This window comes from Pistacia vera, unplaced genomic scaffold, assembly GCF_008641045.1.
Source record: "Pistacia vera cultivar Batoury unplaced genomic scaffold, PisVer_v2 Contig294, whole genome shotgun sequence".
NCBI lineage: Eukaryota > Viridiplantae > Streptophyta > Magnoliopsida > Sapindales > Anacardiaceae > Pistacia > Pistacia vera.
Window position 1 is genome coordinate 1,103,635 of NW_022196106.1, and position 72,089 is coordinate 1,175,723.

Genomic DNA, 72,089 nt, shown 5'->3' on the forward strand with positions numbered 1-72,089 from the left:
GTTCGTCGGCATCATGGCTGCTTCCTGCCTGACTAAGCTGTGAGAGGGCCATGAGTCGGTAAGTGTGCTGCTGTTGCTACTGCTGCATGAGAGAAGAGAGTTTGAGTGTGTTATGTGATATGTGTGCAGTGTGTGAGTTGCGGTTTTTCACTTTTCAGTTTGAGTGTTTCATGTTTGACACTTTGACTTAGAAATTTAGGGTTTGTTTTCATTTTGAATATAGAATATTTGTTTAAAATTATATTGTATTTTTTTTTTAAATTAATTGTGGGTACCCGCCGGTGCTACACCCGCAAATTTCACGGACAGGTCGGGTACGGGTCGTATTAGAACGGGTATATTATAGAGGGACCCGTACCTACCCGTGAGGTGCAAGTACCTGTTTACCCGCGGGTACAGGTCATGAATTGCCAGGTCTACTGGTTTGTACCTTGATAAGACAAGAACCATTTTTTTTTCTTTGATGGAGTATCACAAATTTGAAGAAATACATAATTTTTATACAGGCCGAATGACTTACAAGTACCAAGGTTTTTCGTAATGATAAATGGATACCCAAAAGGTTTAGAACCGATAAATAAGTACTTTTCATTCCGTGCCATTAGTGATTTCCAATTTATAAAGGGTTAGTGATTTCCATTTTATAAAGGGTAATACAGTAATTTTATACGAGCACCAAATTTTTAACTTTCAAAATATCTCCTACTTTCAAGATATCCCCTCGAAATCTGGAGCAACACTTCTTTTAGAAGATTAACACATGTCTATTAAATTGTCTTTGAAGAAAAAAAAAAGTTGGCTTGTCTCTTCGTTTTCTTCTCATTTCTCTAACTCTCTGATAGAAGGTTGTGAAAGAAGCTACGCCATTGTTTAGAGACCATAATCGACGACGACGACTGAACAACGAAAACTGAATTGAGGCTGACGACGACGACAACGAAAACGAAAAATGAACAACGATGACGGCTGAACGACTACGAAGCTACGCCATTGTTTGGGGGTCGTCATCAACGACGATGACTGAACAACAAAAACTGAACTGAGGCCAACGACGACGACGACGACAACGAAAATGAAAACTGAACAACGATGACGATGAAGACTGAACAACGAAAACTGAACGAGAGAATCATGGGGTAACGACGACGGTGGAGGACGACTGAATTAAGGCCGGCGTTATTAACAGTATAAATCATCGACGACGACTGAACATCGAAAACTGAAGGGTAAAGTTTCTTCTTGGTTTTCTTTTTTGTTCTTCGGTTTTTTCTTATTTTAGTGCACTTCTAAGTTTTTGGTTTTTCTTACTTGCATGTTTGGTTGTTTTTAAAGTTTTTTGTTTGATTGTTTGGTTTAGGGTCGTGGGATAACGACAACGATAGAGGATGATTGAACTAAAGTTTGTTGTTTGTTTGTTTGGTTTTTGGTTACAATGAATGTTTTTGGTTTTGCATGTTTGGTTGTTTTTAAGATTTTTTGTTTGTTTGTTTGGTTTCCAAATGGTGGGGATGGATTGCTTGAATTGATTATTGGGAGTGTGAATAGCTTGTCTTATATATTTTTGGGTTGCAAGATGAAATTACAAAAAGATTTTGAAATTGATTTTGAAGAGCAACATGTATGCCTTGTCAAAGCTGGTTATGTTTGGTGTTGTAATTTTGCAATATGTATAAAAATCTATTATATGTGTTAATCTTGTAAGCATAAAAACGAGTGATGAATGCTTAAATTTGCTGCAATTGGAATAAAGTTTTTCTCAAATATTTTGCATCTAACTTAGTTTGAATCAACCTCGGTTCTTAATTAGCCTTAGGCTGAAGGATGAAAATGGAATAGATTTAGCCTTGAGGGAGGATTTATGTTGTTCATGTGGAGCGTGACCAGCAAAAATATAACCGAATGATATCTTATTTGAATGCCTTTTGTTCCAGGTTGCAGTGTCATAACATTGGATAATAATAGTATTAACATCTCATTAATAAATTTAGTTGAATGGTAGTGTTCTTCTGCTGGTGGCTTTTTTCGAGCCTTAGAATGAGCTTCCATCATTTGTGTATGTTCAATATAGAACTGAATACAGCCTTTTTAATAACAATGGATATAAAAAAATTTGATGAAAATGTGTTTAGATGAATGGGATGATTTGAAATGTTCTCAAAAAGAATTTCTATTGCAATCTCAACTTCTGGATAAGATCAAAGAATTTGAAGCAAAAACCTTTGTCATTATTACTGTTTTACTCAACAAGAAGGGAACTTTGTGTACGTAAAACCTTATTTTGCATTCAACATAAAAGAAACAAAATGACCAACACCAAATTTGGTTAAAACTATTTAAATAAAGGACTAATGACTATCCTAAATTCTCTTGGCACTTGATCTGAAATTGTCCTGTTTAAATGCTTAGTGTTACTTGATCTGAGTGCAAATGGCTATAATGTGATATTTTAATGCATTAGAATACCTTTGAAACATTTGTTTTCGTAATCAAACACATAGGATACTGTAATTGCTAATACATTTTTCTACCTCCCTCTCTTTTTTTTTTCCCCCTATCCTTTTAGTTTTGACGAAGTCAAGAACGTGTTTGCTTGTGATGCAATCACATATTATGAAATGTTGCACATTCACTAGAGGACAACTCCATAGTATTTTTTTTTTTTTTTTTTTTTTTTTTTTTGGTCTGGTGTTTGATGGGTTTATGACAGATGATATTTTCTGTGTGTTTTGAGCTTATGATTATATCTTATGCATGGATTTTGTAGATTTTTTTCTAGGTTTTAACGAACTTCTTTTGCATGTATCACAAATATGTCTGTCTTCATTTTTTGTTTACCTAGTTGTGTTTCTATAGTTTGATTGAGCTTTTGGATAAATTCTGTTGTGTTTTATCAATTTGATGCCTGTCATAATATGTTAGAATTGAAAATGTAGGGGGCTGGTTTGACTTATAGAACATGAATGTTCCTATGCCCTGTCCAATTGCCATTTGAAGGCAATTGTACAGGACAAAGGAACCTTCAACAACCATGATCTTAGGAAGACATGGTTGATAGTTGTTGGTGGTGTGTTCAATCATTCACTTTGCATTGAATTATTCTGCTATTCTGCAAGCTTTTCATTTTATTCTGTGTAGTTTTTAAGAATGGTTAAGTTTGAACTCTTGTTGTTATTGCATGTAGATGTATAGATGCATCTGTGCCTAAATGTAATCTAATTTGGTTTATAATCAAACTTAACATTTAGGAGATGTTAGAAGGAAGTGCCTAGAGTAGATTGCTCTAGAGAAAGCTAAGAAGAATGTTTGGAACTTGCCTTTAAGGGCACTCATGAAAAAGGAGAAGTGATTCTTATTGGTTTCTTATTTCAAAGTTGATTCTTTCCTTTATTAATCCTCATTTTAATGTCAATCCTGTACCATTAGACCAAACCCCCAATTTTAGAATTGAAAGCTTACTGAATATAACAGAAGAGGTTTCCCTTCTGTTGCTTTTCTGGTAATATCAAGATTTGCAGAAAGACCAGAAACAAAGTTTTAGTGAAATGGAAAGTGACATCTATAACTTTTTTGCCAAACTGCCAAGTGAACACCACCACTGAAGGTTCACACTAATTGTGCGACCTTAATTTATAATAATTGAAAAGGCAAGAATAGCAACTAATAAAACAGGTTGATTAGTTCACTGGTTAAGTCCTAAAGTATGTTACTTCTGAAGTTTTATCAACATTTGAGATCATATGAGTCAAACTTATGCTTTCCTTGTTGACCGAATGAAATTTAGGCAGATACAATGTGTTCATCCGTAGGTGCTGTACCTGCTGATGTAATCTTCAAAGAGGAAAAAATCTGGTATTTATCTCTGACAATTATCACTTGTTTGATAACCTCATGGCAAGTTCTCACATGTCAGATAATTTCTATATATCTTTATAATTTGTATTGATGAATGGGTTAGACTTGATCATTACCCATGCTTGTAAATCGTTTATGTTGATTTTGGGAAAAGAGAATACATTTTAATTTTAAAGATGATTTGCTGTCTGATGCTGGTTTAATATACTGAATTTTGGCTGATTTTGGTTGAATTTGTTTAATCTTTGGAAATGATTTGCTGGCTGATGCTGGTTTAATATATTAAATTTTGGCTGATTTTTGTTGAATTTGTTTAATCTTTGGAAATGATTTTTGTTGAATTTTGGATTTGTAGGATAGAGAAGAGGACAATTTTGTGCCTATTTTTGCAGCTATGGTGTGCATATGGAAACTGCTCAGTTTTTCAAACTTGATTTGAAGTTTGAAGTTTCAGTTGTATATCAAATTTTCATGTGCTGAATTCATGGTTTCTGTTTAAACCATGAAGACTTAATTGATACTGAATATTATGTACTGAATTGATGTTAATTATGAATGCTTTCTTTTAAATTATGAAAAATTTTAATTTTCAACCACAACTGGGTATATTGATACTGCTTCTACCAAACAGGGATAAATTGGTCACTTGCAACATGAGGGCATAACGTAATTCACCATAATGATTTGGGTATTTATGTAATTGAATTAGTCGACTAGTGATAAATTAATAAAAAACTAAGATGTCAAACTTTAAAGGGTATTTTAGTCTTTTCACTATTATAAAACGGAATTCTATAACAGTATAGGATGAAAAGTATTTATTTGTCTTTCTCAAACCTTTTAGATACTAACTTATCATTACGTAAAACCTTGGGGATGTTTAAGTCGTTCCCCCTTTATATACATAGAGAAAGACATAGAAGGGCACAGCAAGTCAGCACAGCAGAGTTCCAAATTCCAAGTAGTGGAAACGTCAATAATTTTGGAATAGAACACTAAAACCGGCGGTAAAGAGTGTGACAGTCTGACAAACTTACTGCTAGCAATTGAAACTACCTAATCAAGATTAGAAAGCTAATCAACCGAACGCAAGTAAAAGAAGAATATCGTGGTTCATTTGTTATTGAATAAGTTATATCCATGTTAAGATTCAGAATATAGAAACTCGCTGTACTATTATTACCACGAAATTACATATTATAATCCTCAATCACATACTTAAACACTCACTCGCAAGAACCACAATCTCTCTTCTCTCTTGACAAAGTAAATATAAAATCATATAGAGAAATCTATCCCCGATTCTCTACCCTCAAAAGAAACACAACTTTTGGTGGATTAACAACCCGATTTACATAAGAGAACAATAAAAGATGAAGAACCTTAGCAGAGGATTTTATATCGCAATTTTTACAGTGGAAGTGGTGAACTGTGCAAACTGGGAAAACTTCTGCTTTTATAGCATTGACCACGAGAGGAGTTCTCAGCCATTGAATTAGTCACAGATCAATGGCCAGGAATGCAAGAGAGATTTTGCTTGAAACAGCAGGGCATCACTAAAGCCGAAAACGACACAGTTTGAAGGCTTCACACATTAACAATTACAATAAATTAAATTAAATTAGTTTAAATTAGATGATGTGGGCCAGCCCAATTAAATTGGGTTCACCTATATATATATATAAAATCTTGTGACATAAGTTATATGATTGTCATTTTAAGAAGTTATAATTCTTTTATTTTGCCACGTCTATAGATTACTCAAAACATGATTACATATGATTGATGATGATGTGGATTTTTGACATTTGGTTAAATGTTATTGACAATAATGTGGTATAGTGATGAATTTAATTTGACGGCTGTGTAACTTGGTATAGTTGGTATTTGATATTGTTCATTATTAATAACATATATTAATAACCTTATTAATAATTTAATAAAATATTAATGCTTTGGATTGATACTCCGAAGATTACCTAGCACGTGGATGTGAGCTTTAATAAGATATTAATGCGTATTCCAAAAGTTGATATCAACCCAACCGTCTCTTAAACAGTTGAAGCGTTCACCTTCAAATTAATCTCCTTACGTTTCCTCTTCATCTTCTTCGTTACACGACCCATCTCTCTAATTATATAGCCAAGAATGGAAGACGAAGCAGAGATATACGACGGAATCCGAGCTCAGTTCCCGCTCGCATTTGGAAAACAATCGAAACCCCAAACCTCTCTCGAAAAAGTCCACGACGCCACTCGCCGATCTGAACAACCGCCTTCCCCCACCACCACCACCACCACCACCAATACCCAAGTTTTCGTCCTCAAAAGGTACCTCTTTTATCATTAATCACACTTCAATTTTTATGATAATTTGAACGCTTCGATGCTCAAATTTGATTATAACTTTCTGATTTTGCATTTTTTATGGTGGGTTTGATTTCATTTGATAACTTATGGATCACACTCATTGTTTTAAGTTTGATAAACCACTTATGTCTTATTTTAGCTGAAAAATACAAAAGGGATTCTGGCTATTCGGAAGTGCTTTTCTATTACAGAAAGCTCTTTGTCTCATGTAAGGGTTTTGATTTGTGGAATGTTACAATCTGTGAGATAGTTGAAAGCTGTTTGTTGAAGGAGGTTAGGAGCCGTTTGGCATCTCAAGAGTAGTCTTTTGTTAAAGAGAACCTAACAAGACAGGTTTGTAATTTGATTCTTGATTTGAATTCTTTTTGTGTTGTTTTGATGATCAATTCATTAGGGTTTCTTTTTGTTCAAGCCTTGGATTCAATCATTTTTGCCTTTTGGGGAACTTTTTGTTTGTGGGGTCAAGCGGGGTGAGTTTGAAATTGTTTATTAGAACTGAGTTTAATTTGTTTATGGTTTTTCACAGGAGGCAGAAACAAAGGCTAAGAACATGGAGGAAGAGATTTGTAGATTGCAGAAGACATTGGAGGAGAGGAATGGACAGCTTGAGGCTTCAGCTTCTAATACTGAGAAGGTATTAATTTTAATGAAATAAGGTCATGATTAACTAATAACAAGGCTATTTGCCATGTTGGTTGAGTTGATCTTGAATAATTATGTTTTTTTTTTTTTTTTTTTTTTGGTTGCATCTTTTGGGGTTGAAGTTATCCCATAATCATGGATGAATCGTGTTCTCATCTTTTTTATGCCTTTTGGGGTTTTCTTATTGTTTTTTGGTGGGGAGATCCCAGTAGAAGAAAGGTGACCAAGTGTTAAACATATTATAATGTTGTCTTGCCTTTATTTGTAGCTTGAATTATTCAAAAAAAATTTGTTGTTTATAAAAGAGATGGGAAAGCTTGGAAAATGAATTTAACTCACAATTCAAACCATTTAAAATCATTTGTTAGTTTTAGTATTTTAGAATGAATTTACTTGGTTGATGCTACTATTATATTCCAACATTTTTGTTGGTGTTTGTTCTGTTGGTGGATATTAATGTTGGCAGTCTTTTCTGCTAATTATTTTTTAAATTAGAAAATATGGGATGAATTTGGAGAGCCTGATGTTGAAAGGGATCAGACAATAATGGAGATTGAACAGGAGTGCTTGGCAGTATATGGGAGAAAAATAGATGAGGCAAAAGCTTCTAGAGCTCAACTTCAGAGAGCAATTGCTCTTTCTGAATCTGAAATTGCTAGTATATGTTCTTCATTGGGGGAGAGCAACCTGTGAATGTATGTTCCTTTTGGATTGAAGAAACAAGACTAATGCTTTAACTATACTTCTTAGTTAATATAGTGAAATTTTTTAAGTGGTTGATAATTTGTATGTGTTGGTTGAGGACTTCAGTGTGATCGAAAGGCTGGTGGAAATTTGAAGGAAAAACTTTAAATCATTATTCCACAATTGGAGGATGTGCACCAGAGGAAGACACAGAGAGAGTCAATTTGCTGAAGTGTTAAATAAGTTACAGGAAATATCAAACCTGATTAATCTGTGAAAAGACTAGAAAGGAATGTTGAAAAACTGCCTAATCATTTGAATCCTTGTTGTGGAGTCTATAAATTATACGCCCTCCATTTAAACCATAACGACTTACTTCAATTTTGACTCTTTAGGCTCTATCTCCTGATAGTACACGTATAAAACTGTGTCGAGCCCTTCCTGAAACATAACTTCGTATCTGACTTCAGTATATAAACGAACCCAGAGCATACCATTGGGAAGTGCTTCAGTAATTAAACCTTCATGAATCCATTCATTTTTCTTCTTTCATTCCAGGCAAAACCCCCTTGAAGTATCAACTAATGTAGGAGGAGTGATATTAGACAATTACACGTGCAGTTAGTGGATCTTTAAAGTGAAAAGGTTTGATGCCCTAATTTTTATTTTCCTTTTTTCACTCCTGCTGTCAGATTTGGAAATGAATGCTACAGATTAGTTACTTTTAGCCGTCATGTTTATGTTAAGATAGGTGAGAAATTGCATGTAATTTAGAATTATTTTTTCCTGCAAACTTGAAGCTGTAATATCACAACGACGTACTATGTAACTTAATCTACGATTGAGAAGTTGGCAATGAAAATTCGAAGTTTTCAAGACTCAAGAGGTCAAGATACAGAAAACGCAGAAGGTTTGTACTGTGTAAAACTGTTTTACAAGTTTATGAAATGGGAATTTATTGTAAATTTGATGAGGATGACGGAATGGTTATTATGGTGTGTGATTTTTGAAAACTGTTCCTCTATATTCATTCTAATGTGAATGTTATAAATCTCAAGATATTCTTACTTAATAATATCCATATAATAGTTGTAAAATCTAAAAACATTTGGAATATAACAAAGTAAAATATATTTATTTTTACTACAATTTTAATCAATTTTTAATGCATATATAGTATTCTCTTAATAATAAAAATACTTAGTTATAATTAAACATATGAAGGCCTAAATTAAAAAGTTTTGCTTAAGTCTAATGATCGTCGCGGTCACCTTGAATTTCATAAAATATCCTAAGGATTGTTATGCAATATGCTCTAAATTTAAGGAAATAGTTTCATACTTATTGAGTTTAATGGACCAAGATTTCTATTATGTGAGGTTTATTAAGTCTGATAAGAATTTGATTCTCCATTAGAAATTTATTCCAAAGAAATTTTCGAATTGTCATTTAGGGGTATGAGATTTGAATAAAATAATGGGAGCTAACTAGATTAGCATTAAAGGTTTAAATTTACAAGACTCTGATAAAATGTTTTAATTTCTTACAGCCTTTTTACAATAGCTGTTGTATTATATTTAGTTGAAAATGAGCAGTAATCTTCTTTGAAGGATTTTAGATGACAACAAGTTGATCGGACCCAATTTCAAAGATTGGTTAAAGAACCTGAGAATTGTTCTCAACTTTGAAAAGGCGGCATATGTTATGGAAGCACCCCTTCCACTCTCTATAGTTTTGGATGCCACACCGGAAGAGAGATAAAGGGTAGGGCTTCCAATGCAAGAAAGGTGGACATTCAAAGAGGATTCATCCTCTATATCTCGAGAGCTTGAAGAAAGCTCGAGTAGGTATATTCCATTCTTATGTTATAGAATTTGAATTAAGTGTTAATTCAAATTATCATTCTTGGATATTAGATTCAGTTGCTACATCTCACATATTTGTCTCATTACTGGCACTTCAGAATAGTTCTGCATTGTCAAAAGATGAAACCATTCTGAAGATGGCAAATGGAGAAAAAGTTGTGGTCAGACCATAGGTACTTGCCATTTGACATTGTCATTAGAACACATTTTGTGTTTGTACAAAATTTTGTTTTTTGCCAAAGCGACCATAAATATCATTTCTGTTTTTGTTTTATGTAAATCTAGTTACAAAATACAGTTTATTGGAAATAAATTAGTTGGCAAAGCTATCAATACAAATGGTTTGTATGTTGAAGAATATAATTATCATAACATAATTAATACCATTACTAATAAAAGAACTCAAAATGAAATAACTCCTAAATTACCTTAGCATCATTGACTAAGTCATATAGGAGATACAAGGATAATCAAGTTAGAAGCAAATGAGCTTTTAAGCCCATTGGGTTCAGAACTCTATCTGGCATGTGAATCTTAGCTTCAAGGAAAAATGACAAAATCTCCCTTTAAGAGTAAAAGGGAAAGATCCAAAGAATTATTGAATTTAATACATTCAAATGTATACAGACCATTTAGTGAAATGGCTCGAGAAGATTTTTAATATATACTTTATTACCTTTACTGACGATTATTCTAGGTACGGGTACATGTATTTGATGAAATATAAATCTGAATCCTTTGAAAAGTTCAGAGAGTTCAAGAATGAAGTAAAGAAACAAACCAAAAAGAGTATTAACAGTCTACGATCAGATCGTGGTAGTGAATACTTGAGTACAGAATTTCGAGTGTTTTTAAAGATAATGGTATAATATCCCAGTTGACTCCTCTAAATACACAACAATATAATGGTATGTCAAAAAGGAGGAACCATATTTTATCAGATATGGCATGGTCGATGGTGAGTTTCACGGACTTGCCAACGTCACTATAGAGATTTGCCCTTGTTACCGCTATGCACATTCTGAATAGGGCACCATCTAAATCTATCAAAAAGACACCATATAGGATTTGATATGGTAAACCTCCTAGTCTCAAATGTATGAGAATTTGGGGATGTCCAGCTTATGTCAAAATTTTCGAGATAGATAAGTTGGACGTTAGATTTGAGAAAGGTCGTTTTATTGGATATCCTAAAGACCATTTGAGATATTATTTTTACTTCCATTCTGATTAAAGAGTTTCGATAAAAAAAAAAATGCACATTTCCCTGAGAAAGAGTTCTTAGAGAAAGGTGGTGCGGGAAGAAAAATTGTGCTCTAGGAAGAGTCCGGTGAGCCTCAGACAAAAAATACTCAGATAGATGGTCCCTTTCAAGAAATCCCAACGCCTAAAATATCGGTCCCTATTCAGCAATCCTCTAGAGTATCTCGACCTTTGGAAATATATGGATATCTTCATGAGGATATTTTTGAATCTATTATGATTGGAGAAGTCAGTCATGATGATGATCGCAGAACCTTTGAAGAAGCGATATTAGATATCAATTCTAGTACATAGCTAGAAGCTATGAATTCTGAGATAGAATCCATGCATGCTAGTCAAGTATGAACTCTTGTTGACCCTCCAAAAGGAATATTTCTTATTGGTTGTATATGGGTCTTCAAGAGAAAGGTTGGCAAAGATGGAAAGGTAGAGACCTATAACGCTAGACTGGTAGCGAAATGTTATACTCAGAAACAAGGTTGGATTATGAGGAAACTTTTTCACTAATTGCAATGCTTAAATCCATCAGAATCATGCTAGCTATAGCAGCACACTATGATTATGAAATTTGATAAGTGGATATCAAAACAATGTTCTTTAATGGATTCATTGAGGAAAATATCTACATGCAACATCTTGTAGGTTTTGTATCCAATTCTAAAAGAAATAAGGTGTGCAAGCTGCATAGGTCCATTTATGGGTTAAAACAAGCTTTAAGAAGTTGTAACATTTGGTTTCATGAAACAATAAAATCGTTTGGTTTTATAAGAATCCGAATGAACTTTGTGTTTATAAATGGACAAAGGACCATACCATAATATTTCCCATGTTGTATGTAGATGGCATACTATTGATGGGAAAATGACATTGGAATGATGACTGAAGTTAAGTTGTGGTTATCCAGAACTTTTTCCATGAAAGACTTAGGAGAAGCGACCTATATCCTTGGAACTCGTATCTATAGAGATAGAGCAAAATGATTAATAGGCTTATCCCAAAGAATGTATATAGAAAAGGTGCTGAAACAGTTCGACATGTAAGACTCCAAAAAGGGTTTTTTGCCTGCAGTCACAGAATTCATCTTTCCAAAGATATGAGTCCCAAGACTGATCAGGAGTGTGAGTGGATGCATGAGATACCTTATGCTTTAGACGTAGGTAGTCTCATGTATGTTATGTTATGTACTAGGTCTGATATAGCATATATTGTAAGTGTTATGAGCATATATCAGTTCGACCTAAGGGAGAAGCACTAGTTTGTTGTTAAAACAATCCTTAAGTACTTAAGAAGAACTAAGAATTTAATCCTAAGTTACGGAGATTCAGAATTGAAGATTTAGAGATACTCAGACTCTGTTTTTCAATTAGACGTGGATGATAGAAAGTCTACATCTGGTTTCGTTTTCATATGTAATGGAGGAACGGTTAGTTGGAAAAGTTCCAAATAGTCGACGATTGTCAATTCCACTATAGAAGCTGAATATGGAAGCTAGGATGCTTAAGTTCTTAACTGAACTTGGTGTGGTTCCAATATAAAGGTTATCAGATAACATTGTATTGTGTCAATACTGGGGTTATTGCACAGGCAAAGGAACCAAGGGCACACCAGAAGTCCATACATATCCAACGTAAATATCATTTTTTTAAGAGAATTCGTTGGAGCTGAAGAAATTTGGGTGCAGTAGACACCTTCAACTGAATATGTAGCTGACCCACTTACTAAAGCGATGACACATAAGTAGTTAAACCATCATTTTGATAAGATGGGTATTAGATACCACACTAATTGGTTCTAGTGTAAGTGGGAGATTTGTTAGTGTATGCCCTAGGAACCAATCATGTTGTCAGTTGCAGGGCGTTATATTTTGAAAATGGAAGAAATAGTTCTGATTTCATATGTTGTTTACTACTTCATTTATACTCTTTATAATGCATGTGAAATAGTCGGATGATACGGATCTTTAGAAGATCAAATCATCGATGCATTCTCTACATAAGTAATGTTAATTGGGCAATAACATTGTATAGTAGGCATACTGAATGCCTCCATTGAATATCATGTGACAGTATTAGTGTGGATGATTATAAGAGGTATATCACTAGGGCATTAGCATGGATAAAAAGTTGGTGAACTGCTTATTGAATATGATCGATTATGATGAATCACATGGACATTTAGAATATGGTCAATGATACATCGTAGGATCATACTAGGGTACCACTAATCCTTAGACCTGAGACGTCACGGTTGAATTTGACATATGATGCATATGATTCATAAAGTGTATATACACAAGACTAGTCATATTTTGTGTAAGAAGCCAGTTTGGTCATATGTTATTCATGTGCAAGATGGGATCCGTTGACTCGAAATAGTTTGGTCTCGAGTTCCCAGATGAATGTTAATAAACATTGGAAAAGGGAAATCTCTGGCTAGAGTACAAAATAGTCATATGAAAAAAGAGCTTCATGATGACACGTTCCATTGTATTGATTGACAATTCGGATAAAACTTAAGTTAAGGGTTTTGACATACCATGAACCTATACTTAATCGGGATTAGACAACGAAGGGATTTTATTACATAAAACGTATGATCAGGAAAAAAGGTTCATTGGAGTTTAACTTTATTATGGCTTAGGGGTTATGGAGCATTGCTAGATGCTTATCATAATCGGTGAGAGTTTCGATCATAAAGAGTTATGACGAAATATATCGGATTGTGATATTGGGCCCACAACTAGGTTATAGTGAACTTAAGTGGTCACACCTAAAAACTAAGTATGAGAAGAGAGAATAATACATATCGTTAAAGGTAAACGATGTTCAGATGTAAACGTGTGCATCCGAATATGTATTGATGAGAAATGATTACTCATGGAAAGCTAGCACTTACCAAGGGTAATAAGGTAATTTGGTCATTATTGGATTAGATTCAATGATGGACTAAAATATATTATTGAATTGGATTCAATAATGGGTTAAATATTAAACGGGATTATTTTATATGTCTTGATTATAAATTTGTTTAAATCAAGGATTTAATATTAAGGAGTTAATATTAAATTGAAATTGTTTCAAGGGTTTAGGATCAATAATGATTTAATATTAAATTGAAATTACTTCAAGGACTTGAAAATAATATTGAATTTGTATTAAGTGTTAATATATGATTCATATTAATTCAAGGACTTGAGAACAATTTTAAAATGGTCCTTGTGTATGTGAGTAATGCTATACTTACACCATTTTTTTACACCATTTAGTAAACATCATGATGTGGCATATGCTACAACCACACAAATTATATTATAATATTAAAAATTCAAAATAATTAAAAATTTGTGTGGTTGTGACATATGTCACATCATGATGTAATAAAAATTGTGTAAAAGAGTGATGTAAGTGTAACATTACTCTGTGTATAAATAAGTGATATTCCCAAATTTAATCTAATTTTTCACTTTGGATTGAAAATCTCTCTCTTGAGCTCTCATGGCCGGCTCTCTTTTCTTCATTTTGGGGTGGACTTTACTTTGAGGATTTTCATCAAATTTATTGAAGATCTTGAACTCTTTTTGAAGTTACAAGAGTTGTAAAGCATAAAAGGTAACAATTTCACCCTTTTAATTTCAATAACATGTCATATGATCTTATACCATGTTTCACACCAATTTTACCCTCTCTGAGCATGAATTCTTATAGCTAGAAGGTGGGCATGATTCATACTAGCTCTCCATGTTTTTCCAGCAAGCCTTAAAATCTTCACGTTATAAGATGTGAACATCTGAGCATGATAAAGTCTGAATTTGGCAATGTGATACACACAAGAGTTGTAGCCCTTCGATTAGCTTTTTGATGGTCCAAGAATCATCCAAATCTGAGGTCTATAGCTCAAGTTATTTTCAAAATACTGAAGCCTATTCTAGATCCGATATCTTAGATCACGTGGCCAGATCGCACGCATTAGAGCTCTTAGATCACATGGCCGGATCGCCAAGATCGCACGCATCAGAGCTCTTAGATCGCACGCATTAGAGCTCTCAGATCGCATGGCTAGATCACCCAGATCGCATGCATCAGAGATCTCAGATTGCGTGGCTAGATCGTCCAGATCGCGTGGCCAGATGCCTAGATCGAGTGGCTAGATTGCCTAGATCGCATGCATTAGAGCTCTCAGATCGCGTGGCCAGATCACCTAGATAGCATGCATCAGAGCACTCAAATTGTGTGGCCAAATCGCCCAGATCACATGCATCAGAGCTCTCAGTTTGCATGGCTCGATCTCCTAGATCGCACATATCAAAGCTCTCAGATCGCGTGGCTAGATTGCCCAGATCACACGCATCAGAGCTCTTAGATCGTGCTTTCAAGCAATCAAATTGCTCTCCCCAACGGCCAGATCGTGCTTCCGAGCACTCAGATCACGCTCCCAAGCGGCCAGATTGTGCTATCGAGCAGCTAGATTGTGCTTTCGAGCACTTAGACCGCACGTTCAGGATCATCCAAATTGTGCATTCAAGATCATTGAGATCACACATTCAAATCATTTAGATCGTGCTTCCGAGCTGCCAGATCGTGCTTCCAAGCACCTAGATCGCTGATCCCAAGTTCTCAGATCAAGCTTCGCTCTTTCTAATCGAACTCCTTGTGTTCTCATATCAAGCTTTGCATTTTCTAATCGAACTCCTTGTGTTCTTAGATCCAGCTTCGTGCTTTTTGATCGAACTCTTTGTGCTATATGTTTTTTGATCAAACTCCTTATGCTCTCGGATCGCAAAGAGCTCTTGAGTTCTCAAATCAAAGCTCCTTGCGCTTCATATTGAGCTCTTTATGCTCTCTGATCGAGCTCATAAGTTTGATCATTTGCTTGAGATCGCATGCTACGGATCGTCCAGATCGCACACCTCAAGCTCTTAGGTCGAGCCCCTATTAAATTGCGATCAACTCTCAGCTCTAAGATTCCAAACAGCCTCAGGTCGTGTTCTCAGTTCTTAGATCGTGATCAATTCTCAGTTCTCATATCACGACTAGCTGCCTGAGTTAGAAAAAACGCATAGAAAACCCAAAACATCCTCAAAACATGCCAAAATGGTGGATTTTGGCCCCGAAAATGATCCCAACGGGAATTCCCTGTTGCCACGATGCAGAGCTTGGAACGAGCTTTCCGTGGATATCTTACAGCCTCCAAAACTCTTTTCGGATCAAAAGTTATGGATGTTTTAAGTTGGCTTGCCCGTTTAGGATCTCTGAGCCACACGTTTGGGTTTTTGATGCTCAGTTCTCTACACGAATTCATCTACTAGACATTTTATGTCAATTATCAAATCGCGCTCAGCTTCGATTCGCTCCAAGTGCTTAGATCGTAGTCCTAGTTCTCAACACTCAATCACGTCAAGCATAGTTCGAGCCCTTCAGTTCGAGACTGCAATCTATAGTGCGACAGCCATTCAAATCTAAGACATGAGTTTTTGAAGTGCAATTATGCATTTCAAAAACCAGGGCGTCGGGGTGGTTAGGGGTCTATTGTGCAAAAAATACACACTGATGTCAGCACCACCAATTATAGCTTAACAAGCACTCAAAGACAAAGTTTCTGCCAAAACCCAAACCGCCTCAAAAAAATATTTTATATCAATCATATCCCATTTTAAGATAAAGATAAAGGAGTGGTCTCCACATGTCAAGTTAACTTGCAAAAACAGTCATTATATTTACCTCAAAGGTATAAATGGGTACTTCTCTTCACGATAGAGGTGGCTGGGCGTATGAGAGCTGGGCGCAAACGAGAGTTTCAACCATTATTTTTTTCTCTATAAATAAAGCATTTCTCCATTTTTGTATACCTTATAGATAATATCAGAAAAATAGTTAGAGAATAATAAAATAACAGTGGATATAGGATTTGATTTAAGCATTCGAACCACTATAAAAATCTCTTTTATCAATCTATTATTTATGTTTCTGCAAACATGTATAATCTCTGCATCATAATCAACTCTTATAATCATTTATGTGTAATTTTTAAGATCAACTTAATTTACACGTGCAGAGGTCATTAGTGTCAAAACACACGTCAACAAGTTAGATGCATTCTTATCATTGTAATAAATGTTCAGACAAGAATTTTCTTTGCTTTTTACGTTGAACAAAACCCAGATTATTGGAGCTAAGAAATACGAGCGAGAACAAGTCAATGCGCTGACGAAATAAAATTCGCTGTTGAATTAAGATTACGTTTGATTATCCACTAAATCACGGCACATTTTGCCCTTCTCTGGAACATAAAATTAAATTAAAATGTCTTGAAAATCAACCTGGCAAGAAATTCTGACGCCACCCTACCAGACAAGATATATTTATAAAGCTGTCTTTTTCATATTTTCTCTCCAGAAGCACTTAATAGGAAGAGGTAGCCCACTCATTAATATCACAATTCACAACTACTCTTGAAAAATAAAAATCTTCATAAATGAATCAAAAATCATTTACACAATAACATCAAGCCAATCCTGAAAGATGGTTACTGTAACATGGCTACTGAGAACTTTGCTTGTCTTCCACCTCTTGCATTTGTCAACTTCCGTTGACACTATAACATCCACCCAATCCATTAAAGATGGTGATGAAATTGTCTCTATAGGCAAAATCTTCGCGCTTGGATTCTTCAGTCCTGGAAACTCTATGAAACGATATGTGGGTATTTGGTATTACCAAGTTTCGGAACCGACAATTGTGTGGGTGGCAAACAGAGACAATCCTGTCAATGATACATCCGGGATCCTCTCAATCAACACTCATGGAAACCTCGCCCTGTTTGGAAGTAACGAAACCGTTCCTGTCTGGTCCACCAACATTCCGGTCACCTCCGCAAAGAACACCGTAGCTCACCTCTTGGATTCAGGAAATCTTATTCTTCTTCGAAATGATACCAAGAAGTTACTATGGCAAAGTTTTGATTATCCTACACAAACTTTGCTTCCATTTATGAAACTTGGGCTGAACAGACGAACGGGTCTAAATCGGGAATTAACAGCTTGGAAATCCGCGGATGATCCTGGAACAGGGAACTTCTCTTACAGAATTGACCCAACTGGATTTCCTCAATTGTCTTTGTACAAGGGTACAACAAAGTGGTGGAGATCCGGGTCATGGACGGGGCAAAGATGGAGCGGTGTACCCGAAATGACTAGTAATTACATCTTTAACGTTACGTTTGTTAATAATCAAGATGAAGCATCCATTGTTTACACAGTAACTAAACCTTCTGTTACTACGAGGATGATAGTTAATGAGTCAGGATTTGTGCAACGTTTCACCTGGAGCAATGCGGATCGTAGATGGATCGGGTTCTGGTCATCCCCAAAGGAGCAGTGTGATTATTATGGGCATTGCGGGGCAAGTGGTAATTGTGACCCGTATCACGCAGATAAGTTTGAGTGCACTTGCCTACCTGGGTTCGAACCCAAGAGTCCTGATGAATGGTACTTGAGAGACGGGTCAGGTGGGTGCAAGAGGAAGCGGGAGATGTCCACGTGCCAAAAGGGAGAAGGGTTCGTGAAGGTAGCACGTGTGAAGATACCGGATACAAATGTAACACGTGTAGAGATGAGTTATGATTTGAAAGCGTGCGAGGAAGAATGCTTGAAGAATTGTTCGTGTTTGGGTTACACAAGTGCATATGGTGAAAGTAAGGGAGGGATTGGGTGCTTGACATACTACCGAGATTTGATAGATACAAGAACTTATGCCAATGCTGGTCAAGATATGTATGTAAGAGTTGATGCCGCGGAATTAGGTATTTGTCTATTTTCAACTACCTACCTCCTTTATTATTTATTTATACTTCCAACTGCTTGCAAAGACTTTTTTCACTCATTATGAGTACCACGTGACAACATCTTAGTGGTAAACTTTTGCATTTATAAATTAATAATATATTACCTTAATTATTAAGGCAATCAATTACACAAATATGTTATTAAATTATTCCGTTAGTATGTATGTAACTGACACAAGTGAAAACGTTTAAACAATGGATACACCCAATCCTAACTCAATCAAAGTTTCCAATAGTTCTTATGTTCGCCTACCTTATTTCCTTCACAAAGCAAAACTCCCGTGTGTCTCATCACGTACCTTGACTGACTTGGCTGACATGGTAAGCCTATCCAATGAAACAAAAACATTTATTATTAATTTTGAAAACCACCTCTTATTGTAAAGGTTATTGGTAAATAATAATTCCGTACTCATTTGTGAATCGCAATAATACATATCATTATATCATCCCATGGTCTCACCACATTAACCAAGTGAAGTAATGAGATTGTCTTATACTGTATAAGTATCTCTAGACTGATTTTTTATCCTCAGAATTCTTTTTGTATATCAACTATCACTTATGAAAGATTCACTTTATATTTCATGGAACAATATGTAACAATAAGTATTTAAAAGAGAAAATTTGACAAATATGTATCAATATATGTCATTATATCATCCTATGGTCTCACCATCTTAGTCAAGTGGGGTGATGGGATTGTCCCATATAAGTATCTCTAGACTAATGGGATTATTCCAATAATAATATTTTGCTTACAATTGAATTATATAACCTGACAAAAATTACACAAAATTCATGTAAAATGACTATTTTGTCTTTTGTTTTTTTACCTGTTTGTATGATTCAGTTGTAAACATAGCTCCAAATAAGTATTCTACTCGAGCCATTTCTAAAAACATAAGCATCATTATTGAATATTTTATTGGTAGCACAAGTCAATCAATCAAATTTATTACTAATAAGATGCCATATAAACACTGAAGCTTTATCATCCGATTGCATGTCCTGATACATTAATTGTATTTGTTCCAATGCTCTTATATTTAAAATGTCTTATATTGTTTTTCTACTGCTTAGCTTTATATGCGAAGAAAGGTTCACTTACGAAGAAGACTATTTTGGCAATTGGCATAGTCTCTTCCGTTGCAACAATTCTCTTGTTAGCATTTGCTTATTGGTTATTCAGAAGAAAAAGAGCAGGTAATAAATCAATTTCTTCAATCCTTTCCTTGCCCTCTATCCTACCTGCATTGCTTTCTACCATTTCTAAAATTGTGTACAAATTTGATCACCATTATTTGTTTATGTTTTTTTTATGCCAGATAAAGCAAGAGATGCCAAGAATATTGAATTTAGTCTTACCTCAAGTTTAACACATTTCGACGACTCCATCAGTGTAAAGGAACCAGATGGGAGTAGAAGCAATTTTGATTTACCAATGTTTCAGCTGAGCACCATTGTTGCAGCCACAAATAATTTCTCTCCTGATAGAAAACTTGGAGAAGGTGGTTTTGGCTCTGTTTATAAGGTACTTTCCTCGGGCCTCTTGATTTCATGACATTTTGTTTTTCATTTTTATATACAATAAGTTCTCTTTTGTGCTATTCTATATGTTTAGAATTGAAGGTGAAACGTTAGTTACACTACCGAACTATGGTTTCAGGGTACACTTCGAAATGGGAAAGACGTAGCAATTAAAAGACTATCTAAGTACTCGGGACAGGGAATAGAACAGTTCAAGAATGAAGTTTTACTTATTGCAAAACTCCAGCACAGAAATCTTGCGAGCATTTTAGGTTGTTGCATTGAAGGAGAAGAGAAGATGTTAATCTACGAATACTTGCCCAACAAAAGCTTGGACGCTTTCATTTTCAGTAAGTCTTTCACTTCTTCAATTACCACTTTGAGAACTCATCTTGTCCTTCTTTTTGTTTCCTTATTCTAAGATGTAAAAGTTTATTTCAGTTTTCCATTATTAAACAAAATTATTCAAAATTTGGATTCAGATGAAACAAACAGGAAATTATTAGATTGGAGTAAAAGATTTGAAATCATTTGTGGGATTGCTCGAGGAATCTTATATCTACACCAGGACTCGAGATTGAGAATTATTCATAGAGATTTAAAAGCCAGCAATGTTCTACTAGATATTACAATGAACCCAAAAATTTCTGATTTTGGAATGGCCAGGATATTTGGTGGTGACCAAATTCAAGCAAATACCAATCGCGTGGTTGGAACATAGTAAGTTCCCAAACCCGAAACTTCAAAAAGAATTTAAGTTTCATCCATATGGACTTGATTAATTAATTTTTTCTTTGTTGATTTATTTCTTTTTCAATGTGATGTCGTCGCAGTGGTTATATGTCACCAGAGTATGCCATGGAAGGACTATTTTCGATAAAGTCTGATGTTTATAGTTTTGGAGTTTTACTGTTGGAAATCATCACAGGTAGAAAGAATAGTGGTTTCTATCTAGAAGACGCTGCCTCTTCAAATTTGGTTGGACATGTAAGCAAGCGAATTTGCACATTATTGCTCAAAACCTGACCTTAATTTGTAAATTTTGTAAGTGATTTGTTTGACAAATGTGTTAGATTTGGGATCTATGGAGAGAAGGAAGAAGCTTGGAGATGGTTGACGAATTATTAGGAGAATCATACACGGTACATGAAGTATTGAGATGCATCCAAATTGGTCTATTGTGCGTGCAAGAACAAGCAACAGATCGACCAACAATGTCAATGGTCGTCTCCATGTTGGGCAACGATAAAGATCTTCCTTATCCAAAACAACCTGCATTCATTGGAAAAAGATTCACCAAGACTGATGAGAGTAGTGGAGGAATCAGTTCCTTAAATGAAGTCACAATCTCTCTGGTTCGTGGTCGCTAGAGGTACAAGCTCTTAAAAATTGAACAGAGGTGCGTCAGAACGTGGATTAATTAAATGATAAATCCCAATTATAATGGGTTTTATTGTCCATCCCCATAAGAGATCTAGCAGTTTTAAACTCTGTCATGCTTTCTAAAAAGTATTATATATCTCTCAGACAGTTTTTTTCTTTTTCTTTTTCAGGGGTAAAACATAGTCTAAAGAAGTAAATGATAATCTAGAGAGATGCATACTACTTTCATAAAACCCTAGAGGCGTTTAAACATTTCTAATCTCTCAGGGCTAGATGATAAAGCCCCAATTATATATATATCGTTAAGTTTGTTTATAATTATATTGATGAACTTGCGATAGGTGTTCATATTAGCGTTTGTGGTCATTGATTTATTGAATTCTATGTCAAATTCGCCTTATTTGTAATAATATAATTATTCTTATTAACAAGTTTAAATTTGGACGCAGCAACAAACAACATTTAACATTGTTGGTAACAAGTTTGATGTTGCTCTAACCAGTGTTTTAAAACCCGATCGATTCAACTGGGACCTGAAGCCTTCACGGGTCGGGTTATAAATTTTCCTATTCTTTGAAAACCTCAAACTTAGGACATCAATCTATAAATAATTAAAGGTTGGAATGTTAGGGCTTTTGAAGAGGAATGCCCGATGAGTGCAATGGTAGCGACGAGGGTGATTTCCGGTGAGTGAATCAACCGAAAATCGCAAAATTGTGTCACTGGAAAAAGTTTGCTGTTTTCGGCGATTGGGAGGGCGAACGGCGGAGGTGTGAGATGGGTTTTGGTCAAGAGGCTGAGGGAAGTGTTGTCGTCGCCTGAACATGCCCTATTTGCCCATGCCGATGGTGGTGTTTGGGGTGTTTTCGCAAGATTTTAAACCTATAGAGACTTACATGTAATTTTTAGGGGTATTTGTTAGATTTTAAACCTTTGGACATCGGTTTGACTTGCTGGTCAAACTAGTTAAATCGGTCAACCTTAGATCCGATTACTTTGCCGGGTTTCACCTTGAGTTGGGTTTTAAAACACTGGCCCTAACAAATCCATTTTAACTTATTAGATACACTTAAAAGAATGTTAAACATGCACATGTACATTACACATAACTAAATATAAATATAATACTAAATATTGTAACACACACTATTATCTCAAAATAAAATTTATCTCAAAATAAAATTTATTATCACAAGGGTTGCCCTGGTTAAGAATGTTTGCTCATTTCATTGACTTCATTGGTTCAAACCACTTTAGGGTTACCTATCACATACTTGTGATTTATATTGGAACACTAGGCTTGTTAAGAGTTCAATGTGCATTGATGATTAGTTGAGATATGCACAAACTGGCCTAAACACCCTGATAAAAAAATAATTATTTTATTAATAACTCAAAAAGGAAATACAACATTATTTAAAGCAAATATCAAAATTGTATATAAAAAGTAAATCCCGTATGTTTGGCCTTTTTGTAAGGGGTCATTTCTAGTTCAAAAAATGTGACCCTAACTTCTGCTAGTTTCGAAAATGCAACCCTAACCCTTATGTGTTTGGCCTTTGTATTTTTTTTTTAAGTAAACACTGACTGTTTTTGAAAACGTCATCAATTCAACATTCAAATTTATCAACAATTTCATTAATTTAACCTTCAAAACATATATTAACCTCTAAACATTGTTGACAAGTTTTAGTACAAATGTCATTTCCTTCAAACTTAAATAGAATAACATAAGGGTCCATAAAAGTATGAGTTAAAATTGTATTTCCGAAACCAACAAATGTATACTACAAAAAAACCATATACACGGGAGGTTTACTAAAAATAAACGTATATAAAACATTAATAATGTTTTGCTTATAACTAAGTCATATTACAAGACAAAAATTACATAAAATTTATGTAAAATGATTACTTTATCTTTTTTTTTTATCTATTTGTATGATTCAGTTATATGACTCAATTGTAAACATAACATTGCTCATGAAATATATAACCTATCTAAAGTCTAAACATAATAAAATTGTATAAAACGCCAACCCGGCATAGTGCTCATCATGATATGTCTTGGGCTCTACATAGATAGCTCATAGGGCTCAGATTTGTAGGCCCATTCTTCTCCTGTAGCCCAATTGTTAAGTATTCTCTTCCTGCTAATCCAAATAAAAGAAACCAGTTTTCTAATCTTCATAGGCAATCCTGATGTGCAATTTATATTACAGAACACAACTTCGAATTAGACATTAATATCGCATATGTTCCAATCATTTCTTGTTTGAAAACAATTGATTCCCGAAATTTGGGTATAAATAACCATATTTATTATAGCATCTAGTTATTAATTTAATAGTGGTCATTATCCATTTCCATGCCAAAGTGCTCAAACACTTTTTTCATCAACTTTATTTTATTACTCTACTTGTCCACTTGCCTTCTGGTTTAGTTTAGTTTAGTTTACTTGCTTCTTGCATGCTTCTTCTTTTAATATTAATTTCTCTCTCTTTTCGTAATCATTTCTTTTCATACGTTAAAGAATTAATATAAGTTAGGTCTTATGGTAATTTCATTCCCTTAAGCAAAGGTGAGTTTAATCAGTTTTATAAGGGATCTTCAAAAGCTCCCCAGGTTATCTTTAGAAATCATATTATTTCTCAAATTAATTTTGTAGACGTAGAATGACAAACATACCCATATATATTATTTTGAATTATAAATCAATTCTATATTAAAAATTAATTAATTAAATCTCTTAAATTTTTTTTTTAATGAATATTTGTGGAGGCTTTGGGCCGTAGGAAGCAGTCGAAGCTCTTTGCTTCGCAAACAACTTAACGTGGACTTGATTTCGATTATTCTATTGAAATTGCATAAATCACCGTAAAGATCCTAACAACACCAATAGTGTGTGTCATTGGACATTGGATACTTATAGGTAACATTTGCTGATCTCGACAACTATCCAATTTTTTTTTTTTAAATTAACTTATTAATTACTAATTTATAATACTATTTTTTATACTTAAAAAAAATATAGTTTTATGATTATAAAATATTTTAATAATAACATTTTCTTTTTTACCATTATATATATAACAATTACTAGAAAACTAAATTTGAAAAGCTTGTTTGGTTGAGCTTACTACGGGATAAAGAACTTATTTAAATTATATATTTTTTTTTAGACTGTTTGGTGGCATTTTAAATTGTTTATAGAATTTTAAATAAACTATTTTACAGTTTATTAGAAAAACTCAAATTTTAAGCTTTTCTCATAAGCTGATTTTACATATTTAGAGTGCTAAAACTTCAAAAAATTTTAGATTCAATTGTATAAATTGACTTGATTTATTGTATATTAGAGTTCTTTTTAGTAAATTAATATCAGAAATGTTTTTCACAAAAACTCAATTCATATAAACTTTAATAAGTTCTTCTTTCTCAAGCTCTATTCAAAGAAGCTCTAAACATGTCTGTATAAATTTTGAACCTCACAATAATTAAAAAAAAAAAAAAAATTTAAGTTATAGCTTCTAAAAAGGTATTTCTACGTTTGCACAAGAATATGTCAATTGGCGAGGTTTACCAAAGTGAGGACGGTGACTGAGCACAAAACCCATGAATCACGTTGGCAGTTTGATCGTTATATTTAATAAATATTATAAAAACTTGAGGTTGAGAACCTCCAACCATCACTCTTCACTCATTATATAAAATATTGATTAAACCTTCACTTTCTTGCCAGCTGTCACCTTGATGGCACGGACTCTCTCTCTTTCTTCTTTTTCAATTATCTTTTTTCTGAAAATTAATTATGTTATATATGTTGCTTTTCCAATGGAGTTTTTAAATAGTAATTACATGTTAGAATTAATCCTAAAACGATAAGGTAAATATATCTAATCCATTATTCATATTCTAGTTTCCATATTTAACATGAAAAGTATTAAATGAAATAATTGGTGGGCACGCATGCATATTCTAATAATTTAGTACGACTTGTGCCTTTGATCTTATCAAACTGTACTCTCTGTTTCTGTACATTAATTCCTGATTTGTCTATTTTTTTTTTTTTCTTCTTTCACTCTACCCAATTCATATAATTATATTGCATTTACTAAATCATATCAATACTTCACCAATTATACCTCCAATTGGTAATTAATACAGTTATTAATCAATTAAATTTTTTTTTTTTAAGAGAAAAATCAAAAGCCTTTCCTTTTTCGGTGTAATACTTTTTTTTTTTTCTTTTAATTTTTCAAAACATGTTTCTATCCTTAAAGTTGATCACATTTTGGGCGATTTCCACAAAATCAAAATATGCTTATTAGGAAATTTTAATCCAAAAAAAAAAAAAGATAACTGTTACGGAGTTTAGGATATTATCTCAATAAATACATTTTATAAACAAAACAGAAAAGTTCCTTATAAATTTTTAAATAATCTAAAACTAATATTTATTTGAATAAATTTAAAAAAAAGAAAAAAAAAAAACTTGATAGGTCAGTAAAATCTATTTTAACAAAAAGTTTGAGGTATAATTTTTAAACCCCCAAGGTTTAGCCACACTTATAAATCCTCTTGACTTATGGATAATGACATAGAACCCCCTGTCATTATCATTCTCTCCTTAGTTTTAAACAAATATAGCAAATGACCTAATTACCCTCAAACACCTATCCACCATCAACCTAGAATAGCCCCATCTTCTCCTTCCCTACTGCTTGTAACCCAAAACATTTGGCACTACATATAAGGGAAAAATAAAAAATTCAATTTTAATTATTAACAAACATCAGAACCTAGCTCCACTCCCTAGCCTAGTAGCCGCTACCCATCGCAACTTACCAATTTTTTCAAAACCGCCACACCCTTATCTTATTTCCCTCCACCATAAATCTCCAACTGAAAACAGAAGGGATAGTAGTTGTATAACCCCCCTAGGTTTACCCTATATGTTTACCCTATCCTAAACCTCCCGGGGTATTTAGAATGACCCTAAACCCCTTGCCATTACCCGAAAGCTATGAAGTCTCCATTAAATTGAAAAGGCGAAGGGCAAAATGGTGAAACGGATTCGAAAAAAAATCTCTCTCAATTGACTAAATATTACTGTCTTGATATGAGGGCAAATAGGTAAATACTCATCATTTTTATAAATAAGAATACTAACAAATTTAAATAACAATTAAAAACCCAAACCCATCAATCATTGCACCATGCCCCAGTCACATCTCCCTCTCCAAACATCATTGCTAGCAACAACTCTTCACCACCAGCCAAAAACTTCTTAATCACCAACACAACACAAAATTAATTTCAGAGCCACAACAAATTAATCCCTAATTAAAATAACTACCTCAAATCACAAACACTTAACACAACACACATCCAACTGCCACTATTAAAAAACAATCAAGCCTCCACTTCAATGATTTAAACTAGTGTCAACAACGCCTAAATGCAATAGTGTCTTGATCTGCTTAAGTTGCTTTCGAAAGTCGCGACCTTGTCTGACGTTACGTAGTGTTGCCTAGCAGTTGTTTGAGGCCTAAGTGTTGACCAACTAGGCTGAACAAGGCTGCAAGCCGCAGTTTGAGGTCTTGCTCTATTTCGTTTGATAACATGAGGCAATTGCACGAGGCCTCAGTTATGGCTAAAGGTGAAAATTGACGCGAGCGGCTCAAGCTCGGCTCGGTTTTAGCTCAAACTTGGCTCGGCATTAGTCGAGTCGAGTTTGAGTACCTCGAGTAGTGCCATGAGTCGACTTCGATCATAGTAGAACTCGACTTGAAAGGTTCGCAAGTTTTCTAAGCTCGAGGGTTAAGTAGATAGTTTTTTAAGTAATAGGGGTCATACAAAATTTGTTAAACCCTGAATATGAATAATATTCCTAGAAGGGGGGGGGGGGGGGGTCAATAAAAAATATTCGCAGAATAAAACTTGAGAGAGAAAGTTAAAGCAAATGACGAGTTTATCAAAATAATGTTCAATGACTAAACTCAACAACCCAAGTATGAGAGAGTTAAAGATAATGCAAATAAGTAATAAATGAACTCAAAGGAGAGCAATAAATGCAATCAACTTGTAGGCAATAAATGCAATCAACTTATAGGCAATAAATATGAACAATAATGCATGAACAAGTGAGATGAATGATGTTCAACCAATAACTATGCAATGAATAATAAAGAGTTGAGAGAAAGAGAAATGCTCAAGGATTTATAGTGGTTTGGAGTTATATCCACAAGCCTCTTATGTCTACTTCTTCAAGGCAACCTCCTTGAAGTTCTACTAGAATCTGGTTGCATCATGTAATACCCAAGATGTCAAATGTATGTTCCTAACTCAAAATAGTCCTTTAGATGTTAATTTTATGTTAAAAAGCATAAAATCTAACTAAGGGCAAAATAGTCAATTCATTTGGAACGGTATGAATCAATTATCCATAGAAAGGCTTGGGGACAAAATGGTTATTTTGCCTATGGATAAGCATTGAAAAAGTCAAGGATGAGTAGGCTTCATTGCATTTAATGGCATTAATTAAGTAATAATTATGTCTAGTGTGAAATGACCAAAATGCCCTTATATGAGAATTAAGGACTTATGAGTTATACAATTAAAATAATTGGGCCAATAGCATAATTTTGGAAAATAAATGAAATATTTTCCTATAAATGAGATGAAATTCGTTCAAGCCAAGGAGAGAGCATTTCTTCAACATTTCTTCCCATTTTCTCTCAAATCTTCCATGAAACAAGCTTTCTTTCTCTAGGTTTTCAAGGAGTTTTGCTAATTTTTCAAGGAGAACAAGATAGGAGCCTTGGATATTCAATTTGAAGGTTTAAGGTAAGATTAAAAACTTTAGTTTTGATGTATTTGAAGATTTGAAGTAGATGTTGAGGTATAATGTTATATTGTAGATTAGGTGTAAAAGAAGTCAAAGCAAAAGGATTTGTTGGAGGAAGTCTTTAAAAGGTAGGAAGAACCTCCCATGACTGTAGGGTTTATGCTAGGGTTTGTAGATTTTTATGAAACCTTAATTGAGGCTTTAAGCATAGTTAGTTGATGGCAAGTGTAGTTGAACTCTTTATTCTACTTATTGCCTTGAATTCATTATACATGGTTATTGCTATTTATGTTTTTGAGTTTTGTTTGTTTGATTGAAAAAATGAAGTGTGGATACTGATTGTGGCAAAATTTATAGTTTGGAGGCCACATGGTATTGAATGGTTGCTATTGGAAGTGGTTGATGTGTGGTTTGCATTAGCTTACAATGTTATAGCAATAAGGGACTATTATGGGATGAGATTTTACACTTCCTTTAGGATGTTAGACTATTAAGGGAGTTCTATTTGATCCTAGTTACCCTATTGGTTAATGTTAATAGGAATTAATGTGCATAGTTAATATGAAAATTCGGATTTAGTGGGCTTAGGGGTTTTGTTAACCCTGCTTCAGTATTCGACCATAACTTGAGTTATAAAAATCGAATGAGATGATTCTTGAAGCATTAGAAAGCTAAGCACAGACCATAACTTTTATGTTTATGGCAAGAGCCTTCGTTTGAGGAAAGGATGGAAAATGGCCTGAAGCATAAACTGGTTTAAAGTTTAGATTTAACATAATCAATTCTTATGATTATGAATTGATTATTAATGTATATTGTATTATGCCATGTACTAATGTTTACCCATTAGTTAGATGATCTTTGAAAGATATACATGGTCTGATGTCAATGCATGATTATGTTATGAAATGGCATGAAATGCAATGTAATACATGTTTTAAGATGATTTATGTGAGCAGAGGTAATGTAAATGGGTTGATAATCCATAGATGAATTAAAAGTATTAAGCTCACCAAAATATTATTTACTGCCATAAGATGTTTAGAGATGCAAATATTATGATAGAGATGCTATAGACATGATGGAAAACGCGTAAGCATATCCTCGTATACCGGTTGAGGAAAGATATATATGCTTTAAATGCTAAATAAGCGTAAGCACGCCTCCCGATGATATGACTCTAGATGAATTTGAGGCTAGATGATATGAAGTGCTTAAGATGCTAAGAAAAGTCCGTCGGCTAGACGTTAAATGGTTCTATGCATTTAGTTGCATTACTAAGTTATGATGTTATTTACTCATGAGATGGTTTATACTTATGTTAGATAATTTATACTCTGTTAGATGATTTTAGATGTTATGTCATACTGTGATATGTGTGTACTATGTTTACATACTTATTTGTATGTGTACACATTGATGTTTATATAGCCATAGGATGAAATGATGAAAAACATATGAATTAGTAGGAAAAGGGAAGCACACCTAGATGTAAAAGATAAGTGATGTATCAACAAACATGTTTAAATGAGTTCAAATAGCACATTTGGAATGAAATGGATCATTCCTTACTGAGCGATTAGCGCTCACCCTTTCATTATTGATTGCTTATAGGTAGACCAGAAGCGAAGGATGCTAGAGACAGCAGGGCTACACGTGAGGGGAGATGATTTTTGTCATCCTGACGTTTTTTATCTTGATAAGAATGTAAATGATAAATGTTTGTGAAACACCTTTGGAAGCTTCCACCCTATAAATATTCTGATTGTGTATTTCCGAATAAATTCTTAAAGTTATGAATTATAAGTTTGGATCCTGCGTGATTATTTATATACATGTTTTGGATATTATTATTATTATCCTTACACAATTTTTTCTAAATACAACTCGTTCTCAGCCACATGTATCCTCGGGATTCTCATTGAGGGATATTCAAGGATACCTGACTGGAGGGGGGTTTTACACACCACTACATAGTTTTCACAGGATTTTCACCTTATACACTTAATTTACGGATTGCACCTTTTTTATAGGATTTCGCCATTAAGGATGAATCAAAGTTGTTTGTGACTATTGCCTCTTCAATGTAGGCTTATACACACAAATAAGAATAAGTGAACTCTCAAAGGTTTACAAAATGGGTACATGTGAGAGTATTTGATTTGGATCTTGAGCTCTAGGGTTTATATGAGAATGTATTCTGATTTGGTATGACTATTCTCTCATTTTTTTCCCTAAAAATGTTGAGCATTTATAACCCTAAAAAGTTTAGCTGTTGCAGCATTTAATGTAGTTTTGATAAAGTCTGCAGAACCCAGAGGAACAGTCATTCCATAATCGCAAATGGTCGTTCCTGACACAACATTCATTTTTCTCAGATCTAGGTTAGCTGGAACGGTCATTCCTCCACATCGTATAATCGAGCAAGGAAATTGCACAGTCATTCCACCACGTAGAACGATCACACCCAGATGTTCTTCCAAATCTTCTTAAATTTTTAGAGGAGTGAACGACCTCTTGGAACGATGTGGTGTAAAACTTCTGCAGATACAAACAGTCATTCCACCATAAGGAACAATTGTTCCAATTTAGAACTTTGAGTTTTGACTTTGACCTTTGAGATGAAGTCAAGAGCATGAAGCGATCTGAATTTGAAATATCTTGACTTTTGAACTTGAGCGCATGGTCATGTAGGATGGTCGTGCCCGAGCATTCTGGTCATGCAAGTGCCACTCAACTTGGTAGAGAGACTAATGACTAAGAGGAATGAAGTCATATGATATTGCATGACAACTTTCTCTTTTGGCACAGTCGTGCCTTGCTTGTGCAGGGTCATACCTAAGTAGAAATTTGCTTATGTATGGCCATACCACCTAATAAATCTGTTTTGGTTTGGTTATGACTTATGTCATACCTTAGCATGTTATGGTTAGTGTTCAATCAACTTTTTGGATAGTTTTGGCACACCAAAACACGAGAGGTCAACAATCTCTCCCTTTTTGATTGATGATAAAACTAAATGAAAATTGAGTTTCAAATAAACATAATAACATATATTCAACATGAATTTTATATAAACCAAAACTTGAGAAGAGCTTCCCCTTAAACTCTGAACTCTTCTTCCAAATATGCATTTTTCAAACATGAATTTTGAGCACAAATGCTCCCCTTTTCACTAAGCATATTCTCAACAAGCACTTCACATTTCACAATATATACATTCACAACAATCAAACACATAACAACTTCAATATACATTATCAACAACACACTTCCATATCAACACACAATATCACAACACAACTCAAACTCAACTCAATCTCAATTTTCATCTTTCTCTCCCCTTTTTTGTCATCGATAAAAAAGAGGCAACATTATAACATGGATGAAAAGAAATGAGTTAATAAACATACATTTGCATTGATATATAAAGAAGTACAAAAGATAAATATAAGTGCCCAAAGGACACAAATGTTTCCTAATGTGCAAAAATAAAGTAAAAAATGAAGACACAAACTGATTTTTTTTTTTTTTTTTTTTTTTTAAAGTGAACAAAATGGGCTAACGGTTTGGAGGTGAAGATGGTGGAGGGAATGGTGGAAGTTTGTCCATTAACCAATCTAGAGAATAAAGAGCCTTTTTATTCCCTTGAGCTGATTTTCAATGTCCTGAAACTTTGGATCAAAATAAGCTTCATCCTTTCAACCTCATCCAAAGGAGTTGAACTTGGTCCAACTTCAAGCCGTGGGATTTTTCTTCTTGGCATAACCTCAGTAGGAGAATCAGAACTTTATGGGCTAACTTTAGCTTCCTTTTCTTCTTCTTCACTTTCCTCAACCTTTCTTTTTCCTTTGTCAACAACCAATATCCATTTGTCTTTACCAGCTAACTGCACCATGTGCATCTTTTGCAACATGGGACCTTCAATGAGATGAGAGGAACCAAACTCTACTTTCCTAGCTGCGTCCTCTTCAGTGAAGCTCAAATTCAGCTTGGAGTAGATACAAGTTATGAACATACCAAATTGAATCTCTTCAGCATCCTTACAGATCTCTTTAAACTTTTAACTAGCAAAGAAATAATGTTGATTTGTTTCTTAGCTACAACAGCTTCCAAAATCAACACATCTCTCTTGGTGATTTAGGCATTTGTCCTCTTTTAGGCAGTGATAAAGTATGATATATATGAACCTACAAAATATTCTTATTGAGTGGTTCATTAACTTGGTGGATTTGGACAAACGGGGGTTAAACTTTCCTACCCTGAAGGCTGTTTTCCAAGCCTTGTTGATGTCCTAACTGTTAGGAGGATCTATTAGTCCTTTTGCACTACAACTCGACCACTTTCCAAGTAATGCCAGAGTCACTTTGTACTTCCCATTTTTCAGCCTAAAGAACATAGTGTAAGGAGGGTTTTCACCATCAACTGCCTTTATAACCTCTAGACTACTATATAACTCATATACTAAATGCTCATAAGCATCCATTTTTATCTATATCAGCTTAGACAATTTCAAATTAGCTACCCATTTAGTAATAGGCTTAATCAATTCTAAGCTAGTTAATACTTTCCATTCAAAAGCACGTCTAAGAAGCATACCTCTTTGTTCCATAGCTTGAAACCTTCTCTTATGCTCTGAATCTCTAAAGATAATCTCATTCGGACTATTTAGATCTTCTACCAAAGGCACATTTCTTCTTCTAGCCATCCCTCTTGTTCTTCTCATGATGTTTGGGTGATTTAAGGTATTTGGAATGTGTTTGGAGTGATTTGGAATGGATTTGGAGTGAAAAACTTTGAGAGGTATAAAGAGTTATTGAAAATGTTTTTGGCATCAATGCAAAAATGAACTGACCTTTATATAAAAAACACAAGGCACAATCGTGTAGTAGTCAAGCATGATCGTTCCACTAATGTTTTATATTAGGGTTAGGGCAACTTAACTCGATGCATGATCGTTTGCAATAACTGGCACGGACATGCATTGGTTTTCAAAAAATTTGATTTAAAATCATTCAACACGCACGATCGTTCCAAAACAGATAGTTTGAAATTTTTTTACTCTAATTTACACATTGATAAAAACATCATCAACAACCAATGTTTTTGATATTCCAATCACTTGGGAAGTTTCCATATTTGAGAAAAAGTGTTAAGTTTGATATCAATCACATGATTGTATCATTTTGACTTTTCTTCAATCAAAACACTCATTCCAACATACAAGCACATATTTATCAATCAATGTGTCTCTCATATGTTAAACATACAAAACAAGTCTTACATATGAAGTCAATGTGAAAAAACCTGCCACTTAGTGATTCTTAAGTCCATCATCTAATGTACCTTATCAGTCCCCTTTGGAGAAGCATGTATAGATTCTCTGTATGGGTTGTTGCAAAAACAGATTTTAGAGTACTCAACTCATAATCCCAACTCTTTTATCTTAGCGATTCGATGGATCAAATCACTATTGGGGTTATGTAAGAGTAGTTGTATTTTGACTTATGCAAAGACAATCACACAATCAATGTATAAAGCATGTTATCACAAGCAACTCAAACATATTCTCAATATGCACATAAAACACATTATCTTAATCAATTTCATATGTAAAACAATCACATAAGATAATAAGTCATACCTGATGTGCATCTATCATTCCAAGCTCTCTTCAAATAGTGTAGAATCTTTCTTTATCAAGCGGCATAGTGAAAATATCAGCCAATTGGTGATTAGTATCAACAAATTCAAACACAATATCACATTTGCTAACATGATCATGTAAGGAAATGATGTCTAATGTCTATATGCTTTGTTCTAGAATGATGTGGATTTTTAGACAAATTTATAGCACTTGTATTATCATAATGAATAGGAATGTTATGCATTTTGCAACCAAAATCTTCAAGTTATTGCTTCATCCAAAGAAGTTGTGCACAACAACTAGCCGCTGACACATACTTAGCTTTCATGGTTGAAGTAGCAAATGAATTTTGTTTCTTTGAAAACTATGAAACTAGCATACTTCCTAAGAATTGACATGTTCCATTAGTGCTCTTCCTATCTATCCTACATCCTCCAAAATCAGCACCCAAATATCCTATGAGACTAAAAGATGATCCTTTAGGATTGTTGTGGATTTTCACAATTGTACGAAATCGTGCAAGTAATAAAGTGTATAAATACGGATATCGAACCCAAGGGAATTACTATTATCAATTACCAATTAAACTATCCTATTACTATTTGATCAATCCAAATTGTATCAAGAAAAACCTAAATTAAATAAAATTAACAATTGAAATTAAAAAGAGAACTGAAAAGAGAACAATTAAAATAAATATTTGGGTTAAAACAAGATGATTAGACCTAGGGCATAGATTTCACACCAACTCTTATTCATATATATCGATCACTTATGCTAATTTTATTGAGCTCTTCCTATAGTTCAAATTTCTTAAATTTCCACTAACTTTCTCTCGAACAATTATCAAATCAACCCCTAATTACTAACCCAAATTATCTTTAATCAGATTTAAGCAATTGGAGATCATTACGCTCTATGAAGTTTACCAAAACCTCACAAGTCGCGATAACTTATCTCTAGCATTCGCTCAACCTATGATTTTACTACCGTAGACCAACTAAGTATCATCTCTTGATCTCGACCTAGTCCCTTAGTTCATTAAATTCTTGGGCCCTTAAGAATCAAAAACATTAAGCATAATAATAATACTTATGAAGAAATCTTAATAAAAATCAACATAAATAAATCAACACATAATCAAGAGATTGGGCTACATCTTAGCCCTAGAAAAATAAATTTAGTTCATAATAAACATGAAAGAAACAATCATTTTTATTAAAATAATCAACATGAGTTTATAAGAAAGAAACAAGAAGAACTTCCTTATACTGTGAATCAAAGCTCCAGAAATTCTGACACTTTTCTTCTCTACAGGTTTTTCTTCTCTTATTCTCCCCAAAGAATCCCCCAAAATAATGCTACAAGACTTCTATTTATATCCTACAATGGCTAGGATTTTATTTTCCTTAATTCTATTTAGTTTAGGACTCTTAACCCTTTTTTCTTAATAAAAAATGGATGAAAATCCCCTAACTGCTGTGTGCAGTGCTGTCAATTCTAGACAAAGTGTGTTGTGGCATAGTGATAACTCTTCTTCTTTAGTCCAAATCCCATATCATTCCTTAGCACTCCAGAGATGATGATTTTTTAGCATGATAACGATGGAATCTGGAAAAGTGGTAAACATATGAAATGTAACCCTTTGAATTAGCTTTCCAACAGTTAAGAATCATCTTGATAAAAGGTCTATACCTCGAGATATTGTCGAAACACCAAAGCATGCTCAAATTGGAGTGTAATCTAGAATCTCCTCTTTACTTCAAAGCTCCATAACTTCTTCAATTCAACTCCAATTCTCAATCTGTTTGTTTCTATTTGTCACTCATTCCATTGTTGATATGACTTTTCATTCGAGTATAACATTTAGCATTAATAACTTGAAAAACACTCAAACACACTCATGATCCCATAAAAAACAATTATGAAAATATCAAACAACTTTACCAAATTAAGCCTAATTTCTCACAAATAATCCCTATAAACCACTAAGTAAATGTGTATTTTCAAGCTCTTATCAAGGATACCCTAAACCAATATTTGGAGTTCCTTTCAAGTACCTAAGAATTCATTTGACACCATTCAAATGAGATTCCCTAGGACATGATTGGAAACATGCACACATGCATACACTAAACAATATGTTTGGCCTAGATGCAGTTAAATACAAAAGTCTACCTATCATGCCTCTATAAAGCATTGTATCAACACTTTTATCTCCCTCATTAGCTTCCAATTTGACTGATGTGCCCATGGGAGTAGGTTGATCTTTTGCCTCATTCATCTTGATTCGCTTGAGGAGATCATGAATGTACTTGGATTGATTAAACAAGATCCCTTCCTTTGTTACTTGATTTGTAATCTAAGAAAGTAGTTAAGTTCTCCTATTATGCTCATCTCAAACTCATCTTGCATAATCTTAGAAAATTCCTTACAAAGGATTTCATTAGTAACACCAAAGATGATATCATCGACATATGTTTGAATTACCAAGATGTCAGGTTTATGCTTTTTAGTAAACAAGGTAGTATCCACATTTCCTTTTGAAAAACCATTTTGAACAAGAAAACTACTCAATCTATCATACCAAGCTCTAGGAGCTTGCTTTAAACCATAGAGTGCTTTTGAGAGTTTAAAAACATGTTCGGGAAAATCGGGGTTTTCAAATCCGGGTGGTTGTTTCTCATAAACCTTTTCTTGAATGAAACCATTTAGAAATGCACTTTTAATATCCATTTGAAAAAGTTTGAATTTAAATGGCATCCATAAGTAGCTAACATTCTAATAGCTTCTAATCTAGCAATGGGGGCATAGGTTTCATCAAAATCAATACCCTTCTCTTGAGACTAGCCTTGGGCAACTAACCTTGGTTTGTTTCTTACCACAATACCTTGCTCATCCATCTTGTTCTGAAATACCTGTTTGGTGCCAATGATTGGATGATCTTTAGGCCTTGGTACAAGCTCCTATACATTGCTTCTCTGAAATTGATTTAGTTGCTCTTACATTGCTTGAACCCAACTTTCATCCCTAAGTGCTTCATCCACTTTCTTAGGTTTAACTTGAGACAAAAATGCTACGAATTGGCATGTATTCTTCATTGATGCCCTTGTTCTTACTCCTTGAGTAGGATCTCCAATGATTTGTACATCTTTCACTTTGTAAGTTTTAAAGGATTACCAAGTGATGAAAACTTATGCGAAATGGGTTGCTTGTTTAATTTTTAGAGCAAATGAGTTGTGAAAGACATAAACAAAACATAGATCAAAGCAAGTAAAGAACACATTCATTTTTACATGGTTCGGCATCAAGCCTACATCCATGGGACCAAGTCTAGAGGAAGCAAATTCACTATGAAATACTTATGAGTTCAAATACAAAGCAAGATAACCAAAGTTGTAAAACACTCCCTGTTTTCTACACGACAACTCTATCTTCTTTGGTTGAACTTCAAGTCCTCATAGCAAGCTTCGCATGCACAGTAACATCATGTTGAAGTAGAGCTCCTCTCAAGTTTCAACAATGAGAACAAATCATTAGGACAATAGCTTACACACAAGCTCTCATCACCATGGAATCAACATCCAAAGTCATCACATAAGGACAAGTGAAGAGGGTAATTTTAAGCCTACCAAATCATAGAAGAAACCTTAACAAAAAATGAAGACCTCAGAGAGAATTCAGAGAGGAAAACGGTGGTAATCGGATTTCTTGAAGAAGACAACAAAAAAGAATGAACATATAGAGTTCAATGCGTCAAAGGTTAGGGGACAAAAAAGTTAAATATCAACTTTTGTGTTTTTCTTTTTGTACAAGAAACTTGGGACCATAAACAAAAGCAAGATACCTTTTCTCACACAACAAATAGAAAGTGGATAAGTGGAAAAACACATAACATAATATCAACAAAGAATAATATTATCCAAAAAGCAAAATGGGTGTATGATGTGTGTTTGAGAAAAAATATCTACTAGATGCATTGTGACCACACAGACTCTAAAGTGCTCACACTGGTGAAGGTGTTCACCTTTAAAGAGAGTGGCTACATTGGTAGAAAAGGTAAAAGATTGTGCAAGACTCAAAACAGGATCATAAGATGACAAAAACACTAACACATTTCATCTCTCACTCTTGGAAAAGAAATCTCCCTTGCTGTTCTTTGAGGTTCCATAAAGATGTTATCTTCATTTTCAACCTCTTCTTGATGTTCTTCTTCTTTGTTCGGATTTGATGGAGATATTTCATCAGTGATCTCTAGTTCTTTCATTATCTAATTAATCTCTTCTTCATTATCATTTCCTGCATTCTTAGAAGAAGATTCATCAAATAACACATGTATAGATTCTTCAACTAAGAGAGTTCTTTTGTTGAAGACTATACGCTTTTGAATGTATAGAATAACCAAGGAAAGTTGTCGTTTCATCCGATTTGGCATCGAATTTTCCAAGGTTGTCCTCACCGTTATTTAGCACAGAGCATTTACAACCAAAGGGATGAAAATATGCAATATTTGGCCTTTTCCCTTTGAATAACTCATAGGGAATTTTCTTGAGGTTTGGCCTAATCATAGCTTTATTAATGATATGACATGAAGTATTAACTGCTTCGGCCCAAAAGTATTTGGGAATGTCATGCTCACGCAACATGGTCTTAGCTATTTCTACCAAAACTCTATTTCTCATCTCAACAACTCCATTTTGTTGAGGAGTCCTACGTGTCGAGAAATTATGCTCAATGTCATGCTCATTGCAATATGATTCAAACAATGTGTTTTCAAATTTTTTTCTATGATCACTTCTAATGCATGTAATTTCATAGCCTAATTGGTTTTGTAGTTTCCTAATCAATGGCAAGAATGATTTGAGTGCATCATGTTTGTGTGCAAGAAACAATACCCATGTAAAACGAGAGTAATCATTAACGATCACAAAACAATAATGCTTACCTCCTAGACTAGTTGTCCTTGTGGGACCACACAAATCCATATGCAAAAATTGTAAAGGTCTAGAGGTTGAAACAACATTCTTGGATTTAAAACAAACTCTTGTTTGTTTGCCTTTAGCACATGCATCACAATATGATCTCTTTTGAAACAAACTTAGGCAAACCATGCACTAAATCCTTTTTAAAAAGCTTTGCAATGGCATCCATGCTTGCATGACCTAACCTTCTATGCCAAAGCTAACTATCTTCATCTTTTGTAGACAAAAGACAAAGATCTTTGGATGCAATGTTACACAAATCAACAATGTAAATATTTGAGCATCTATAACATACAAATGCAATTTTATTTGTGCAAGAATCAACAACTTCACAACACATAGATTGAAAAACAAATTTAAAGCCTTTGTCACTCAATTAACTAATGCTTAGCAAGTTATGCTTTAATCCATCAATAAACAACACATCATCTATAATAAGAGACTTATTACCGATAGAGCCAATGCCAATGATCTTTCCTTTTGAGTTATCACCAAAAGTGACATTTCCTCCATTCTTTGGCTTTAATGAGATGAACAAGCTCGTTCTCGTCAAATGTCTTGAGTATCCACTATCAAGGAACCATTTGTTTGGTCCAAATTTCATTGCTTCAAGACATACCTACACAACAAAAATGTTCATGTACTTTTTAGTACCCAAATGGTCTTAGGTCCATGGGAGTTAGTTTCAACCATTCCCTTAGGAGTCCAAACCCTTTTTATCACAAAAGGCTTGCCTTTCCTAATAGGACATTTATGTGTGTTATGACCAACATACTTGCAAAAACCACATTTTCTAAAAGATGCTTTTGGTTTAATACATGGTTTATGCATTTTGTTAAAAGTTTTCTCATTTGAAAACATGTAATAGCCTAAACCTTCTTTGTTGAAAACACATCTTTGTGAAGCAAGCATTTCATCAAGTCTTTTACTACCCAAAGTGAACTTGCTTAAAATCTCTTTTATGTTGTCAAGCTCATTTTTCAAATCAATGTTTTCTTTTTGCAAAACATCAAAAACAATTCTATAATCATCAAATTCTTTTTGCAAAACGATTTTATCACATGACACACAATCAATTTCATTTTTAAGCTCTTCAACATTACCCAAAAGTTGCTCATACTCAACTTTCATTATGCATTCTTGATTTTTCAACTTTCTACACTTTAAATGAAATTTTTTAAATTCTTCCATTGATGACTGAAATGCAATTGGTAATTCATCAAAAGAATAGTGTTGAGAGTCTTTTACCTTGAATTCAGAGTCTCCTTCCGAAACATCTTCATCGGCCATGAAACAAAGGTTGGCTTGCTCTTCATTTGACTCATCTCCATTGCTTGAGTAATTACTTCCACTCCATGTGGTGGCAAGAACCTTTTTCTTGTAGAATTTTTCATTCTTGTCCTTCTTCCATTTGGCTTGAGGACAATCTTGACGAAAATGACCGGGCTTTCTACATCCATGGCAAATTATCTCTGTTTGCCCATATCATCTTTGTTTCTTGGTTTGAACCGTTGGAATTGCTTTCCTTTAAAGCTTTTGTTCCTTCTAAGAAACTTTATGAACCTCTTTGCTAAGAGGTTGATTTCATCTTCTTCCATAGAAGAATAATCACCTTCTTCTTCTTCATCCATGGTCTTGAGGGCAATCTCCCTCTTTGTTTTGATTTCTTCCTCTATTGGCTTTCTCTTCATCTTAAATGGCAATAAGCTTCCAATGAGCTCATCCATTTTCATTTTGGTAAGATCTTTGGATTCTTCAATCGCAGTCACCTTCATTGTCCAACTTTCCGGCAATGAACAAAGAGTCTTCTTCACAAGCTCAAGAGTTGCAAAACTCTTTCCAAGACAATTGAGATCATATATCAAGTTAGAGAATCTCTTGTACATGTCGGTGATGTTTTCTCTAGTTTTCATCTCAAACAACTCATAGTCACGAAATAGCATCTCAATCTTTGATTCCTTCACTTGACTTGTTCCTTCATGAGTGGTTTGAAGAATTTCCCAAGCATCTTTAGCCGTTTAAGATGCTGAAACTCTTCCAAACTTTGTAGAATCAAGAGAGCAAAACAAAATGTTAAGTGCTTTGTCATTTAAGCTCAATTTCCTTTCATCTTTGGCCGTATAATGTTCTTCCTCTTTGGCAAGACCCGTTGAGTCATTCATGGGAATGAAGTTCCCTTGCTCAACTATTTTCCACAAATTATAGTCTATAGATCTAATTTGGAGTATCATTTTAATTTTTCATTGTTTGTAGTTTGTACCACAAAACAATGGGGGTCTAGTGGTGGAGTGACCCTCACCAAACAAAGGTGTAGATGGACTAGTCATGTAGATCGATTGACTCTTGAAACTATTAGGTTTTCAACAAGAGAGCCCAAGCTCTAATACCAATTGTTAAGCTCTAAATATGGCTAATATTCCTAGTGGGGGGTGAATAGGAATATATTAAAATATTTGCGGAATAAAACTTATTAATGAAATTTAAAAAGGAAATGATGAGTTTATCAAAACAATGTTCAATGACTAAACTCAACAACCTAAGTATGAGAGAGTTAAAGATAATGCAAATAAGCAATAAATGAAATCAAAGGAGAGCAATTAATGCAATCAACTTGTAAGCAATAAATGCATGAACAAGTGAGATGAATGATGTTCAACCAACAACTATGCAATGAATAATAAAGACTTGAGAGAGAGAGAGAAATGCTCAAGGATTTATAGTGGTTCGGAGCTATATCCACAAGCCTCCTATATTCACTTCTTCAAGACAACCTCCTCGAAGTTCCACTAGAATCGGGTTTCACTACTACAATAGTTTTCACAAGGATTTTCACCTTATACACTTAGACTTATAGGATTGCACCTAGTTTTATAGGATTTCGCCACTAAGGGATGAATCAAAGTTGTTTGTGAATGATTGCCTCTTCAATGTAGGTTTATACACACAATAAGAACAAGTGAACTCTCAAAGGTTCACAAAATGAGTACAAGTGAGAGTATTTGATTTGCATCTTGAGCTCTAAGGTTTATATGAGAATGTATTCTGATTTAGTATGACTTTTCTCTCTCTTTTTCCCTAAAAATGTCACGCTTTTATAACTCTTAAAAGTTTAGCCATTGCAGTATTTAATGCAGTTCTGATAAAGTCTGTAGAACCCAGAGGAATAGTCGTTCCATAATCTCAAACAATTGTCCTTGACACAATGGTCATTTTTCTTATATCTAGGTTAACTAGAATGATCATTCCACCACATCGTATGATCGTGTAAGGACATTGCATAATCATTCCACCATGCGGAACGATCACATCCAGATGCTCTTCCAACTCTTCTTAAATTTCCAAAGGAGTGAACGACCTTTTGGAATGATGTCGTGCAAAACTTCTTTAGATACAAATGGTCATTCCACCATAAGGAACGGTCGTTCCAATTTAGAACTTTGAGTTTTGACTTTGACCTTTGAGATGAAGTCAAGAGCACGAAGTCATATGAATTTCAAATATCTTGACTTTTGAACTTGAGCGCACAGTCGTGTAGGATGGTCATGCTTGAGCAGTCTAGTCGTGCGAATGCCACTTAGCTTGGCAGAGAGACTAATGACCAAGAGGAACAATGTCATGCGATATTTCACGACAACTTTCTTTTATGGCACAGTCGTACCTAAGCTGAAATTTGCTCATGCACGACCATACCACCTAATAAACTTGTTTTGGTTTGGTTACGACTTATGTCATACCTTAGCATGTTATGGTTAGTGTTCAATCAACTTTTTGGATACTTTTTACATATCAAAACACATGAGAGGTCAACAAAATTTATAAGTTGTAAAATTTGCAAATTCACCCCTATTCAAATAATGTAAAACATGATTTGGAAATAAGAAAATAGGATACCTATTTTGAATTTATCTCTTTCTCTCCTTCATTGTTTAACTTTGAAGACTGAATCGCAACTTCGATTCGCTGATTGTTATCTTGCTTCATCTCCTCCCAACCTCTCAAACTCTCAAGTACTGTGAAACTGAAATCCCTAAGTTTTTGCATTGTGTTTGTTGCCTTAAATCGATTATTTGGGTTTGAAGTGATTTATGATTTGGAGAAGAGAAAGGTTGGTTTGGGTTTGAAGTGGTAAATTTAAATTTATTTTTTGTGGGTTGCAAAGCAGATGTTGTTCTGATTCTTTTAAATAAATTTGTGGGTTTGATATTGTAATATGTTAGCTTTATGACATTATGTTAAGTTCGAATTTATCTCTAAAACTTGATTAAAGCTCGAATAATGAAACTCGAATAAAACTCAATTTTATGAACTCGAATTCCAATTTCAAGTATCAGAGTTCGAGTTCGAACTCGATTCCTCAGGCTCGGTTAAGCTCGAACTTGAACTCAAATTCGGTACTATAGCGCTCAAGTCAAATTCGATTAACTAGATACTCGACTAGATTGAATTTCAACACTAGTTATGGCGACCTGGACCACTGTTTTGGTTTTTTCGACCACCGTTTAGGATTTCCTTACCAACCTCCTACTTCAATCTTCTCACTCCTTTTGCTTATGGATTTTCTTCTATTATCTTTATGGTTTGACTTGGGTTTTTAAGGTTTGTTGTTTTGATTGTTTGATTTGGGCTTTGATGGTGGAGAATTGGGCTGTAGGTTTGTTGCTGATTGAGGGTTTGATGGTTGAGATTTGTGTTGCAGAAATTAATTGCTTTTATATTATTATTATTTTTTTTAAAAAAAAAAACTTTATATCATTTATTATTAAGAAAGGGCAATATTGATCTTTAGTACCACTTCCTATGTCAGATGTGAGGGTTAATAACGTTTGGGTAACGGCGAGGGGTAGGGTTATACAGGAAAACCTCTCTATAGTTATAATGTTGGGACTAACTAATTTTATTACTATAAAGAGGTTATAACTTAATGGAAGTGTAGTTACAAAAATTATAGTTTTGATTTCTTATTTTATAATTCATGTTTTAGTAGTACAATATTAGGATTTCAATTCATATTTTAGTAATATTAGAATTTCAATACAACGTTTCAATTGCCTACTTTTGAAACGGATAAAAGATCGTTTCTTAGAACTAGCAAAAGTAAGTGTCATTGATGGAACTGTAAATATAGTTGATGTATGGTCAATTGATGTGAAACTACAGGTAATTGTCAATGGTTTTAAGCGCTACAAAATAAGGACCACTAATGTCAATGAATTGAAAGTTACAAATAAAGTGGATGAGGAGAATAAAAGAGTCACTATAGAATTGAGTGATTAGATTCGACAAATTCACTACATTGATCGAATGGATATTAATGTCTTTTTCGATTATCTAAATGAACAACAAATCGTGTATATTTTAACTAAAGGAAAAATCATTGTTGCAATTAGACAAAAAGAGAAAGGAAATAATCCTAAGGATAATAGTATGAAAATACAAAAAGTCTTGTACCATAAAGCTCTAAACATGCTTGAGAAACTAAAAATATTTTGGCTTCAACAATAAGGTATCCATGCTAATGAGCTATTACGTACTCGTAAGGTAAAAGATGTGGTAACAAGTCTAAAACATAAATCATTGTCCCAAACAATTTTAAATAAATATTTTATTTCATTTTAAACCTTTAATTTTACATAATATATTCTTTTCTGTAATATACATATAATTATTACTATGTAGAAGCAACTTTCCTTAAGACGGGAATTAGAAAAATTATAACTTATTACAATGTAGAGTTTATTCTTATTTATAACTATCCTAAATTGAGATTAGATTTTTTTATGACTATGTAGAGTTTATTCCTATATAGAGTATCGCTATAGAGAAGTTTTACTATACCTGCTATCACAAGAGGTTTAGATGTATAAGATAAACGTCGAGGGGTTTACATAATATCCTAAAACAAAATATACCCATCTCAAAACTAGAATTTCACAGGAGCTACACGTCACAAAGCACATAATCTTCACCAAATACAACATCAACATCTGTCTTGAGAAAACAACTCAAGCAGCCAAAGCAGTGCTGAGGGAAGGGCGATGTGAGGGAAGGTGATTGGTATGGCTATGGCTGTTGTGATAAAGGTGAGGGGCGAAGTGGCAAGGCTAGTAAGGGGTGCTTGAATTCGCGGAGGTAGCCTTTCAGGGCCGCTGCAACCACAGCCTTTGAAAGCTATAGTCGAAGGTGGGAGCTGTTTGGGGAGAAGGCGGTGGGAGTTCATCAATGAAGAGGTGGCAGTGGGAAGGAAAAAAGCTATATAAAATTTATAAATTTTATTATTTTTAGTAATTATTAATTATTATAAATGTTTAATAATTTTACTATTTTGCCTCTTTTTTTATTAATTATTAATAAGTATAAATTTAGGGTCAGTTTACTTTTTTGCCCTCCTTGACAGTAGAATTAACAAGTGACTAACGGTAGTCGGTAGGGGGTTCTGCATTATTACTCGAGTAACACTACACTCACTAACACTTTTTATTAACTTTCTCTCACTAACGCCACATGTCAGTTCATAATTCGTCAATTCACATGGGTTCTGTCTAACTAAACCAATCATAAACTCCCATATGGGGTTAGTAAGAGAGATTAGTGAGAGGAATTAGTGAGGTTAGTATTATTGTTATTATCCGTACCTCAGGGGGTTTATAGGTTTCTTGTAGAATTTAGGTAAAGTTGTTATTGTTCTTTTCTAGAAAACGTGAATTACTTTTCTTATGTTATTTCGTATTTATTAAAAATAAAAATTAAAAAACACGTAGCAACTGGTGGGCACACCAATTGGGACTTCGGATAGTTGACTTAACAGTCACCATTGTTTCCCTGAAGAGCAGTATAGTAATTTCACTTAGCGAAAAAGATGCCCGTGATTCTGTTACTCCGTAACTGTAGACTTATCCTCGTGACAGCAAAACCATTACGTTTGCCACACTCTCTCCAACTCTGCATCATTAAACGAACCGTTACATAATTTATGATGGATGACACAAGTGAGTTTACAAAAACACCCTTAGAGGGTATAGTCAATAGAAACATGGCTTTTCTTGTGATTTAATGAAAAAGGTGGAGGGAATGATGACTTTACTCGTCTTTGAAAAGTAACCCTCCTTATTTCTGGCAAAAGTAACCGACAATATTCATCTATGCAGAAACACTCATCATTTTAGTATGTTGAGTTGCTTCGGGGAGGAAAATGTGGTTTCATACTCTTTAATAAGTTAATTTTCAAGTTTTGTAAAATGTGATAATAAAAAAAATTATATAAAGGAGACAAATACAAATATATGATTTGGATTTTTTTGGTAATCACGCCTTTAATTATCATATACGAAATCATTATTAAGTGACCAAAATGCCCTTCTTAATATGATATGCAAATCACAATCAACGACAAGGACATTTGAGTCAATTAGTAAGTTATATGCTAGCTTAGCTTCACAAAGCAAGGGGTCCTGAATTACTTGACAGATGAAACTCGAATTCTCCTCACCAACACCAACACCTCCGCCTCGCAAAACCTCATAAACCCTCTGGAAACTGAGTTGTGATCGAGTTGAAAAAAAATGGCAACTCAGTTCCCTGATGATTTCAAGTGTCCGATTTCTCTAGAAATCATGTCTGACCCGGTTATTTTATCATCGGGTCATACATTTGACCGTGTTTCCATTCAACGTTGGCTAGACTCCGGTCACCGTACCTGTCCAATTACGAAACTGCCTCTCCCTGACCAACCTTCGCTTATCCCTAACCACGCTCTCAGATCTTTAATCTCCAATTTTACCCATACTCCTCTCCCCAAATCACAATCCAACTACGCCAATCCCAACCCTCACACCCTAATTTCCATTCTCACATCCAAATCCTCTCCTCTCCACTCCAAACTCGACTCCCTCTCTCAACTCGCCGAGCTGTCGAAACGTGACTCAACTTCTCGAAGGAAACTCGCCGACTCGGGTGCCGTTTCGGCCGTTTTAAACTGTCTCAATTTTGACTCCAATGATTTTACTCTTCAAGAGAAAGCGCTTTCTTTGCTACTCAATTTATCTCTCGACGATGACAATAAAGTCGGTATCGTTGCTGAAGGGGCAATCGGTCGGGTTGTGACCGCGTTACGGGTCGGGTCGCCCGATTGCCGGGCCATAGCAGCGACTATAATAACGAGCCTAGCTGTGGTAGAAGTGAACAAAGCGACGATTGGAGACTACCCATTGGCGATAAAATCATTAGTTTGGCTTTTACAGAACGGGAAACTAATCAGAGAGAAGAAAGAAGCGGCCACTGCTTTGTACGCTTTATCTTCATTTCCTGATAACCGAAAACGGGTTGTTAATTGTGGGGCGGTGGTGATTTTGATGCGGATAGCTGAGTCTGGGCTTGAGAGGGCCGTAGATGTGTTGAGTATTTTAGCGAAATGTAAAGAAGGAAGAGAGGAGATGATGAGAGTTAAAGGGTGTGTGGGTGTTCTAGTTGGGATGATAAAAAATGGGAGTTCAAGAGCGGTTCAGTGTTCTCTTTTTACATTGAATTTTTTGTGTTGTTATAGTGAAGAAATATGTGTGGAAGCGAGAAGAGAAGGGGTTTTAGAGATGTGTATGAGGTTGGTGGAAGATGATAATGATAATGAGAAGCTTAGGAGAAATGCTAATAATTTGATTCAAACGTTAAGTGGAAACCCTTCTATGCGGTGATGGCCCAATGGAGGTGAGTTGGGTTTTCTTTGTTGAAGAGAAAAAGAAATAAAATTTCTTTTTTACATTTTGTGCTTAATGGTTTATATTTTGTTAATGGATAGGTGTTTATGTAAAAAAAAAAGGGATTAGGTTTTGGTGGAATAGTTTTTTCTTTTTAATTTTTAATGGTATGTTGTACATGAGAATAATTGTGTGGTTGGTGAACTCCTCATCAATCTGTTCATTAGATGGTTCAGTGTAGAAAGTCTTAAATTGTTTATCTGAATTGTAATTTGCCACAAGTTGGAAATTTTTTACATTTTGTTAGTGCATAACTTTTGTGCGATCCATTTTCAGTTTTTTCTTTTGTATACTAAGTTGTTTTCATTCAGTTCTGTAACTTATAAGCCATTGAAATGAAAGTAAAAATTGGAAAAAAATGAAGTCAAATTCTTCCTAACCAAGCAAAGAAACTTTTTTCTCATCTTTGGTTTGTCAAATTCAGTCATTTAGGAGAACTACAATGAGAATAACACAAAAGTTTTTAGAATTAATGTAGTTAGTAATTTTCAATGCTTGTCATCAGTGAATGTGTGATCTGGTTTTTGGTGTTCCATACGATTCGGTTTGCTTGGTGGTCAATGGAGTGGAGTGAAGCTTGTGCGTAACTGCTTGCACTGTGTTCCTTGTTATCTGCAAATGCAAAACATCTTTTTTTTTTTTTTTTTTTTTATCTTATTCTGCTGCTGGTTTTGTTATGAAGAGTTAAAATTGGATTGACGTGGATAAGTATTAGTTTCCTCTCTTCTGTGCCTATGACTGTGACTGATAAGAAATCAAACTAGAATTTATAGCACTAGTTGCTGCTGTGTTAAACATTCATATTATATATTCTGTGAACTGGGATCTTGTTTAATTTGTTCATATGGATCTTCATCTTTGAAACTGAGTTAAAGCAGTTGTTAAAAAAAAAAAAAAAAATTCTGAAAAGGAGCACTTTAAGATCATGTGCTGTGCTGTAATCAATACCGACCACACTTCTACTCTGCGGTTTTGTTACTAGAGTTGAAAATGAATAAAGAAAAACTGATTGGATTTCTTCTGCTGATGCTCTGGAATATTGGTGGTTTGTAATTTTAGAGGTTAAGTTGGATAAACTGTGCCCGAGTCTGTCCTCTTATTATGTGTGAATTCATGTGGTGTTATTAGGGTTGATTGAAATTGAGGATTATAATGATGTGATTTTCCTCCCTTAATTTGGGAATTTTTTCTAATAAAACAACTGTCGAAGTATCTACTAAGCAAGGCTCTTGAATTGTCGATTATGATCAATTTGTCCATAGTTCCTTCTCTCCTTTTACTTGTATGGTTTGAACTCCAAATACTAATGGATGATTACAAGAATCCATTTTGTATAAAATGTTCTGATCTATTGTAAAAGTGTTGGACCTTACGATTTGCTTTGTCAGTAATCTGACATGAAAGTCCTTTATTTGGTTGGTAGTTGGCATCTGGTAGGTTGTTTGTGGTTAAATTTTCCTGTGCCATAAGAAGTAAAGAAAATCATTTCAATTATTTAAATAAGGAAAACAGGGGAGCCGCTTCTGGTTACCCAAAATTGACCAGCTTTCATACATGTCATAGTTCCAATGTCCCTCGGTGTAATGAAATTATGATTTTATCTATTGTTTGATTTTGGATAACAAAACCATGTTTAATTAAAGTATTTACTAATCTTGAATGATTTGTACTTAAATGCATAAAGTATAAGTTGTTAGTCCATCTTCAGTAAATCAATAAGTTGGGCATTTCATGAAGAAGGAAATGAACTTTTGCTGGGATACTGTTATGTGGGATTAAGAAGATGGGCTCAGTTCAGTTGCTGGTGTTGTCTTTCGTTAGTTTTATTGATCCCCCTCATGGTAAAGGGGCCTAGTACTGTTCAAGCTCTCAAAATTAACCCATTTCAGAGCCCATGATTTAGTTTAGACCCTTGACCCAAACTATCTAATTGGTATGGTTCATGATCTGAAATTGAATATAGATTTCTAAATCCAAAGACAGAATGGAATTTAGGTTTCTGATTTGGTAATCATGATTATTCCTTCAATTGGGTGAAACAAATAAAAAATAAAAATTGATTAGTAGTGCACTTCAACATCACCTCTTTGACTGGGGCATTGCTGGCAGTTGACCCAGGTCCCATATTTAGAAAAAAATGCAAAATTAACAAATGCGATTCGTAGTGGTGAACCCATCAAGAGCAACAATGCTCCCATAATGCCCAACACCAACCACCATAAACGCCAATTTTAATGCCATGATTGATGATTGTGGAGTAGAAGCTTCAGGTTTTTAGACCAAAAAGAAATTTCTGATTAGACATTTGGTCTCTTAACAAGCAATTCTGAGTTGGAATAGATTATGATGAAACGGGTAGGGGGCGGGGCCACCATCTAAGAGCATTCGTGCAGCAAAAGCCATTTCTTCTAGTAATTAGCTTGTGGGTCCAAATCCAGGATGTGCTTGAGCGTGTCTATTAATATTATGACCACCATTTTGCAAATTAATAATATGATTTATTTCATTTTATGTACTCTTTTTAACATTACCCATTAATATTTCAAACGAAGAAGAAAGTACAAAGCTTTTGGAGTTGGAGGTTTGGTAAAGCTCGAACAAAAGAGGATTTGGAAATAATAAAATTGTTTCCCCGAAAGGTAGTAATAAAAATGGTGTCATCATCCCCATTTTACATATAAACAAGTTGAAAGTATTATCAGCATCATGGCAAATTTATAGGCAAAGTTGGAGACACTAATAATGGGAATGTTAATAAAAATAGAAACATATATGCGTGAATGGGATGAAATACAAGGCGTGAATGTTTGGTATTAAGATTAGAAGCACGCTTTAAGACAAAGGGTATTGATGCTATCTCCATTTCACACACGATTTAGTCGTTTCTCTTAAACATTCTTCTGGACATTTGCAGAGTTATTATTCCTTTTGGTTTTACGACAAGGCAGGATATGATTCAATGTATGTGTATATGAATAGTGTAAGAATGATGCAAAATTAATATAAATACCTTGGCCGCCTGCATTTTTTATTTAAAGTGTGTCAATAATAAACATAATGGTTAGGTGTTATACATGAAAGAGTCCATATAATATATGTCAAATTTACTTCTATATAATTGAAGAAGTCATCCTTTAGCACTGAATATTTAGTTATGAAACTTAATTTGTGAAAAAAAATTAAAATAAATCAACTTTACATGCTATATATGAGAACGTGTTTTGTTATGCATATTTAATCAAAAATATTGACAATAAAAATTAAAGACATGTATAATGTTATTGTTGTGTGCGATTTTTCCACCAAGCTCGGACTACCGCGAGGATGTAGCTCGACCTAGGATCAGTCCAACTCCACCGGTTGTCCGACCCAGCATAAGCTCGTCAGCACATAGCTCGACCCAACATAAACTAGTCACGAGCAATCTGAATGATCATTCAATCAATTCTTATATAGCTTCAAATCCCAGATATTACAGGAATAACTAAATCAACATCAATCTCTGCGCAATCACAACGCCCCATCTCGAGAATATCGGAACTGTAGTTCAGATAAATTGTAATCCCTTTATTTTCGCTTTTTTCTTTGTACAGACATTGTATATAAACCATCTCAAACAATGAAAAATGGGTAACGACTTTCACATAAAATTCTCATTGTAAGCTCTCAACAAAAAAAAAAAAAAAAAAAAAAAAAAACAGTAGACGTAGGCTCAATATTTTACTTCGTCGAATCACTATAAAAATTTTCATTGTCTTCTATTTTATTGCACTCAGTATTTGTCTATCGCTAATTACCCGTAATCACATGCACATCCATTCTGATTCCATCAAGGTTGATTAGAATTTTCTGGTTGGTACATATTTCTATATTAACAGTTATAATATTAGGTAACAAGATGCCAGGTATCTTTGAAGTCTATATTTGCATTCTGAAGTTATTGAAACAGATTGACCTGTGAGAATATAAAAAAAAAGTCAAGGATCTGGACCATTGAATACGCGATAAGATTCATCAATATATATACATGACTACAGTCTACATGGGGCCATGGCCATGAAATATGGATCTAGAAGGAGAAGCTGTTGACCTGTTCGATATTGTTCTAATAGTTTTCTTTTAAAATAAGAATAACCCATCATTTTTTTAGTAGATATCAAATTAATTTATGATTTTCATTCATTGTTTGTAACATTTATTTATGGGGCCAAAATAAAGTTATGCAAAGTATGAAAATATAAACAACACTAATCATATTAGTGAAGAAGTTAATAAGAAAATGATGATGGGAGTGACATCAATGTTTAAAAAAAAAAAAAAAAAAAAAAATGGTAAATAAGTCCACTAATGATGCAATTGACCATTAATCTCTCAACAAATCAACAAAACTGAAATGACACTATTATAAGTAAGGTCCCCTCCACTCTCCATTTACCTTTCATTCACTTTCACACTTTCTTCTTCTTCCTCCCAAACACAATACACAAAGAAAAAAAAAAAAAGCAAAACACTTTCTATCCATGGCAGTTAAAGTCTATGTCGTGTAAGTTTTGCTTTAAATATTTCTCATTGTTCTGTTCTTCTTTTGTTTTTAAAAGGGTTTTTATGATCACGTTTAATACTTTGTTTTCTTTGATCTGAAATAATTTTGCATAAGCCAACTGTGTTCTTCATTTTNACATCCATTCTGATTCCATCAAGGTTGATTAGAATTTTCTGGTTGGTACATATTTCTATATTAACAGTTATAATATTAGGTAACAAGATGCCAGGTATCTTTGAAGTCTATATTTGCATTCTGAAGTTATTGAAACAGATTGACCTGTGAGAATATAAAAAAAAAGTCAAGGATCTGGACCATTGAATACGCGATAAGATTCATCAATATATATACATGACTACAGTCTACATGGGGCCATGGCCATGAAATATGGATCTAGAAGGAGAAGCTGTTGACCTGTTCGATATTGTTCTAATAGTTTTCTTTTAAAATAAGAATAACCCATCATTTTTTTAGTAGATATCAAATTAATTTATGATTTTCATTCATTGTTTGTAACATTTATTTATGGGGCCAAAATAAAGTTATGCAAAGTATGAAAATATAAACAACACTAATCATATTAGTGAAGAAGTTAATAAGAAAATGATGATGGGAGTGACATCAATGTTTAAAAAAAAAAAAAAAAAAAAAAATGGTAAATAAGTCCACTAATGATGCAATTGACCATTAATCTCTCAACAAATCAACAAAACTGAAATGACACTATTATAAGTAAGGTCCCCTCCACTCTCCATTTACCTTTCATTCACTTTCACACTTTCTTCTTCTTCCTCCCAAACACAATACAGAAAGAAAAGAAAAAAGCAAAGCACTTTCTATCCATGGCAGTTAAAGTCTATGTCGTGTAAGTTTTGCTTTAAATATTTCTCATTGTTCTGTTCTTCTTTTGTTTTTAAAAGGGTTTTTATGATCACGTTTAATACTTTGTTTTCTTTGATCTGAAATAATTTTGCATAAGCCAACTGTGTTCTTCATTTTGTTTATAATTATGATTGGTTAGTTTATAAGATCCTATAAGAATTGAAACAAAACAGGATATTTTATTTTTGCAGAGTTACGGATGAATACGCATTTTGTTATGATATCAGATTCAATTTTATTTGGTTTTTGCATCTCATTTAATGTATCTGTTGTAGTTGATTTCAATAGAATGCTATTCTCAATTCAGACCGGGGCTCTTTAGTTTTCTTTTGATGAAACTTATCCTGAAATTTTTCTCTGATAAATCTTGTGGGGTTAAGGATTATGATGATGCTTCATTCTTTGTCTGGAAACTTGAGAAATAGTGATACTTGTGTTTAACAAAATCTGGAATAACTGTATGTTTTCATGTACATAAAAGCTTTATGTTTGTTTTAACAGTAAAAAAATTGTCGATCTGTGCTTGATTACATTGAAGGCTAAGATATAATTCAATGCTATGGAGATAGAAATAATAATAATAATAATAATATATAGAAGCTAGATAGAACCATAGAACATAGATAAGTGGATATCATCAGATCCTGAAAATTGTGGCCTCAATAAATGCTATGCTTATATGGTATTTTGTCTCTCTTTTTGTTCTTGCTAATTGGGGAAGGCCTCTTTCATTGAATTTTTATGTTTCTTGGTCCAAATTTTGTAGGAGTCAATTAATGCTTTTCGGTGTATGGAAAATTGATATATACTTTAGCTGTAATTCATATTACCTCATGTATAATTGAGAAAGAATAGAAAGCTTATATGAATTCTGGTGTCAAATTTTCCCAAACCTTGAAAAAGTGATTGTGAAACATGACCTACTTTTTGAAATTGAAATAATTGAGAGTGAAAGGCTATCTCAAGCTTTTTTTAAACGCTGGTCCCATCATTCATCATTGTTGAGACTAGTTCATTGTATATCATTTTTTATTCACTAATATTATAAGTGCCTTTCATTTTCACTTCACTACTTTAAGATCTAAATGTTGTGCCATTTCACCTTTCCATCTAGAAACCATAACTTGTATTAAATTGGTTTATATAGTTGAACTGTTGAAGCAATAGTAAATTTGTACATAATATATTTTTCCTTCCATGATAATGCATTGATACATCATAATTTCAATGATACAACACTCAGAGCATAGTTAATATCTGCTTGAATTATGTAGTAGTAATCGAATTTCACAGTATTTCATCAGTATCAAAGTAATAATGTAAAAAAATTGGGTGTCTGGAACAGTTATTATTCAATGTATGGACATGTTGCGAAACTGGCCGAAGAGATAAAGAAAGGAGCTGCATCGGTGGAAGGAGTAGAAGTAAAACTATGGCAGGTCTGTATGTAATACCCACCGTGCCATTTATGTTAGATGATGTGCTCCATAGATGAAAATATGTGATTTTACAATTGGTGCTTGACAGGTACCTGAAACGCTACCAGAGGACGTTCTTGGAAAGATGGGTGCACCACCAAAGAATGATGTACCTATCATTTCACCTAATGATCTTGTCGAGGCTGATGGGGTTCTTCTGGGTTTCCCCACTAGATTTGGGATGATGGCAGCACAATTCAAGGCATTTATGGATGCAACTGGAGGTCTATGGAGAACTCAACAGCTTGCTGGCAAACCTGCTGGAATTTTCTACAGCACTGGATCACAAGGAGGTGGACAAGAGACTACCCCGTGAGTTTCCCCTTGGTTTCTCCATATAAATTTTTGTATCTTGTTAAGAATTTCTCTAAATATTTGAGTTTCATTTATGCAGCTTGACCGCCATAACTCAGCTTGTTCACCATGGAATGCTATTTGTGCCCATTGGATACACATTTGGAGCAGGAATGTTTGAGATGGAGAAAGTGAAGGGTGGCAGCCCCTACGGGTCTGGAACTTTTGCCGGGGATGGGTCAAGACAGCCTTCTGAGCTCGAACTAGAGCAAGCTTTTCATCAGGGAAAGTATTTTGCTGGCATTGCTAAAAAGCTCAAGGCTGCTGCTTAATTTTCGTTCACGTCTATATTCCTCGAAATTCATTTTTTCTTGTTTTAGAGTTTCCGTTTCGCATTCTAAATAATAAACACTTTGAATATAATTGTCCCAAACTTTCCATGTTATTTATTTTTCCAGACAATGGTGGGAGTGTTTGCAAGATTTTATGTTCATACATATATATATATATATATATTTTATGTTCATACATATATATATATATATATATATATATATATCCAAATACATTTCTGCTGATTTAATTGTTGACCTGTTTAGCATGGTTAAGTAACTATTTTGCTTAGATAGGTTCAAATTCAGGGCATGACTCTTTTGGTCCTATGCAAGCCAAACCAATAATTTAGTACCCTCAATGAATTTATCCTTGCTGTTTCCACTCCCTTCTACAAAATTTTGAACCAATATCAATAATACAACCTGAAACTATTAGAAGTAATACATCAAATTAGATTTACAAGAACCAAAAGTCCTAGCTTTTAAATACAAATAGGTAAGCATTGAGGTCTGGGATTTGAGTAATGCTACACATTCGAAAAGTTATTCTAAAAAAATCACCCCAAATGACGTATTATCATGATGATATTGATATATCATTTACCAAATTATCACTTCAATTACAATTTAACAAAATGTTTTGTTGCGAATGATTGACGATTATATAACCTCTAACATTATTTGTGGAAATAAGAAGATGGGTTTCCTGGATTGTCTAGGTAAAAATGTTATATGTCTAATTGCCAATTAAGAGGATGATTGGTGGCACTTGAGTTAGATGTTAGATGCGCATGTGATTTATTGTACACGGCAGAGGGGATTTTCACGGGATATTTCAGGAGACGAGTATTGGTAGTGGTTCATCCATAAGTAGTCTTGTCATGGAAGCATATCTAACTCATGGCCTCACAATAATGCCGAAAGGTGAAAGCACTTCTCTGTTCAAGGTTTGCCTTTTTTTATCCACCACAGCCATTGTTATGAATTTTTTTTTTTTTTTTTTTTCATGTAATCTATTACGAGTTGTCCAACGGGACTGTGGCTAGCATACTTAAGTTGGAAGATTTCTCCAAAGGATTGGATTGGCTATAGATTAACTCAGTTCACGAGTCCAAACAGATAGTATATCAACGAGTATCTTTAAAGTCCACTGTCAAACGCAAAGGCTTCAATGGAGAAGCACAAATGATGATGAGACAATAGGATACTGAGTAGTGTTATTTAAGTCTTATAACAATTCTTAGTAAGTCCTATTAATCATTTAATTTAGTAAAAGAATACTCTAGAATTATATAATTTTTTTATTCCTAAATTTCCCATTTTTAAACTTCCCTTTCTAAATTTTGAAACTCTTTATAAACCCAATGGCATGTAATCTTTAAATCAAAGAATTCAGATCTTCTGAAAATATAAATTTTTAATTTTTTTTTTTTTAAATTAGTCATTAAGTGTTATTTCGCCAACCAAACGAGTTCATCTATGTTCCAAACCAAACTCTCTCTGCCAACCTTTTCATTGTTTCATTTTGCTTACTAGCGAAATATATGAGAGGGTAATTTAAGAAATAATTATTGTTATAAAGAAAGCTTTGTACTAGTTCTAGATTTGCAACTTTGATTTGATCGTTTGAGTGGCATGATTTGGTATTTAACCAAAGAATTATTTTGCAAGATTGCTTACATTCGACGGGAAGGGTTATAATACAGTATCCATTTACAGTAAATGATCCTTTTCATATGCTTCTTTTCACGCAAATGCAAAACATATTAAGCATACAATATTTTATTCAGCCGTGGAACTTTCTAATTGTAATTCTTTTATTTTGTATTGTATAAGGGCAGGGCAAGAACCATGGTTCTTATACTGTCAAAGCTCCAATTATAGGTGGCCTGTTTACTCTAATTGATAACAAGAATCCTTTAGTTAGGAATGCCTTATTTTGCTCCCATAACTCCCATGCTACAAAAACTAGCCTTAGTTTGTAGACGGTAAAATCTACGGTTGATTCGGAAAAGGTAGATCTTGTGAGGAATGAGCCATTGACAATCATGTGGACTTATAAAGAGAGAAGGAACGAACGTGAAGGTCGGGGGACACCAATGTGGTGTCTGTCGTAGGTACTCCAACTAGGGCTGTGCAAAAAAATCCGATATCCGAAAATTCGGATCGGATACGGATCGTTATTTTAAAAAAGCCGAATATTCGGATCGGATACCGGATCGAAAATGTTAAAAAATTAGATATCCGAATCCGATCCGGATTTTACTAAACTACGTCGTTTTGAGTGTAACAATAACCCTAAGTCTAACACAATTAACTCAATTACTCAACTCTCTGTCTCTCTTACTCGTCTCAGTCTCTCTCGCTGGAAGCCTAGAACATGCAGTCATTCACAGTCGCAAAGACTCCACACGCTCTGTCTCTCTCACTCTCAGTCTCTCTCGCTGGAACACGAAGTCACGCACAGTCGCACAGACCTTACAGTCTCACACACAGTCACTCAAACTCTCAGACTAGATCTCAACTCAGTCTCTCACTCTCTCTCGCTCAACTCTCTTGGTCTCTTTCGCTCTAACAACGCACAGATACAGACAGCACACAGTTAGTCAGCCACTAAACTCTCAGACTCAGATCTCAGTCTCTCTCGCTCAACTCTCTCGGTTCTCTCTCTCTCGAACACGCACAGCGGCCATCTCTCTCGCTCAACTCTGTCGATCTCAGTCTCTCTGACGATTGAAGCCCCAAATCGATCGTAAGTTAATTTCTTTAGAATTTAGAGGTTGCTGAATTTTGTTCATGTCATGACTGTGCTTTTTTAGTCCTTGTGATATTTTATTTTGCTTGGGTGTAGCATTAATTCCATTATTTTCTTTGCATTGCATTTCATTGATGTTTCTCTTATGTTGTGTTTCTGATTGTTCGAAGTTTAACTGAATGTTAACGTGTCTTAGCTCCCATAGGGTTTTATTCATTGGTGGATTTGGGGAATTAGATCAAGTGGCAATAGCTTGGTGCTCCATCTCCTGATCACTTTTTCAAATACTTAATGGTATATGTTGCATAGTGGGTGAAAAGTAAGAGGGTAACATTATTCTTCAAATCAATTAGAAATTTAGGTGTTTATATATGAATTCATCTATGGGTATTCACTATCAAATCTAGCTATTCCATCATTTTTATTGTCTGAAAAAGACACCTGAATGTCTTATAGCCAACAACTTCTAAAACTTCAGTGTTTGTACTGAGCATCTAGTTCTGTAGAATTTCATTCATTGTTACCTCGCACATCAAATAAATGCCAAAAGTTTATTTGCATCTTAGTAGGAAAATTGCTTGCTGACTTGGTATATAACCAGTAAGTTGACTGATATCTAGCAATTCAAATAATTCTGTTAATGGCAATAATAATATGAGATCCAATTTTTGCCTTAAAGTATATAAGTAGAAAGCTATATCCCTACATTTTGGTGCTTCTAAATTTACCTTGGGTTACATCAACACCACTGAGGCCCTTTTGTAGCTCTTGCCATTGATTTACTTGAATATCTTGAACTGAGGTGCTTGTGAATTCTCTCCTTTATGTAATTTCCAGAACCAATCAAAGTATAACATTAATTTCATTGTTTGCTGGAAATGACTTTTGGTTGCATATACCAACCTGTTTCCTCCGTGGTTTACACTGTAGTTCTGCTCATCTGATTTAATTGGGAAGCTTCTTTTTACTTTGCAGTCAGAGAGCTAATTACATTATGATTTGCTCTACAGGATGTAGACTGGTGCTAAAAGCCTGTGAAGGAGAACTTAGGGAGTATTACATTATATCCATATGATTGGAAGTCAAAGTTAGGGAGCATTTTGAATTGTAGCCTCATGTTGCTGTTTTGTCTTCTGTGTTCTCTAAGCATGTTGGGCTGATCTTTCTAGCACTTGCTTCAAGTGCTGTCAATGACATATTAACTCTGGTGGATAAAAGTTAAATAATGCTTTTTGATTGTTTTAGTATAGAGTATTTCTGAGTCATGGTATTGCTTGCTTGTTGGTGTGATCAAGTTTAGTATATGATGGAAGTCAAAGTTAGGGAGCATTCCAAATGCATGTTGCTTAATTGGTTTATTGAGCATATTTTCATTTTCAGTATATTGATTTTGTTGTTAATCTTAAAGTGTTTATTGAAATGGTTTATTTGTTTGTTTTGTTTTGTAAGGAGGATGTGAAGAGTAGTTAAGGGAGACAAAGCCATCTGATTGAAGAAGCATAGCAATTTAGGCAGTTGGTCAATTCAGCTAGTTGTTTGAATAATTTGACACATCAGGCGGAGCCTTATGCCCAACAATTTCATATTTTTATGTTCTTCCTGCTGCGCGGTTTGATGGCATGTTGGTCCAAATCTGCTGGTGTTAGTGGCTCAAAATCACAGTCAGTGTCAACCAGAAAGTGCAGATATAATGGTCAATCTGGTAACAAGAAACCATGTGTGAGGCGAGTAGGACTGGCAATGAAGAATTGAAGATGCATCTGTGACGGTGTTTGGACAACTAAGTTAAATGTTTTGTGCTTCATGTTAATTTTTTTAGATACTTTATTATGTAATTGTAAGGGAATTATAATTTCAATTTATTTCTAGAATTATTTGATTTTAATAAGAAAATTTTAAAATTTGGACAATTTCGGATATCCGTAAATTCAGATATCCGCATAATTCGGATCGGATTCGGATCAGGATAAGCCTGATCCAAAAATTCGATCGGATTAGGAAAAACCCTATGGATAAGATATCTGGATTTGCACACCCCTAACTCCAACGCTCCAATAGCACAGTTGAAAGTGTTGTAGTGAGGGCTCAGAGTGGGAAAGGGTTTACCATATGGTGCGCTAGGGCAAGACTATCATACAGCTAAAGCACAACTTTACAGAGGTAAGGGTGGTAAAGTTAGTAAGAACTAAGCTTTTGGTAGGAGAGGCAGCAATTCTTGAGAGCAAAAACTTTGAGAGCTAAAGTATGGGTTATAATGAATGAATAATGAGAGGATTGGCCTCTTTAAGTAAGTGAATATATGAGTAAGAATATTAGTTCATGTAAGACTAGGTTAATCTTGGATGAACTAGAATATGTATGGGACTTAGAGTCCTATTGTGGGATGAGTGTAGACTGATGGCCTGGAGCCTGAAGTAAACTTATCCTATAGAAAGGCCTAACTCATGGAGTGGCCTAATTTGTAGGGTGACCTTGATCGTAAAGTGATCCAACTTGTAAAGTAACCCAACTTGTAGAGTAGACTGACTCGTGGTATGGACTAGCTCATAGAATGGACTGGCCCATAGCGCGGTCCTTCTTACAAAATAGGTCATCTTGCTGGATGGTTCTCTCATAGAGGAGTTTTGATATAGGCCCAACGGAAGTTGGGCTGTGGCACTAAGCCTTAAGCTTTCGGGCCAATTGGAGTTAGGCTTTTGGCATGAGTCGAACCGGAGTTGGGTTGTGGCATGAAGCCATATGCTATTGGGCCAACAAGAGTTTGGCCTTCGCATGGAGCTTTTTGCTATTGAGCCAACTAGAGTTGGGCCTTTGGCACATAGCCTTTTGCTATTGGACCTGTCAAGGGTCCAATACTGATTTTTGAATCTACAGAAGAGGTACTCTACTTAAAGAGTATATTAAGTCGCTCGTAGGCATAAAATGAATGAATCATTACCCTTTGAAGATGAGTCAGCTCGACTCATCAATGTACCAAGTCGAGTGTGATTGGCTGAGTCGAGTGAAGCTGAGAAGTTGACTAATAAATTGTAGTTTATTTCGATAGAGACACATATGCATGAGATTGGGTAAGTCGATTTCACCCAGGTGATCAAGTGATAGTCTTGGGGATCCATTCAGCTCGTCCTGCTGAGTGGAGATTTGAGAGTATGATAAAGGCTTTTGAAGACACCCGTCGTGAAGCTAGCTCGTTGAGTTATATCGTGGAAGGGCCTTATCGAGCCGAGTGGCGTTATCATGTTTTCGTGTTCGTTGATGTATTCCATCATTATTCCCACTCAGATTGGCCGAGTGAAGCTAAGTGGGGGAATGTTCTCTGCAATTTATATTTGAAGTCCACTAGCCATGTGGAAATGACTAGCATGTGCCAAGTCGAGTGGCGTGTGGAGAGTTTGTTAGCCTTAAAGCTTGTGGATTTGCCATGGTATGGCGCCACTTAGTTGTTTTGCACCACTGGTTGGGTCTGGCCGAGCCGAGAGGAAGATGATTTGTATTTACATCAAGTGTTGGCATTCTCAATCGAGAGGCCAAGCCAAATAGAGATGGAAATAGAGTTACTTTTTAAGCCTTGAAGCTTGTAAAACATAACTCATTGAGGTTGTGCTTTTCATTGATGCCAAGTCGAATAGAGAAGTTTGCAAATTGAAGATATCGATTAAAGGTAGTAAGATGGAGCAACATTATACTAGGACGAGTCAGATATGGGTGTTTGAACGAGTGAAACATTGACTCTCAAAGGGTAAGTCATTTGGTCTTTTTCATGTTTTGTATGAAAAGGATGTCCACTCAAAGCTAAGTCAAGTATGTATGGTCTGAGTCAATTGAAGTTGGAGCAGTTGACTTGACATGCTTTGTCGGGTAGGGTGTGGGACATTGTTGAGTGGATGAGTCAGTGTCTAGTAGCAAGTAGGTTAACTAGTCCTTTTCGTACTTTAGTGAAGAGAGAATGCTTGCTCGATGTTATGTCTGACGAGCATGAGTGATGAGATTCAAGCCAAGTCGTCTTGAATTGGAATGGTCGGTTTGACATGTTATGTCAAGTCGACTTGTGCTAGCTTATAATTTAGAGCCAGATTATGAGGTAGTGTCGGATAATTATGACTTGGTATATGGCTAAGTTACTAGGACATGATGTAGAGTCAAGTTATTCTTGATTGACTTGGTATCACTGATGTAGAGCCGGCTAGGATAAGGGATGAGTGAGTATGTGCTAGCGTCAGCTTGTCCCCCGATGTACAGTCGTAAGGCTCTACCTTAAGAGTAGAGTCGAGTGGCACTTAGTTGACTAGACATTGAGTTGAGTCACACTTGGTCAACTAGGCATGGAGTCGTGTAGCGTTGGGGCGACTCAGATGGAGTTGAGTCACACTTGGACAACTAATCATCTTCTCTGTGGAGTCGAGTTGAATCAAGTTGCACTTGGTGACGAGGCATGGAGTCGAGTGGCTCTTGGTTAACTAATCATCATTTTTGTGGAGTCAAGTCACAAAGAGTCGCGTGACTTTTCTGAAAATGAGACTTCAACCAGTGGATGTCTACAAGATGAGCCGAGCCAAGTTGCGAAGACCCAAGTAGGCGTCTTTTGAAGAGGCTTCATCGAGTGGGCATTTTAGGAATGAGCCGGGCCTAGTAGCGAAGAGTCAAATGACTCTTTTGAAGAGGAGATTTCAATGAGTGGCATTTTGGGGATGAGTTGAGCGGACTAGATGAGTGAGGTTGAGTCAATCAGATGAGTAAGGTGGAGCAATCAGATGAGTGGTGGTCGAGTTGATTGGAAGAGTGAAGTCGAGTCGACTAGAGGAATGAGGCAAAACCGATCGGTTGAGTGGAGGTGGAGTCGACTGAATCAGTAAGGCAGAGCAACCAAATGAGTGGTGGTCGAGCCGATTTGAAGAGTGAGGTCGAGTCGGCTGGACGAGTAGAGGTCAAGTCGATGAGATGAGTGGAGGCAGAGTTGACCAAATGAGTGAGGCAGAGCGACCAGATAAGTGGTGGTCTAGCAGACTCAAACAGTGAGGCTGAGCTGATAGGATGAGTGGAGGCCGAGTTGATAGGATGAATGGAGGTGGAGTTGACCGGATGAGTGAGGCGAAACAACCAAATTAGTGGTGGCCTAGTCGATTGGAAGAGTGAGGTTGAGTCCATTGGAAGAGTGGAGGTTGAGCCAACTAGACTAGTGAAGGCTAAGCCTACTAGACGAGTGAGGTTGAGCCGACCGGATGAGTGGAGGCTAAGCCGACCCAATTAGTGAGGTAAAACGACCAGATGAGTGGTGGTCATATGAACTAGATGAGTGAGGTTGAGTCGAATAGATAAGTGGAGATGGAGCAGACCGGATAAGTAAGGCAAAGCAACCAGATGAATAGGGTAGAGTGATCGAATGAATAGGGCGGAGCCGACAATATGAGTGAAGGTTGAACCGATTGAATGAGTGAAGCCGAACCGATTGGATGAGTGGGGCAGAGCCAACTGGATAGTGAAGGCCAAACTGACTGGATGAATGGAGGCCAAACCTACTGGATGAGTGAGGTAGAGCTGACTAGATGAATGGGGCTAGGGATCACTAAAACTGTGGGGTTGAGTCGATTGGAACTGTGAAGGTTGAGTCGACTGAAGCTGAGAGAGTGAAGTGGACTAGAACTACGGAGGTTGAGTCGACTGGAGCTGAGAGAGCAAAGTTGACTAGACCTGCGAAGGCTAAGTCGAATGGAGCTCAGAGAGCAGAGTTGATTGAACCTGTGAAGGTTGAGTCGAATGGAGCTGAGAGAGTAGAGTTGACTGAACCTGTGAAGGTTGAGTCAATTGGAGCTAAGAGAGCAGAGTCGACTAGAACTACGGAGGTGGAGTCGATTGTGACTATGAGAGCGGAGTTGATTGGAGCTGTGGAGATCGGTTAAGGGGGCTTCAGTTTTTCCAGTCATGACTCGAATTGTTTGTATGGAGCAGGTCGTAAATCTACGGTTGATTAGGAAGGGACGGATCTTGTGAGGAATGAGCCATTGACAATCACGTGGACCTACAAAGAGAGAAAGGACAAACGTGAAGGCTCGAGGGACCCCGGTATGGTGTTTGTTGTAGGCATTTCAACCCTCAAGTAAACACGGTTAAAGGTATTTTAGTGAGGGCTAAGAGCGGGAAAAAGTTTACCGTAATAGTGCGGCTAGCGTTATTTTACAGATTTTTGCATCTACAGTTTTTAAAGCAATACTTTGTTATGTCACACGTCAGCATGTATATTTACCATTTACTCGAAATAGGAAAAAAAGGAAGAAGAAAGGCAGGCTGAAGAAAGCAATTCATACTCTTCTGAGTTGAAAATTATATGGTGTCACACAACGAAGGCAACAAAACCTATACCTGCACCAATTCATTTGGGTTGTATTCAACCCAGCCCATAAAGGATTGGGCTGAGTTTGGTAAATCCATTAGGTCCGTAGTGGGTTTGGGTAATCCACTTACTTTTACTATTTAAATACTGTAGTTAGTAAATTAATATGATTATTTTATTAAATTGATAATTCAACATAAAATTCCAATGTCTATTTGGCGATAGTTGTGACTTTTTTATTTATTTGTTTTTTGAATTTTTATTAAGTCATTAATTTAAAAGATATTAAATACAGTATAACTTCTCTATAATGATACTCCGTATAGGAATAATCTCCATGTAATTATATAAAATTTTAGTTCAAACTTGGGTCAGTTATAAATAAGAATAAATTTCACATTGTAAAAAATTATAATTTTTCTAAAAATTATATATATATTACAAAAAATTATATGCTATGTTACATTAAAAGTTTAAGATGAAATAAAATATTTATCTAAAGTTGTTTGAGACAATGATTTATGCTTTAGAGTTGTTACTATATCTTTTATCTTGTGAGTATATAATAAGTCGTCATCATGGACACCTTCTTGTTGAAACCAAAATATTTCTAGTTTCTCAAGCATATTTAGAAGTTCTTGGTATGAAACTTTTGGTATTTTCATACTATCATCCTTAGGATTATCTCCTTCCTCTTCTTGTCTAATTCCAGTAATGATTTCTTCTTTAGTTAAAATATACACGACTTGTTGCTCATTTGGATGATTGAGGAAGATATTAATTGCTTTTTGATTATTATAGTGAAGTTGTCGAATCTGATCATCACTTATACAATGACTCTTTGATATCCATTTTCATATTATCTTAATACTAGTAAAACAATAAATTAAAAATTCTATTACTACTAAAACATGAATTACAAAATAAGAAATGAAAACAATAATTTTTTAATCAAAAAATAATTCTTGTAACTAAATCTTTATTAAGTTATAACATCTTCATAATGATAAATTTATGTAGTCTCAATATTATGATTATAGAAAGGTTTTATTGTATTTCTATAAAATAATTTTATGGATAAAAAGTAATTATTATGTCTATGTTGATTAAATGATATCACATATTTTATATTAAAACTGAATAAGATAAAGCAACCCACTTACCTCACAAGTCCACTCATATCTAACCCATTCCCCAACTTTAGATGATGGATGGGGAAGGTGTGGACAAAGAGTGGTTCTATTGGTCCCCCATTAATCAATTATAGAATGGAAGCCCCCTTTTAAATTGTTTTTTTTTTTTTTGGTAAAACGAAATAATTTATCTTAAATGAAAAAATACTAAATTTAATTATTATTTTTTTATAAACACCTTTTTAAATAAATCCTTATTTTTTATATTTCTTATTTAAATTTTGCTTTGATTGATTTGAAACAATTTTGAGAACTAAAATGTTTTTTTTTTTTAATTAATTATTATTTTTAATAGAGGAAGATAAAGTTAACAATTTTGAGAACTAAATGGGAGTATTTTCAAGGAGAAATAAGTTTTGCTAAGAGATATATTGGTTTAAATAATATAAAATGGTAAGTTTGTAATACATCTTAATATATATATATATATATTACTTAATTCTTATTCATTGATCACAAAAGAGATCTTTTTTTTTTTTTTTTTTTCCTAAACTTACATTTCAAATAGACATTTTGATAGGGCTACAATTACTTATTCCAATGTTGATATATTGTTGTCTATTAGAATAAGTAAAATTTTGTTTTAAGAGGAAAAAAAAGAAAAAAAGAAAGAAGAAGGCTAATTGCATGAGTGAAGATTATAAAGTAGTTAGGGTTTTAACAGGAAAAAACATTAGATGAAGGACATTTGTGTTATAAGACACAAAAGCTAATTTAAAATTTGTAAATGGGGTGTATGAAGAAGTAACGCTTCATTAGTTCAATTGTGGGCTCACAGAACCGCTCCTAGATAATTTTTTTATGGATTTAATTAGGCCACACATTGCATCTCTACACTACCGACATAAATGATTTATCACTGAGGAAAAAATTCTAAGGTCCTTGGGTTATAAGATTAATCCGATAGGACAATTATTTTTGCTGACAAATTCGTCTCTGAAATTAACTATAGTTAGTGAAATCAGTTAGATGACATAATGAGAGTGTTGTCTAAGCTTATAAGCTAGTTCTAAAATCAAGTTGAAATATTTGTTTATAATTTTTCTGAGTTATAAGCAAAAAAAAAAAAAAAAAAAAAAAAAAAAAAACTAAGAGACTGTTTAACTGAGCTTATGAAAATTAGCTTATAAGCAGCTAATGCTTATAAGCTAATTTAAGCTTATAAGTATTTGAAATTTAAACAGTTACGTGTTTCGTTAAAATACTTATAAATTACTGATAAATAGTTGACGCGTTTGATAAAATGTGATTTATAAGTACATTTTATTACTAAAATGACTAAAAACGATACTACATTATTTTATCAAATAATAAATAAGCTTATATGATAGAATTTTAAAATTAAATAGAGGTAATGTGGCAATATATTTAGTCAAAATAGCTTATAAGCAGACTACTTATAAGCCCCCCCCCCCCAAAAAAAAAGTAGCTTCTCCCTAACTTATTTATTTATTTATTTTGTTTATAAGCCCAACTTATAAGCCCAAAAAAATTATAAATAAATAGATTAGCTTGATTTTAAAGCTTATAAACTAGTTTGACCAACTTATAAGTTCAGACAAACACCCCTAAGGGTCTGTTTGGAGGGTTTTTAATTAGACTGGTTTTGAGGTGTTTAAAAACCATTATTTGTCAGATTTTTTATGGACTAGTTTTGACTGGTTTAAAAACCCCCCAAAACTAGTGTAGTGTATTTTTTGAGGGGTTTATAAAACTTTTGGCTGGTTTAAAAATTTTATCCCAAAAAAACCCTTTCCACTGCTAAAAAAAAAGTCACATAATAGAGGAGCCAGTCATTTCTACTTTCACAAAAGCTAGATCTGCCCTTGTTGCTGCTACAAAGTAGATATTTTTGTCAAGTTTGGACATGTTCCATAAATATTCACGAGGGGATCCCAGGACCTAGATTGTACATTTATGTGCATGTCCAAATACATTTTTAGGAGTTACTCTTTTCTGTCTGCATGTTCTGCTCCTTGGCAAAAATTGGTGCTCGAAAAGCTATGTTCTACTTTTTATTTTCATGCCACTCTTTTTCATCATGCTAAATTACTCCCAAAGGTGCATGATCTGGAATATTAATACGTGTTAAATCTTCAATGTTTCTTTAATTGGTTGTTTTTGAAAATTTGAGTGCATGGATGCTTCAATTTTGGTTCCTTATATTCAAACTATTTATTTTTCTAAATAGTTCTCTTTCAAAGTTTGCTGTTCTTGGATATGAATTGGGTTATTCAATGGAAAACCCGAACTCATAGGTAATGTGGGAAGCTCAATTTGTCTTCTTTTGCATATATTTTTAGCAAATCTAGCTGTTGAGTAGAAGTCAAATTACCAAGTATGCTAATAGTGCCAGCATAACGAATGTCATTAACTAAATTACATATTTTAGTGAGAACATACAAATAAATTAAATAATATACAATGAAAGAACTTACAAATAAATTAAACTTGGAAGGAACTTTGATACTAAGTATTGGTAATTGAAAAAAAAAAACTTCCAAGTACTGGTTGAAGTTGGGGTATTTTTATAGGCATATATGTAAATTTATCATTTTAAAAAACTGTTAAAACCACTGAAAAATAAACTCCCAAGCACAGGTTGGGTGTTTTAAAAACCGCTATTAAAAACCTCTTAAAACCGTTACGGTGGTTTACCCTCAAAACCGCTACGATGATTTACCTTCATAACCACTACCATAAAACTAGCAAGCAGACCCTAAGTTGAGAAACCTACTTTTTTTTTTTTTTATAAGCATTCTGCTTATAAGCTACTTTGACCAAGTATATTACCATATTACCCTTATTTAATTTTAAAATGCCATTATATAACCTTATTTTTATATTTTAAACAACTCACGCTTCTATCATTATTCACTACAAAAATCTTCTTCACTGTTTATACGAAGGATGTAGGGTTCATTGCTTTCTCTTCATCCCATTCTCTTTTGTACTAAAGTATTTGTTTATTTAATTCAACAATTAAATTATATTATAATATGATTGAAATATATTTTGATAATATCATAGTAAAAAATTGAGTTCATATAATTTATTATTTGATAAAATAATGTAATACCATTTTTAATCATTTTAATAATAAAATGTATTTATAAGCCACATTTTACCAAACGCGTCACTTGTAAGTATTTTAACCAAACACGTAACTGTTTAAATTTTAAATGCTTGTAAGTTCAAATTACTTTATAAGCACTAACTACTTATAAGTTAATTTTCATAAGTTCGGTTAAATGGGCTCAATATAAATCGGGAAAATACTAAATTGCCATACAAGTAAGACAAATTTTAAGAAGGACAAAAAGGACCCGTTCTTGCACCCCTAACAGCTATAACTTTTTATATTTAAAAATTAAAATCACTGCACATTTCACCATTTCAACCTATTTCAGTAACAATTTCTCCACAAACACAAACCCGTTCACACACCATCACAGAAACAATTTCCCCTACAACACAAATACGTACCAGATCATTATTTTACCAAATCTACACTTGAGCTTATATACATACACCATAAACAGAAGCAAAAAAAATCCCACACTCAACATCTCCTTCACTTACCCATTTTTTCTCTAATCTTAGTTAAATTTCCTCTACCTAAGCTTATATACAACACCATAAACACAAGAAAAATAAACCCCACATTCAACAATTCATTCACTCACCTAGAATAACCATAAAAGTCTCTTTAATACGAATTAATAGAGAGGGACCGCCCGGGCCCTCAAGGATTGGTCCCAATTTGAGACTGGTCTCTGAGGGGCTAGACACAAATTGATTGGGACTAGTCTTGGGCCTGTCACTTTTCTGAGAGCCCGAACTGGTCCCAAGCCCGAGCATCGGTCCTAGGACCGGTCCTATGTAGGCCTGATAACTATCCATTTAGCCTCCTAATTTTTTTTTTAGATATTTGGGGGTAATATATAATTATGTAAGTGGGTTTTGTAATTTATTACGGGTGATTTGTAAATTTTTAATTAATTAGTAAATAAATATAAATGAATGTTTATAAATTTATAATTGTTTTAATTTAAAGAGATAATTTAATTTTAGCTTTGTAATGTGAAAATTTAATTTTAGCTTCGCAATGTGAAAATTTAATTTAAACTTAAACAATTAAATTAATATAAATAGATGGTTATAAATTTATATGGTTTTAATTTAAAGAGATAATTTAGTTTGAGCTAATGTTTAGAATGTGCAAGTTTAATTTAAACTTAAACAATTAAATAAACTTGTTTTTGTTTAATTATTAATTAACATCATCGAAATTTCTGTTCTTGAAGAGGCCGAGTAGTTCGGGATCTTCAAGTTGGTACTGTAGTCTTTTGTCTCCATGAATCCAATCCTGCAAACATGTAATGACTTCAACTATCTCATTGGTTAAAGAACATCTTCTGTCTTCAATAATGCAGCCACTAATTGAGAAAGTTGACTTGGAGGCAATTGTGGAAACTGGCACACATAAAATGTCATGTGCCATTTGGGCTACAACGGGGAATCGACTTGCATTTTGGTTCCACCATTGAAGCACATCCATCTTGCATTTTTCCTTCTTGGTCATGTAGGACATGTCCATTTGAAGATATCATTGTAGCTCATTTGCTCCATGTCTATACGTGCTAGAACTACTACATCCACCACCATCGATACTAAGTTCCATATACGTTCAGATGCTCGATCCCTGTTGATGAATATCTTCATCAGTTTCCTAATGGTCATCTTTGATGGGCGTTCCACTGTATCTATTCTGATAGAAAGAAAAAAGACTTTCCAATTTTTTGTTAAATTCTATCAAATAAAAACTATAGTGAAAAATTGCATATCTCGCACGTCTCTAGCCCAAACCCATTTGGGTTTGGCCATTTTGATTTAGTAAAAAATTGCCATACCTTAGAACTAAGCCTCTTCGTTAGTCTTGCAGTGTTGTCGTAACTTGCCTGTGTTTGACTGGACGCAGTCTCGACTATGTCTGGATTTAGAATTGCTGCATCTGGAAATGGTGAAAATGGATCGAATCCTTCCATTTCTTGGGTGGATGGAGGAATTGGAACATAATATAGAATCGTATGGTAATGATGATCCTCCAAATCCATAATTTGAGGAATCCAGTATGATAAAATAATAAATAACTAAAATGGATGAAATAGAATAATGAATAAATATAAATAATAAATTGAATAACATATGAAATTGAAGAGAGTTTGAGAATTGGAGTTGAGAGAATGAGAGTTGAGAGTTGTGGGGAGAATGGGTGGAAAATAGGAATATTTATAGGTTAGGCATGGGGGAAAGTGCAAAAAAACAAAGCTCTTTTACACTTTGCCCCCTAGCAACTGTCAATTTTACTGAATTGACCATTGAGCAACGGTCAAATTGACTGTTGCTCAACTGTTTTTCTTTTTTTTTTTTTGAAAAATTATTTTTGACCCCTAAATATATTATGTATTTCATATATTATGAGGGGGTTTTGGTCATTTGTCAGAGGGGTTTCGGTTATTTGGTAAGGGGTATTCTAAAATTAACCGAGCTCGGGCTTTTTGCCCAGCTCTATGGATTAAATCATGATAAAAGTTCACCAGGTAGACACTTAGAAATCACATTGCATCACCCCACACTAGCTTCCACAAACATTACAAATATACTAATTCTACCTTTACCGGAACAGAAAGCATACATTCTTCAAATAATAAGGCAAACTCATAAATAATAGAAATTATTAGTACTAGTGAAGTTACAAAGTAGAATGACTTCATCAAGCAACAAATTTTACATTAATAAGGGAGTAATGCACTTCAAGCATAGATATTGCAAATGCGGGTGGAAATGCAATGTTAAAAAATCTGAATTTGCAAAGAATTCAAGTATGTTATATTTTACATGTGCAAATACCAATAACCCTTATGGTTTTTATAGTTTTGGTTTCTAGATGAAGATGAAATCTCTATTGACCATGAAATAACATGTAAAGTAAAAGATATATTAGAAGTGACACGACATGTCCTGACCCTCTTTATCCCATAGGCTCTAGGCCTACCTATGAGACTCGGGTGACACAGATGCGTCATGTGGAAAAGCTAAAATACTCCATGAGTGGTTGTTTTCTAAATGCACTTTCTAAAAAACATTTCAATATGCATTAAAGACATTTATGCCTATAAAAAAAATCATTTCTATGAACCTATAATGTAAATATAACCCATCTCTCATGACCTATAAAAACTAATTTCTATGAACTCGGCAAGATTTATCATCGCACGGGTTGAACCACTAAATCCATCTTTCCTAGTAGTATTTACATTGCTCAGGCACTAAAAACTATCAGACCCAATGAGATTCGCATCATTTAGACTGAGAACTATAAACTGTCACACCCAACGGAATTCACATCATTCGGGAAGAGCCAACAAACCAATCATACACATATGCAAAGCCATAACAAAATATGAGGGGGATGGGTACTATGTAGGGTGGTTTGAAAACCACTATCACCACATACATGCTCTCCAAACATCCTTTATCACAAAACTCATGCCATTTGTCATGGTGGGAACACATACAGTAACATTTAAAATATCACAAGTAACATAGGGGCAAAAATGTAAGT

The 72,089-nt window shown here is 34.4% G+C and overlaps 4 protein-coding genes and 1 long non-coding RNA gene across 10 annotated transcripts; all 5 read left to right on the forward strand.

Moving 5' to 3' along the window:
* Positions 1–5,870: 5,870 nt before the first annotated feature.
* On the forward strand, positions 5,871–8,560 carry LOC116135098. 5 transcript variants are annotated; one of them, XR_004128846.1, is made up of 4 exons: positions 5,871–6,182; positions 6,361–6,554; positions 6,748–6,855; positions 7,674–8,560. It is a non-coding gene; the product is annotated as an uncharacterized LOC116135098 (long non-coding RNA). The 5 variants fall into 5 exon arrangements; XR_004128847.1 differs by having other exon boundaries at positions 8,106–8,560; XR_004128844.1 differs by having other exon boundaries at positions 5,872–6,182; positions 7,359–8,560.
* An 8,563-nt stretch (positions 8,561–17,123) lies between these two features.
* LOC116135144 (G-type lectin S-receptor-like serine/threonine-protein kinase At1g11410) lies at positions 17,124–18,558 on the forward strand. Its single transcript, XM_031420850.1, has one exon. The coding sequence runs from the start codon at positions 17,194–17,196 to the stop codon at positions 18,556–18,558; it is 1,365 nt and encodes a 454-aa protein (XP_031276710.1). The 5' UTR covers positions 17,124–17,193.
* Positions 18,559–19,599: 1,041 nt separating this feature from the next.
* On the forward strand, positions 19,600–21,818 carry LOC116135096 (G-type lectin S-receptor-like serine/threonine-protein kinase At1g11410). Its single transcript, XM_031420795.1, has 7 exons — positions 19,600–19,720; positions 19,843–20,048; positions 20,184–20,394; positions 20,527–20,764; positions 20,878–21,031; positions 21,118–21,443; positions 21,598–21,818. Exons 2-6 carry the CDS (start codon positions 19,959–19,961, stop codon positions 21,412–21,414), a joined length of 990 nt encoding a protein of 329 aa, XP_031276655.1. The 5' UTR covers positions 19,600–19,720; positions 19,843–19,958; the 3' UTR covers positions 21,415–21,443; positions 21,598–21,818.
* A 24,583-nt stretch (positions 21,819–46,401) lies between these two features.
* On the forward strand, positions 46,402–47,904 carry LOC116135158 (U-box domain-containing protein 8). The gene has a single exon (XM_031420868.1). It carries the CDS (start codon positions 46,466–46,468, stop codon positions 47,588–47,590), a length of 1,125 nt encoding a protein of 374 aa, XP_031276728.1. The 5' UTR covers positions 46,402–46,465; the 3' UTR covers positions 47,591–47,904.
* Positions 47,905–52,053: 4,149 nt separating this feature from the next.
* On the forward strand, positions 52,054–55,330 carry LOC116135104 (probable NAD(P)H dehydrogenase (quinone) FQR1-like 1). 2 transcript variants are annotated; one of them, XM_031420804.1, is made up of 4 exons: positions 52,054–52,196; positions 54,424–54,517; positions 54,606–54,868; positions 54,951–55,182. In XM_031420804.1, the coding sequence occupies exons 1-4, from the start codon at positions 52,174–52,176 to the stop codon at positions 55,180–55,182; spliced, it is 612 nt and encodes a 203-aa protein (XP_031276664.1). In that variant the 5' UTR covers positions 52,054–52,173. The 2 variants fall into 2 exon arrangements, with proteins under 2 accessions (XP_031276664.1, XP_031276665.1); XM_031420805.1 differs by lacking the exon at positions 52,054–52,196 and adding an exon at positions 53,039–53,061 and having other exon boundaries at positions 54,951–55,330.
* Positions 55,331–72,089: the final 16,759 nt, after the last annotated feature.

Bases quoted from the DNA above. Each gene is read 5' to 3' on its own strand.
- LOC116135144 (XM_031420850.1), top strand. From the start codon at position 17,194: ATGGTTACTGTAACATGGCTACTGAGAACTTTGCTTGTCTTCCACCTC.
- LOC116135096 (XM_031420795.1), top strand. From the start codon at position 19,959: ATGTTTCAGCTGAGCACCATTGTTGCAGCCACAAATAATTTCTCTCCT. The intron at 20,395-20,526 runs GTAAGTCTTTCA...ATTTGGATTCAG, and splicing joins CTTGGACGCTTTCATTTTCA to ATGAAACAAACAGGAAATTA. The intron at 20,765-20,877 runs GTAAGTTCCCAA...ATGTCGTCGCAG, and splicing joins AATCGCGTGGTTGGAACATA to TGGTTATATGTCACCAGAGT.
- LOC116135158 (XM_031420868.1), top strand. From the start codon at position 46,466: ATGGCAACTCAGTTCCCTGATGATTTCAAGTGTCCGATTTCTCTAGAA.
- LOC116135104 (XM_031420804.1), top strand. From the start codon at position 52,174: ATGGCAGTTAAAGTCTATGTCGT. The intron at 54,518-54,605 runs GTCTGTATGTAA...GGTGCTTGACAG, and splicing joins TAGAAGTAAAACTATGGCAG to GTACCTGAAACGCTACCAGA. The intron at 54,869-54,950 runs GTGAGTTTCCCC...TCATTTATGCAG, and splicing joins GGTGGACAAGAGACTACCCC to CTTGACCGCCATAACTCAGC.